Source organism: Phaseolus vulgaris, chromosome 8 (genome assembly GCF_051622355.1).
Source record: "Phaseolus vulgaris cultivar YP4 chromosome 8, ASM5162235v1, whole genome shotgun sequence".
Taxonomy (NCBI): domain Eukaryota; kingdom Viridiplantae; phylum Streptophyta; class Magnoliopsida; order Fabales; family Fabaceae; genus Phaseolus; species Phaseolus vulgaris.
Genome location: NC_143505.1, coordinates 14182807 through 14254895, shown reverse-complemented (window position 1 = coordinate 14254895; position 72089 = coordinate 14182807). Strand labels below are relative to the sequence as shown.

General features: G+C 29.9%; 1 protein-coding gene across 1 annotated transcript; it reads right to left on the bottom strand.

Annotated features, from left to right (window-relative positions):
* Positions 1 to 30401: 30401 nt before the first annotated feature.
* Positions 30402 to 33603, bottom strand: WRKY49 (WRKY DNA-binding protein 49). Its single transcript, XM_068633009.2, has 3 exons — positions 33065 to 33603; positions 32828 to 32971; positions 30402 to 31092 (listed from the first exon to the last, which is right to left on the bottom strand). The coding sequence occupies exons 1-3, from the start codon at positions 33352 to 33354 to the stop codon at positions 30591 to 30593; spliced, it is 936 nt and encodes a 311-aa protein (XP_068489110.1). The 5' UTR covers positions 33355 to 33603; the 3' UTR covers positions 30402 to 30590.
* Positions 33604 to 72089: the final 38486 nt, after the last annotated feature.

Genomic DNA, 72089 nt, shown 5'->3' with positions numbered 1-72089 from the left:
ATATAGACATGACTCAGATGTATTAGAACCTGAAGGAGTCCTTTTAGTGGTTCGACATGAAGAGGGAAATGGTTTAGTATGTCTCTTCTTATGTGACATATTTGAAGGCCAAACATAAGAGACTTAGAAGAATATTACAATAATTTGATTTTTTTTAGTGCAAATAGGATATTATTGTCATGGATTTTGTTACCAATTTACCAATATTAGAGAGAGGACACGATGCAGTTTGGGAGCTAGTGATTGATTGATGAAGAGTGCACATTTTCTTTTAATATGTTTGAGGATCTCCATCGTGAAGCTTGCATAGTTGTATATCATCGAGGTAGTGATATTGAATGATGTGCCTTTCGACATTATATTAGATTGAGATTCGATGTTTACATCCAAGTTTTGATATATTATGTCTGATGTTTTAGGGACACTGTTGAGAATAAGTTTTTCTTGTGATGGATGGTTAGTATGATAAGACAACTCAACTTTTATAAGAATAGTTGAGGACTGGTATGCTATATTTCTTGGGTAGTGGATAACGTTATGCCTTTGGGAGATTTCAAGTACAATTTTAGTTTTCATGTTAGTATTAAAATGGCTATTTACAAAGCTTTGTATGGGAGAAAGTGCAAGATTTTCCTATGTTGGTATCAAGATGGAGAAGTTATGATGGTGAGATAAAAGGAAGCGGTCTTTGGAGTTTGTATACGGGGATAATGTGTTTTTCTAAGAGTTACATCTATCATGGGTGTTGGGAAGGTAATGAGATCCAAGAAGCTGTCTCTTAAATTCATTAGATCATATCAAATTCTTAGATGAGTTTTATGGCTTATGAGATTGCATTGTTTCCCTAATAGGCAAATATGCACATGTGTTTCTTATTAGCCGAGGAAGTACATTTGGATGACTTGTGTGTCAAAAATGATCTTTGTCTTTTAAGGCTAGCCATTCAAAATTGAGGACCACCAGGTCAAGTAGCTCATAAAATAAGGTCATCGATATGGTGAAAGTATTGTGGGATGCCAAGTATGATGAGTATAAGGGAGTTGCAAAAGAAAAGGTTATCCTTATATATTTTCTTATAAGTAAATTTTCAAGAACAAAAAGCTTTCTTGTTGAAGATAATGTAAGAACCAAGTTAATTTGTCTAGGAGTTTAAATGATTTAAAAGAGGTGAAATAAAAATATTTTATTAATTAAGATGAAAGGCTTATAAATAGAAAAATATAGTTATTCAAACTTCATTTCCTAAAATCCACACTCTCTTAAAAACACATTTCCTTTGTATTCTCTCTAAGTTTCTAAGTGATTCATCCATTCTTTTCAAGTTTTTCCTGAAGGTGCTAGTAGAGAGAGAATATAATATTTTGATCGAAATTTTATTTAAAGTAAGTTTCTCTTTGTCCCTTTTTCTTAGGATAGTTGCATGTTGGGTTGTTTGCATGCCTAAGAATATGTGCTTGTATATGAGATTTGATGAGCAAAGATGAATCTTTGCTAGTCTACAGTCGTAATGATATCTTTATTTTGATGATTAGGGTTTCCTATGAGTTTCTTATGCAAAAAGTTGGACTTATTGAAGTTAGACTTAGATTTAGAAAGAGGTGGGAAAGGTTGGTTTGTTAAAAGTGTAGGAAATTTTTAGTGTCAGAGAGAACTAACACTGAAGATGGGAGATTTTAATGAAATTACTTTTCAAAATCTACAAGCCTTTGGACAAAAAAAAATGAGTTATATTCAATATTAGAAAGGAGAAGTTGAGAGGAAGTATGTACTCTAATGTGAAATGCCATCAATGGAGCATTAAAGGGTGAAAAGGTGAAATGATTAATCTTTAATGGCAACACAGGAAGTTTTTGGTTGCTAGAAATTAAAGGAAATATAATTTCTTATGGTTGCAAATCATATGGGAATGGAGAAATTATGCAGTGTCTTGGAGTGTTAAAAGTAATTTGTTAAACCTTATTACATTTGGGATTGTATCTTTTAAAAGTCAAGAGAAAGATTATATCTTGTTTTATCTTTGGTTTTTTTTCACCAACTAATAGCCTTTTGTTTTGTTAAATATATAAGTTTGTAGGATCGCATTTGTTGGTCTATGCATTATAGTTTAATGCATGTTGATGTATAGTATATTTTAATTTGAGTGTGATTTGGATGACTCAGATTAGTTTAATAGAAGAATGAGAATAATGATGTTCATTGAATTGTTCTTTCGTAAAGTGTTGGAACATCCCTGAAATATTATTTTTAATTTAATTATTTTTAGTTGATAGAAAAAAATCATCTCTTCAATTTCTTCTTCAAACTTATTTTCTATCCTTAATAATTTATTTATTTATTTTCTTGTGCTTTATATTTCATTTCTCAAATATTTTATACTCAAATTCATTTCCTATCCTTAATAAATTATTTATATGCTTTCTTGTTCTTATTTTTTTATTTCTCGTTATTTAAATTTTATAAATTTATTTTATTTTATCCTTTAAAGACCATGTTTTACTTAAAATTAACCATAAAAATATTCTCAGCTAATTCAATTGTGTTATGGATTTAATATTTTTTTCGACATTTAATGTAATTAAATTGAAAGTGTGTATAAATTGTTATTTAAAAAAACAAAAAAACTATAAAAAATGTTTTTAAGTTAAAATAATTGTATTTTAATTATCAAAAAATTCCATCCATAGTAATATTTTAAATTTTCAAGAAAAAAAAAACTATGCCATGTAGAAAAATGAAATTATAAATATTGAGCAACAATCTTAAAAAAAAAACAAATTGTCATAATAATAACAGAACAAGATTCATGATTGCTTATAGAAATCCATGAATCGGGTTTTACAATGATTTCTCTTTGAAAGATTAGAAGATCCAAATGATCCCATTTCTTCCATTTTTATCGTTTTCGTGTGGGAGCTAATGAGTAGAGTCACAAATTATGAATTGTCATTTCAGTTTTTGTTAGTGATATATACTATAATAACACGCCAAGATCCAATGCTTTTACGTAATCTAATTTGTATATAATAAAATTATTACAGTACTTTGGCATCCATCATCTATGCACCATGCCCCACAAATGCACTGCACAAAACAACCACCAACAAAACCCATAATAATAGTAACAATAATATTAAAAAGTAGTAATTATCCATTAAGAGCATATTATATTTAATTTCATAAATATTTCCATAACCTTTGGTTGCGTGATGATCCAGCAAAAATTTATTTGTGTATGATTGAGGGGTTTGAGAAGTACAAAGTGTTTTATTAAATATGTTATTTACTAAAATAATAGCACAATTATTTTCTTGTAATTTGTGCATTTGAAGTAAGTTTGACTCTATGCCCAGTTTCAAAGCAAACTTATATTATTTGGTTAATGCAGCAAAAGATCACGAAATTATTTTATTAACCTAAGAATGATGGTTTAATTCTTGGACCATTTGACAGATATGCGCATATGTTGTTTATTTTATTTACAATATATATATATATATATATATATATATATATATATATATATATATATCATATATAGAGATTATACTATCAATAATTAAGTGAAAGGGGCCGTACTAAATGCAAAACATGCCACGTTTGTTTCCCTTTCTTTTTTTTTAATGCGAAGGGAGCCAATAATTGGAACATAAGATTACATCAATCTTTGGAAAAACCACAACTTGAGTTGAAGAAAAGAAAGGAAAAAAATAAAAAATAAATATTCAATCACTTTCTCAATTAGATTCTTATATATATCCCATAGAATTATATGTTTGTTAATTTTTAGTTTTGGGTGAATTATTTTTATTATTTTGTCTCATTCTATCACAATTATATTTTAAATTTAACCCATTAAGTTAAAATTTTATATATATTTTTTGCTTGTGCATTTAGAAAAAGCGTGTGGAAATATAAGTTAATTTACTCTTATGTTGTATTTGAATGATTAATTTGGGATGAAATACATTTGAATCCACTTATTAGTGTGGATTTGGATGTGTGGAAATGCAAACAAACATGATTTTTTCATCCTTGCACGTGATCGTGGATGAACAAAAAAACCATATAGATAATTGAAGAAAAGCAGTCTTACCTATGATTCAACATGATAAAGATATGAAAACTGAAAAAGAAAATTGATTATCCTAGCAAGCAAAATCGATTTTGAACTATTTTTCAATGGAAAAATCGATGTTGGAGGACATAATCGATTCTCAGTGCATTTTAATTGGATAATCGATGTTGACACTAGGCTGAATCGATTTTGAACTGATTTTCATATGATAGTTGATGTTAACACTAGGAGAGTTAATTTTGAACTAGTTTTCATATAATAATTGAAGTTCAAATTGCGAAAATCGATTTTAAACATTTTTTTATGGGATAATCGATTATCCATTGCCCATAATCGATGTTGACATTGGGAGAATCGATTTTTAATTCATTTTCATATGATAATCGATGGTGACACTGTGAGAATCGATTTTGAACTAGTTTTATGTGATAATCGATGTTCACATTGCCAAAATCGATTTTAAACATGTTTTTATGGAATAATCGATTATCCCTTGCCCATAATCAATTATGGATAATTTTTTTTTGAAGTAAATCAATTTTCTAAATTTTTCTTTAATACATTATAATTTACTACATTAATATTTATTTCACAAATATTTTTTTATACAATTATAACTCTAACACAGTATTATAAATAATATTATAATTGCAAAAAAGCTATAATTCATAAATAAATAATCCACAATTATAATTTTTTTAAATAAAGTTTTCGACAATCATAAACTTGTTCCAAAAATTTTACATCATTCGTATTTTTTTTTAAATTAGCTCTAAATCACCAAAAATAATGTTTTAGTTAAAATTAACTATAATTCACAAATAAATCAATAAAATTAATTTTTTAATAACTTTTAAATACTATGAAAAAATTGTAAACTTACATTTTTATAAGAAAAAATACAAGGAAAATTATCATTTGACAGCACATAGAGTTGTATACAACTCTTGATGTGATGAATTTAAAAATAAATATATATAATAAAGGATATATTTATAATTAAATGGCATGAAAATAACATTATTATTGGTTTGTAAAGTGAATGTAGGAAAAAAAGTGGTTGTCAATATATCAATGTCCAAAATATAATTTCAATCATACTCAAAATTTCATTCACGAAACTCTTATAAATTTTTTCTACATTTTATACTCTAATTACCTTCATTCAAACAACATCATTTTTTTTCACAGTTTTTCTAACAACATTCAAAAAAAGAACGCACAGAACTTTTCAAAGCCCCACCAGAGTAGTTTTCCTTTTCTTTCTCTCTCTTTCTCTCTCCTTTCTCTCTTCATTTTCTTTCCCAATTTTAATCTATTTTAGAATCTGGTCGGACCACGTTGTAGTTGAGGAGTTAAGGAACATTTCCCGATCAAATTTTCAAACAAAGTAAGTTTATTTTTGCTCTAAAGATCCTTTGTTCTTTGTTTTTCCTTAGAATTTAGTCATCAATCTTGGTGGAGTCAGTTGAGAAGAGTAATCTTCTCAACTTATTCTACTACATACTAAATTTCTGTTTTTTTTTATAACTTGCATTAGGCCCTTAAATCTTAAAGCTTATCCAGACTGGGAGGATAAAATTCTAGAGGTTGCTTGGAAAGCAAGCAATTATGGTAAGGGAAACAAAATTTAATTTTTTTAATAACACTCTAGGCTAGAAGATCTGGATGTGGAAGAGACGTGGTCCCAATATTCAATTTCTCTTGCAGGGATGTTGTGTGTTTATTTATTGTATTGTTTGCTTATATATTATTTAGACTTGTATAAATATTAGATTTTGGTGGTTTAGTATTTAAGTGTTTTTTATGTTAAATATACTTTTGAATGTTGTGCATTGCATTTTGAATGATACTGGATGATGAAAATGGTATAGAATTGAATTCATACATTTGGGATAATGTATGAACTGATGTTTGCTATGTATTAAGTATTGATGCTTGTGTGGTAACAGAGATCTCTGAGCTTCACTGATGATCTAAGTCACATATACTAAGATATCAGGTGCTGAGAAGCTGATGGGAGAGTTCATGTCCACCGTGACATATGAGATGCACGACTTGGGTTGTATTAAACTTACTCTTATCCTTTTTTTTGGATTTGCTGGTAATCTTTGGATCAAGTGTTAGTCTCTAATAGGAGTTACTTAATACGGGTCTTCTTGTAATAGCATTACTTTTTTTAAACAAATAGACCCCCCCTGCACGCACCAGTATTTTTGTTTCTTCCTTATCTCTCTTTCCCTCTATAAATCTCTCCCTTCTCTCTTAATTTCTTCTCTCAATCTTCATCTATTATAAAATCTGATCGGACCACGTTGTAGCTAGCGAGTTAAGGAACATTTCTACCCGATCAGATTTTCAAACAGAGTAAGTTCATTTTTGCTTTAAAGATCCTTTGTTCTCTGTTTTTCCTTAGAATATAGTCATCAATCTTGGTGTGGTCAGCTGAGAAGATTTATCCTCTCAACTTATTCTACAATATACTGAATATTTGTTCTGTTTAGATAACTTGCATTAGGCTCGTAAATCTTGAAGCTTATCTAGCCTATGGGGAATAAAATTCTAGAAGTTGCTTGGAAAACAAAAAATTAAGGTAGGGGAAGCTAACTTTAATTTTTAATAGCACCTTAGGCTAGAAGATCTAGATGTGGAGGGGACATGGTCCCAATATTCAATTTCTCTTGCAGGGATGTTATGTGTTTATCTAATGTGTTTTTGTTTATATATTATCTAAACTTGTAAAAATATTAGATTTTGATGGTTTAGTATTTAAGTGTTATTTTTTTTATGTTAAATCGAGTTTTGAATTGTGGTTCGTGTTTTGAATGACATTGTATTATGAAAATTGAATGGAATTAAGTTCATACATTTGGGATAATGTATGGATTGATGTTTGTATGTGTATTAAGTATTGATGCCTATGTGGTAATAGAGATCTCTGAGTTTCACTGATGATCTAAGTCACATAGACTAAGATATCAGGTGGTGAGAACATCTTATTATTGTCCTGAACATTTTGAGAGAAAAACAGTTATATGTTAAACTTTCAAAATATGACTTTTAGATGTCAGAAATACAATTTTTAGGACATGTTATATATGCATAGGGAATATCAGTAGATCCTTCTAAAGTGGAGGTTGTACTTCAATGGAAGCATCCTAAAATTGTTACGGAAATTATAAGCTTTATGGGGTTAGCAGGATATTACAAGAGATTTATAGAAGGCTTTTCTGAAATAGTGGTTCCTTTGACCCAATTGACTAGAAAGGATCATCCTTTTGTATGGATTGAACAATGTGAGAGAAGCTTTGAAGAGTTGAAAAGAAGGTTGACTAATGCTCTTGTATTGACAATCCCTGATATCAATCAGTCTTTTGAAGTTTTTTGTGATGCTTCCTATCAAGGATTGGGTTGTGTTCTGATGCAGAATAAGAAAGTTGTGTGCCTACGCTTCTCTTCAATTAAAGGTGCATGAAAGAAACTATCCAACTCATGATCTAGAATTGGCAGCAATTGTCTTTGCTTTAAAAATATGGAGATGATGACTCTCTACGCAAGTGCACCGCGTTTGCCAAAAGTAATAATTGTCCCTAAGGACGGATATCGATCCCACAAGGAACAGTGAATTATAGAGTACAATAATCGCTAAATATAAAAACATAACAATAAAAAGATTTTTGAATTAATTGTGTTGGCACTGATCAATAAGAAAACAGACAAAGAATTGGTTGCTTCAAGTTGAAAAAATAGGGATTAGGTTTTATCTTTGTCACTCTTGTGTATTTTGATTAGCATGTCAATATTAAGTTTTTTTATTGAAATTGATGCCCGTACAAAAATCATTTATATTGATTTCTCGCATATAAAATCCTTAAGAATGTTCCCTAACTATTGATCCATCGCATAATTATAAGAACAACTTAGAACGAAGCTCAAACATTAATAGCAATTAACATTTTAAGTCTATCCCTGACACTCAAATATGTTAAGTATTGTTGTTTAGGTCCAAACCCTAAAAATACCTCCTAGTCAGATTTAAGATTCTCAATTTGTCACGGAAAATTAAAAGTAAAACAACAATACCAATAATCAATCAAGAACTGAATATTAATATATAAGATATCACCTCAATACATAAGAGTTTGAGCAGATTACTCCCAATCCCAAAGGGTAGAATTATCCACGCTTACTTCAGCACCTTCCATTCTCCCAATTGGGTTACAATTCACTCTATGGTGTCTTCCTCTCAATCTGGCCCCCTAGAGTTGAGCCTCTAGCCCTCTATTTATCCTAGTTTTCTAGGGTTAGGTTGCTTCCTGTGTCGTGCTAATGGGCTAAATGATAAAACATAAAAAGGCCCAATCTTTCTTTGCATCTTTTTTCATTCTGGGACCTTTCAACTTTCTCTTTTTAGCTCAAATTATTCTCCTTTACTCCAAATCTTCAATCCTCCCTAGAAATCTGCAATTAACACTAAATTTGGGAATAAAATGTTCTTATTCAAATAAAACTCATAAAAAATATAAAAATGTATAAATTCATAAATTAGGGATTATTTTATATGTAAAATAGCAATAAATCCTTATAAGTGCCTTTATTTTAATATGAAATATTATTGAAATTAGGCACTTATCAGGAGACATTTTCTTTATGGAGTTAGTTTTGATGTGTTCGGTGATCATAAAAGTTGAGGTATTTGTTTGATCAAAAGGAGCTTAATATGAGGCAGAAGAGGTGAATTGAATTTTTAAAGGACTATGATTTCCAGCTAATATACCATCCTGGGAAGGAAAATGTTGTTGCAGATGTGTTGAGTCGTAAAAAGATACAAATGTTGTCGCTTATAATTAGAGAGCTAGCATTGATTGAAGATTTCAGGAGTATGAATTTGGAGGTTTCCATATCTTCAAATTGCATTAGTTGTAATACACTTGTTATAACTAATGAATTTCTAGAGAAGGTGAAGGAGAAGCAAATGGAAGATTCAAAATTGAAGAACTTCATGGGCTTATTAAATATTGACAAAGTTAAAAACTTCTCTTTAGGGGTGAATGGTATTTTGAGATTCAAAAATAGAATATGCATATCAGAGGATAATGAACTAAAGCAAACAGTGTTATCTGAAGGTCATAAAAGCAAACTCAGTTTACATCCATGAATGACCAAGATGTATGAAGATCTCAAGAATTCTTATTGGTGGCATGGCATGAAGAATGATGTAGCCAAGTTTGTAGCTGCTTGCTTGACTTGTCAAAAATCAAAGATTGAACATCAACGGCCTGTAGGCATGTTAACTCAGTTAGACATTCCAGTGTGGAAGTAGGACAATATATGAATGGATTTTGTTACCCACTTATCACGTACTTTGAGGAAGCATGACTCTGTTTGGGTCATAATGGACAAGTTGACAAAGACGACACACTTCCTACCTATAGATTTGAGAATTTCTGTGCGAAAGTTGGCCCAGATTTACATAGATGAAATAGTCAAATTGCATGGTGTACCCTCCAACATAGTTTCAGATAGAGGTTCCAGATTCACTTCTAGATTCTGGCAAACACTTCAAGAAGTTTTGGGGACTAAATTCAGACTTAGTTCAGCATACCATCCTCAGACTAATGGACAATCAGAGAGAACCATCCAGTCCTTAGAGGATTTGCTTAGGACTTGTGTGTTAGATCATTTGGGCAATTGGGATGAAATTCTACCATTGGTAGAGTTCACCTACAATAATAGTTACCAAGCAAGCATAGGAATGGCTCTTTTGAGGCATTGTACGAAAGAAAGTGTAGGACACCTCTGTGTTGGTTTCAGGATGGTGAAAGTGTGTTAATTGGACCATAACTAATACAACAAACTAATGAGAAGGTCAAAATGATTCAGGAAAGATGGAAAACATCTCTCAGCAGGCAAAAGTCTTATGCAGATCAAAGAAGAAGACCTTTAGAATTCTCTGCGGGTGAGCATGTCTTTTTGAGAGTTACACTGTTCACTGGTGTAGGAAGAGCACTCAAAATCCAAGAAATTGACTCCTAATTTCATAGGACCTTATCAAATTCTCAGGAGAATAGGTCCTGTGACTTATGAAATTGATTTGCCTCCTCCTTTAGCTAACATTCACAATATTTTCCATATATCCCAGCTAAGAAAGTATGTACCTAATCCAGCCACATTTTACAGTCTGATTTCATCCAGGTGAAAGAAAATTTGTCATTTGAAGTGAAGTCAATCAGAAATTTAGATTCACAAGTGAAACAACTTCGTGGAAGAAGTATTCCCATGGTGAAAGTATTGTGGGATCTCATCTCTGGAGATTCCACTTGGGAAATTGAAAAGGAGATACGAGCATCATACCCTAATCTCTTTCTTGGTAAGTTCATTTTCAAGGATGAAAATTTTTGTAGTTGAAGATAATGTAACAACACTTTTTCTTTAAACAAACAGACCCCCCCTGCACACACCATTATTTTTCTTTCTTCCTTATCTCTCTTTCTCTCTCTAAATATTTCCCTCCTCTCTTAATTTCCTCTCTTAATCTTCATCTATTTTAGAATCTGATCGAACCACATTGTAGCTGGCAAGTTAAGGAACATTTCTACCCGATCAGATTTTCAAACATATTAAGTTCATTCTTACTCTCAAGATCCTTTGTTCTCTGTTTTTCCTTAGAATTTAGTCATCAATCTTGGTGGGGTCAGTTGAGAAGATTAATCCTCTCAACTTATTCTACTATATACTGAATTTTGTTTTGTTTGGATAACTTGCATTATGATCTTAAATCTTGAAGCTTATCCAGACTGTGAGGAATAAAATTCTAGAAGTTGCTTGAAAAGCAAGCAATTAAGGTAAGGGAAGTTAACTTTAATTTTTAATAGCATCTTAGGCTAGAAGATCTGGATATGGAGGGGATGTGGTCCCAATATTCAATTTCTCTTGCTGGGATGTTGTGTGTTTATATATTGTGTTGTTTGTTTATATATTATCTAAACTTGTAAAAATATTAGATTTTGATGGTTTAGTATTTAAGTGTTGTTTTTTTTTAAGTTAAATAGACTTTTGAATATTGTGGATCGTGTTTTGAATGATATTGTATGATGAAAATGGAATGCAATTGAATTCATACATTTGGGATAATGTATGTATGGACTGATGTTTGTATGTGTATTAAGTATTGATGCCTATGTTGTAACAGAGATCTTCGAGCTTTACTGATGATCTAAGTCACATAGACTAAGATATCAGGTGGTGAGAAGCTGATAGGGGAGTTCATGCACGTCGTGACATATGAGATGTACGACTTGGGTTGTATTGAACTTACCTTATCCTTTCTATTGGATTCGCTAGTAATCTTTGGATCAGGTGTTAGTCTCTAGTAAGATTTACTTAATACGGGTATTCCGGAAGGCGTCATATGTTATTATGTTTGTTGAATATCCTAAATGTGTAAATCATTGTGAGATTTATGTGATTGTTTTATGTTAGGATTTGAAGAAGAATGGAAAATTCTGAAATTGATTCATGTAATTTGGTTTTCTCTTTTGATTTAATTGTGTATATTATAAAATTTTATTTTCACTAGCTTAACCTTTTTTTTCTTACTGTGTTTTGAACTGTGATAATTGTACTATGTAGACAAGCAAATGATCATACAGGTATAGGAGGTCTTGGAAGGCTTTAAGATGTTTTAAACTTTATATTATAGATGTTTGTATTTCTATAAGCCGTAATTTTGTAATATGAATGTTTTTATTTTTTACATTTTTCCACTTCTACCATTAAATTTTATTTTTATTATTTATTTTTCTCAATTTTCATTCTCCTTATTTCTCTCCTCACAACCAAACATGATATTAGTAATTGTTTCAGTTATTAAATACTTCAAAAGTATATTTTATTAGTGTATCTTCATTTTCATTTATTTTTTCATATTTTATCGTAATACTTTTAATTTTTTTTTGTATATTTTATTAATAGTGAAATATACAGCCACATGTTAAACACATAATAAGAAAATTTAAAAGTAAAACCACGTCAAAATCATGCTATTTTTTTAATTTAAATAAATTAATGTTATTTTGATTTTATTTAAAATTATTTTCACAATATGTTAAATATGATGGCAGAACATGATAAAAGAAACTGAACGATAAATTTGAAGAAATAATAAAAATAAATGAATGATTACGTTTTAAATAAAAACAACAACTCTATATTTTTCTACCACATTTTTTATTAGTCAGAAAATTAAGGCGTTTTCTATTCTGAAAATATTATATATTTTTATTTTTATTAAATACTTAGAGTATTAAATAAAAAAATGATGAGAAAATATAATATTTATGGAAATGTTGGCACTTGTGGTGGATGTGGGCTGCACTTTGCTGTGTCCTCTTTGAAAGTTTGTTTTCCATCTTTCTTTCACTCAATAATTCCAACCACTTTGGTTGGCTATGATTGTGACATTTAATTTGCTTTTATTTCTTAATAAAACTACTATTAGTTAATCTAAAGTCTCACCATAAACATTATTTTTGTTGCTTGAAGTAGCATGGAATTGAATAATAGACAAAATATTGAAGATAAAAAAAAGTTTTAAATGCCAAAACGTAATATAAATTCAAAAGGGCAGATTAAATAAAATTGCTCAATTATATTCCAACTTGGTCATCCCTCTATTAATTCTAAGAAATCAAATTAATTAAGGATTGTTTAAATTATTTTTTAATTTTATAAAGTATTTTATTTTAATAATTTTTTATAAATATGTATACACTATTTTATTAATGATTATTTTTCTTATCAATCATAATATTTATTTATAAATTTATTTCTTGCTTTTTATACTTTCCTATTTTTTTATCTTTCTTTTTTCTTTTAGATGTAAACTCGCTATTATTAATGGATGTTGTTGTACTTTATTGAAATTTAAACTTGAATACTTTTATATATTTATTTTAAATCTTTAGAAGTACATTGAATCTTTAAAACTTGTAAAATAATGTATTTCGCTATTGTAAAATTATGATATTATATTTATTTCATATCATTTTATGGACTATTTAATTATTATTGTTGTTGTTATATAATATTAATTCAGCATAACTAAATCATTGTATTTTGAGTCAGTGTCTCCGTTAAATTAATAACTATTTTAAAAGTAATGTCTAAGATTATGTGAAACATGATATATTTCTTTTAAATAATTATTAAAAATTATTATTTGTTAAATATAAAGCAATCCACTATATTCTAAAACCCTTCTCAATTTTATATTATAAATAAATTATTATGGTATAAATATACAAATACTACTTTAATTTTCATACTATTATATTAGTCGATATTCATATTGTCTCTGTTAATACTTTAAAATGTGTTTCAAAAAGGTTATTATTAGTTGGAAAATGTTTAGCCCCCAAATTCTAGAATGCAACTTCTCATTACTAGTTAGTTGACTTGGAAAGGTACACAGAAGAATACTAGAGAGTTTGATGTGGAAATCAATTAAATATAGTAACAGAAAATGTCACGAACAAGAATATTTTACTTTACTTTGACTTTCAGAATATGAATGTTCTTAGATTTCAATGTTTTCACATCATGCGATGGATTATTTTAAAATAAAATACGTTTAATTAAATTGAAGTAGCTTTCAAATTAAAATTTGTCTTTTTAACTCGATTTGAAAGTTAAAAAGGTTATTATATTTTTCACTTTTTCTGTAAAAGAAATATTTTCTTATTCTGGATCCTTTCTATCGTACATTTCAACATATTCTGAAAAAATATCATACATAATATTTATAACTATTAATATTATTATCATTAATAATTTGTTTGTCAATATAATTATGATTATATTATTTTTTATTTTAAAGGTTGTTGATTTCTTTCTCGAGTTTGTTTTAAAGATATTTGGATGAATTAAGAATAAACACTTTAAATTAAATTAATATTGTTTTCGCCTTTTAAAGATAGCATAATTTATGTATTAGTTGAGGCTAAGAGATTAGAATCGTGGCACTACATACTCGACTTGGTATGTGAATATTTCTACTTCTAGTTTAGTGGTAATGATATTGTTATGGTCATTACATTTAAGGTGTTGTTATTTTGATGTTAAATAACTCCATCATAATTTTATCTTAAAATATACCCTATTAGGTTAAAGGATAAAGTTGTTTTTACAAATTGCTCTAATAATAATAAAAATCATTAAATAATAATTTAGATACTTAAAAAAAAATTATTGGTATCTAAAATCTTGGTAGCTAATTAGATACCAATTTAGAAATTAGTTTATAAATTTTATTAATAATAGAAACTACTTTAAATATCAATTTTTTTAGTCTCTGAAATAGTATATAATCTAGTCATCATAGCGATTAATTATTTTTTTTTCTCTAAAACTAATTTATATTTAATGATGAATTTTCTTGTAGTGATTATTGATAAATATTTCTAAATTGGTATCTAATTAGCTACCAATATTTTAACTACTAATTTTATAATATAAATAATGGGTAGCTAAAACTTTGATAGTTAATTAGATACAAATTTAGAAACTATTTATCTGCAATAGAAACTAATTTACATACCAATAATTTTTTTAGTATATAATTTAGTCAATATAACAACTAATTATTTTTTGTCTTTAAAATTGATTTCTATTTAATGATTTTCTAATAGTGTCATTTTTAAATAATGTTAAATTTGTTAGGTGTATAAAAAATATTTTTAATCTCTATAAAGGAAGTATAGTTTTATTTTTATTTTTTTATAATTTTTTTTGCTTTTTATATTTCTGAAATTGTAAATTCTAATTTTGATGTTTAATATAATAATATTATGGTAAATGTTGAAGGAAATATAAAGCTTTTTAAGAACTCCTAAAAAAAATTAAAGTAAATGCTAAAAATTAAAATAGTAATTTCAAATTTCACTTTTAAAATAGGCATTAAATAAAGTAACATAAAAAAAGTAAGATATAAATTTACATAGCTAACCTGAAAGTGACAATGGTGGGAGGAGGAAGACACCAATAGAGAGGAATGGTGGTTCAAAGGGGGTAAATGGAACACTTCAGAAAAAGAAGTGAGGCTACTGCTTGATAGGAATGGAAGAGAAAATATTCTCTTAGACCAAAAGTTAAATGTACTATGATTTTGATTAAGTACTTAAACAAACAAAACATGAAGTGTGTCCGACAAATGCTAAAGAGTATATCATGCAAATGATTTATTTAACACACAATAAGAGTACTAAACATATACCTATTTCGCCTGATAGATGCTAAAGGATTACAGGCGATAAGTACAATCTAAGACTCTAAGCTTACATAAACTCAAATAATATTCTTGAAGTTTAAGTATGTAATATAGAGAATGTCTTCATTGTATGTCACGAGAAAGATTCACTCAAAGTAAAATATTTATTCAAATATTTCTTGGGATTCAAGCTAAAACTTAAATGTTCGCCAACTTTCCTAATACAAGCTACTTTCAACTCTAGCTCATCTATTTGTCATGTCTCAATGTGTACTTTTATCTTTTTTTTTTTTTTGTAAAAGGTTCTCCTACAGGAAAGATAAGTATTGCAAGTTATGAGAGAGATTGTGTGAAGAAGATTAAAGAAATTAATGTTGCATAAAACGCATTAAATGTTTCTCAATGATCAAGCTCGTCAGACGATAGAAAAGGAAGAAGAAGACAATCAAGTAAGTTTAAAGTTACTCAACATGCACGTAAAGGAATGCAACAAATATTTTTCTTTAAGCCGGTATAAAGACATGCTTCAAAGAGAAGAAAAAGTTTTTCAAGAGTTGAAACTGTACTGAATTTTTTGTGCCTAAAAGTTTAGTAAGAACATTGTTTGTGTCCATTGTAGCAAACTAGTTGAAAGTTTAAACTATTGTATAAGTCAAAAGACACGACCTTCTATAGTGGGCGAAAAACATGATATGTTGATCACAAAAACATTGTTAAATAGTGACTTTATAAAAGAACACTTAGGTTAATCTAGGAGTAACTTGTACAAAAATACTAGGATTAAGACAAAATTGACTTAGTGAAAGAATACTTGGTTAAGACCAAAGTGACATGTGGAAATAATTTTTGAATGGGGACAAAAATGGTTCGGAGCTAAAAGAATACTTAAGTGTACTTCGTTGTGGTAGTTTGTCTAATAAAATTTGTCTGGTTGGTCAAGAACTAAACGTAGTTTGTTACGAGAAACAAACAATATAAAATAGTAAGTAATCATTCATCTTTTGATATCTTATTTGCATGTTATCTGTCTGTATTAAATAAAGGAGAAGTTATTTAAATCTTTTTGTGAAATTTAATTTTTTTGTTTATCTAACCAAATACAAAATTTATTGTTTGACTACGAAGTATCATACGAAATTTGTGAAAAACTGAAAAAAAAAATTAAAATACAATTTAAGTTTTTTATTTTTTTTGTGTTTTTTCTATTTTTCACATGTCGAATGAAGCTTGCAAAATATTGACAGACTATGGTACGAGTTGGATGAGGGTAAGACTATAAAAAAATTAAAGGAAAGGACACAAGCAAAACTTGCAAAAAAACATTGACAGACTATAATGCAAGTTGGGGAAAGGACATAAGGACACAAGGTGGGACACATTTAGAAGAAAAAAATAAGGCAAAGGACACAAAGTGGGACTCTAACAAAAAAAATCTAAATTATTTTCTTTTGTAATTAATGTAAAAATAAATATTATATCTAAATTATTTTCTTTTTTAAGTAATGTAAAAAAATAGATATTATAATAATTATACAAGAACTTGTGATTTATAGTTTAGGGTATATTTGATTGTCTATGATTGTCTCTATAGGTAATATAGAAAATAGATACAACGTAGTTTTCTTGTACAATTGATATAATATTTACTTTCTACGGTTACAAAGGGAACTAATATAAAATGTGTCTTTAATGTTACAAAATTTTCGGTACATGTATTTTTACCTCGGTTTCTCGAAAACCGATTTCATAATGACGATGTAAATTGAGATTTTTGCACTATTATTTTAGAAAAAAAAAATTAAAAAAATAAAGAAAAATTCACTAATTTTATTTTAATTTAAATATATTTACAATCTCTTAAATTTGAGTTAAATTTACTTTTTAGTTCTTCAAACTTAAATTGGTCATTTTTAGTCTTTATAATTGGAAAAAAGTACTTCAATTTTTTTAGTCTAAATTATATATAGATAGTTGGAATGAATATTTTAAAAGAAAAAGAAACATGGGATTTTTTTTATATTGGAGGATAAGAATGAAAGGCTAAAATAAATTATGGTAAACAATTTTATTTGAAATTGTTAATTAGTTACAAAAGCGACTAAAAAAAATGTTTTCAAACTATGGAGCAAGAAAGATCAATTTTTGTATTTAGAGAAAAAAAAACAAATTTAGTTTAAATTTAAAAAACTAAAAGAATACTTAAATATTTTACTTTTTTATTCAAACTTAATAATAGAGTGTCATGCTCATCTTTACACTTGTTTCCCTAAAACCAATCCTTACCTACTTCTTGAACATGTTCAATTAAAAAAATAAAAAATAATTTGTGGTTTAATCTAAAACTCAATATTAAAAGTTATTAAAAGTGAAAATGATGAAAGTTAGAAATGATAATGCTAAAAAATGATTTTAATCTTTAAATTTAAAACTTTAAGCCTCCTAATATTTATTATTTTAAGGGAAGTATTTCAACGTGACAAGTGAAACAATTATGACCAGTAATTTGGATTAGTGCAGAATTTGGGGAAATATTTGAAATTGTGATGGGAAATTTGAAAGTCTTGAATGTGAAAAAACTTATTCATTTAATAGTGTGAACTGAAACGTGGCTAAATTGAACCGGTGTAATGTGGAGATGGTGGCTCTGCAAAATCCAATAATGGAGAACACAAGACAAAAAGTAACACGAATCTATGAGCAAAGAACTTCTACATTTAAATCTATTTTAAATTGTAGCAATAAAAACCACTTTCAACATGTTGATGTGACAAAACAAATGACATATTTAGATTAATCACATATCTTATCCCTTAATTATTATAATGACATCAATTATCTATAATCACGAACAATTACTAAGTAGTATCATTCAAATTTGAATAATGTAGTGTTTTATTAAGAGATACAAATTGTTACTATGTTAATGTTTTTTTTTTGTGCTAACATGTTGATGTTGTAAAAGAAAATTAAAAAAAAATATACCAGTCACGTTTTAGTTTTTTTTTAAAACTTCTTTTACATGTTATATATGTAATGAATTAATAAAATATGTAAAATTAAAAACATGATAGTTAAAATACTCTAAATAAAGCTTAAATAATAAGATATAAATAATAATTAAACGTGTGATTAAATTTATTTTATACAAATGAAATAGTAAATGCAGTAAAGTGATTATTTATGATAAGTTCCTTTTTGGAAGAGATTTCTCGTGTGTTCTAACCACTTTTAATTTTGTTCTTAGTCTTTAAATTATCTACACAAAAGTTTTAACGTCTTGTTGATGAGATGTCACACATCAAATTTTTAAGCAGCTTATTAGAAAAAAATTATATATATTTATGCAAACATTTTATTTCACCTATAACCATGGTTATTATTTCACAAATTTTATCATTCAATATTTTTTAAATATTTTATTATCAAGTTTTTAAGTATTATACATTTTATCACACAATTTTTTCCATGTATTTTACCATTTTTTTTGTAAAATGATATTATTTTATAAAATTTGACGATAAAACCATATTATTTTTTAGAAACACATAAGTATTTTGTTATATAATTAACGTATTGATAAAATATATATATATATATATATATATATATATATATATATATAAAATTGAAAATGCAATAATAAATGCGTGGTAAAAACTTAAATGATAAAATTTGTAAAATGATAATGGTGGATAAAATATGTAATTAAATATTAAAACCTTAAAAAATTAACTATTGTTATATTAGTGATTTACACTTTTTACTAAGTGAGAATATAACTTCTTCATTATTAATAATTTCATTTTAAAATAATTAAATTCTGTAATAGTTAATGATTTACCGGCGAATACAAATAACAAAATAAAATGTTTATAAAAAAGAAATTCAGTTTATTTATTTAAAATTTAATAAATAAATCACTTATTACATATTTTAATACGTGATATACAGTAGTTAATTTTTATTAATTTAGTTGGTTCTCTAATTTCATTAAAATTAAATTAAATTAAATTATTTTTATTTCTTTACTGAAATTACTATAAACTATTCTTTTCTTTTTCACTAGATTTGGCAATCTTAAGATACTCAAAACTAAGTTATTTTGCGAGGCATTCAATCATATTAAACATTATCTTTTCCTAAAAACTAAACCTAATTTTAAGTGCTTCTAGTTGACACACATCTTATCCATAAACCTAAACCTAAAAGGAATTTGTGCATGCACTTATGAGTGACTCCAAATTGCAAGCCATAAAATGAAACAATAAAGCCAAACATTTACTTTCTTTTGTCAAATTATTATGACATTGATTGGTGATGAGCCATATGCAAACCCTCTATGAAGGCAAAAACACAAAGCCCCATCATTTATATATTATCTAAACTATCAATATTAAAAAATTATTAAATAAAAAAATAAATAATTATTATATTAACTAAATTATATATTATTATAAAAATTAAAAATATTAATATCTCAATTAATTTCTACTATTAATAAATTTGTGTGAAAGAGGGTGTTGATGAGAAATCCAATCTTCATTAATGGCACATAGGGATTTGTCTCACACCACTAATTATTGTTATTTAATTGAAGCCTCAAATCAAAGCAAGTGATGCAAAAGTGATTGTGAAAGGGTTGTGGCTTTAATTTATTCACCAAGTTTTGGAGCTCTACGATGCACACATCACCATCAATGGTAAGTAACATGTGAACCAAAGAACACCTTGGTCCTTCAACGCAACGTTCAACCATCATAAATATTTAATCACCAAAAACATATCATCAATATTGGAAAATGACGCTTGGGATAGGCCATGGTGACGATCATCATATTAATTACGTTCACCAATAATGCTTTATAATTAAATAAAAAATATCTAGGGCTCAATAAATCTTTTTTTTCTCATACAAGAATGTGATGGATCAACGTATTCTTTCTATAAAACCTTCACAAATAATTAACTACTTTCCATCATCACCAAGCTTCTTAATTATTTCACCTCTCAACAATTTGGCATAGTTAATACAACTTAATTTATAGGAAAAAATTATGAGAAGAATATTATTTCAGCTGTCTGAAATATGGTTTAAGGAGAAACTATACTGATACATCATTGGTTAAAGCTGAGCTCACTCAATGTGTTTTAATTAATATTTCATATTTACTTTCATGTATAAAAAACATAATTGAAAAAAAAAAAGATTTCCATTTTGGCATTTGCTATCATAGTTATGGTTAAAGATGATAAAATGAGTTTGATTCTGTAAATTAGGTTGAATTTATAAGCTTAAAAAACTTACAAACTTAATTGAATCGGTATTTTTTTTTCCCGACTTGATGCGAATCAAATAAGTTTAAATTAAGCCAATTTGTAAGCTTTTGTAAGTTATTTTAAATAATAATTATATTAGTTTTTAGATTTTTAATATTTTTTTGCTAAAATAGAAACTAAATGACCAGTTGAAGCAACATAAAAATCATAATTCGTATAAAATAAAAGTCTAAATATAAATTAAACCCCAAATACCACTACAAGAAAAATATGAAATAGAAACCAATTTTAGATAAAAAATAATTAGTTGCTATAGTAATTAAATCAGAAACCATTTTAGAAACTAAAAAAAATTGGTTTATAAATTAATTTCTTAAATGATTTCTAAATTGATATCTAATTAGTTACCAAGGTTTTAACTATCAATTATTTAAATTCTAAATTTGGTATAAAAAATCTTGGTTGCTAAATACTAATTTAGAAACTATTTAACAATTATATAAACTAATTTAAAAATTAATTTTTTTAATCTCTAAAATAGTCACTATAACAATTAATTATTTTTTATTTTTAAAATTAATTAATTTTTATTTTATGATTTATTTGTAATTTTTATTTTTTATCTTTAAAATTAATTAATTTTTATTTTATGATTTATTTGTAGTGTAATTAGTAATGTGAAATTAATAAATATAAATTTATCATAAAAATTATAAATTAGAAGTTAGCCACGAACGAGTTATAGAAGAGGCAGAAAAAGTCCGTGGCAACATGCATTTCACAAGCCATCACTTACCCATATATGCCTTTCGGAAGCGCTGATGGCCAACACTGGAAAATAATAAATAAATCATATATAAAGAGAAATTTCAGTCTCCTTTTTTTTTCTTTTCTATTTTTCTGATCACCAATTATTGGAACCCTCTTAATAAATTAAGAAAACAGAAAAAAAAGCATTCAATCTCCTTTTTTTTTCTTTTCTATTTTTCTGATCACCAATTATTGGAACCCTCTTAATAAATTAAGAAAACAGAAAAAAAGCATTCAATCTCCTTAAATTTCTTGGAGTCGCAAATTGAATAGAAATAGTAAGAAGAATAACATAAGAAGAAAAATTTACAAATTTATTTATTTGTTTCTAGCAATGTTCTATTTACATATATAAAAGAACTAGATTTATTCATATTTATTTCAACTAATAATGATTATATATAAAAAAAAAGACGAATGAGTTGATCAAAACTCCCCCACTCAAAATAAGATAGAAACAAAAAGAAAAATAATTATTTTAATAAAATTATTAAATAAAAACCAATTAGTTACTATATTGGTTAACTTAGATATTATTTTAAAAATTAAAAATTTATTGATATTTAAAGTAGTTTCTATTATTAATAAAATTTATAAAGTAATTTCAAAACTAATATTTAATTAATTATCAAAGTTTTAGATATCAACTTACTAAAACCTTCACAAAATAGGTATTTAATTTGTGTAGAAAATTTTCAAGCTTTTTATAACCCCCATGACAAGACAACAAGTGTGAAGTAACATTATTTTTCTTGAATAGCCTTTGTTTTTTTTCCTATCATCATATCACAAAGGAAGTTAATAATATATTTATTTATGACTTAAAATATGAATGAACTAAATTGTTCTAACCTTTCATTTGTCATCTTCACGACTTAATATATGAACAAACAAACACCAAGTTTCTTCGTCAGATCCTGTGAATTTTGTACAAAGATTTTTTCACATTTTTTTGCTTTAAAAGCATATGTCTTCGTCAGTTTTGATTTAAACTGACCAAATTTTATGGCAATCGAATAAACAACCTTTGATCTAATGCATTTGTATGACAATACCGTCAACTTATAATTATGATTTAATATAAAAAAACAAATATTTATTAACAACAAAATTATATACACTATCAAAATATCCCACAAAGGTATTAAAATAAAAATATTCTCACGTTCTATGACTCTAAGATAACTACTAAAAATCTCTACATTTGCTCAGATGCCACACTAGTATTGACATCTACCATGAGTGGTGTCCTCTTACCACTAGCACAATCAAAGGTTTTTTCTTCAGTTGCCATAAAATTTGGTCAGTTTAAATCAAAATTGATGAAGACATATATGCTTTTAGAGCAAAACAAAGGTGCAAAAATCTTTGTACAAAATTCACAAACTCTGATCATCTACCATATCTCTATTTAAAAAGACAAAATAAAAAATATTAATAACATTTAGCATACAAACAAATTTTAAAAAAATTATCAAAATTAACAAATTCATATACAAAGAGTGTGCAATTAGGATGATCATATATATATATATATATATATATATATATATTCTCTTATTGTGGTCTTTACGGATTGCTTGTACATCATCCACTATATCATCATCATCTTTATTCATCATCGTTGATGTACATGAATGGGAGTTACCAAGATTGACATTACCTCATTCATCTTCATTAATCTTCACTTGTTTTTTTTTTTACAAAACAACATACCAATGTTATGACGTAGGGTCTTTGACATAAAAGACTTGAGATACTTGATGTGCAATGATAAATGGCTTGTCCCAATATCCATTAAAGATTTTTTTTCAATCCACGATAAGGATGATGACTTTTTATACATTAATAAATCATAAATAATAGTTCATTTTAAAATATTTATATGAATTAGTCAAATTAAAATATAATTTATTTCATTTTATATGTAGGTATTTATTGTAAAATTTGATATTTATTTCAGTGTTTAGTTATTTAATGTATTTTTTCTCTTTATATTATTTTTGGAAGTGCTTAGCGCATCAGTTTTGATTAAATGAAAGTATCCATTTATATTTTTATCTATAAAATAAAATAATAATTATTTTTAGTTATCATTAATGTTGTTGGAATATTTTATTCTTTTGATGAATATTTTAGAAATCAACTTTTATCAATTTATTTCATTTTACAGCTATTGTAAAAATATATATTAAACAAAATTCTGACTATTTTGCAACTTTCACATCCATTTACCAAGAAAAGCTTATATCTTTTTGGTCATTTTTATTTTATTTGAAGTTTGATTGTAAATATTTAGAATATAATATAAAGTTATCAGTATAAAATATATAATATAATCACTTAAACTAAAAATTAGAAGTAAGAACTTGTAAAATTAATGTAAAACATAATTTTACAAAAACTGCATCTTTATAGTGAATCACATCTGAAGTTTTTCTCGAATTATGAGACAATCAATCTTAATGTGTTTTGTACATTCGTGAAAAACTGGATTAGCTGCAATATGTAAAGATGCTTGATTATCACAAAATAACGAAGCCGGTTTGTGCAATTCAACCTTCAAATCTTGAAGTATATATCTCAACCAAGTCAATTCTAGACAAGTATTTGCCATTATTCTGTATTCTGCTTCTGCCGACGAACATGATACATTCGTTTGTTTCTTCAATTTCCAAGAGATGAGTGATGATCCGAGAAAACACGCTAACTAGAAAAAGAACGCCTTGTAGTATGACATTCTCCCCAATCTGAATCACAATATGCATTAAGAGTTAAATTATTTTCATATGGTAGAAAAAGACCTTGACATGGCGTTCCTTTAATATATCTAAGAACCCGCAACGCTACATTCCAATGTGGCTTTTGAGGTGTATTCATGAATTGACTCAGGGTACATACTGAATATACTATGTCAAGTCTGCTAACTATCAAGTATATTAATCTTCCAACCAGTCTCCGGTACTTGCTCAGATCATGAAGTATTTCGCAATCTTCATCTGTCAGTTTCAAGTTTTGCTCCAATGGAAATTTTTCTGGCTTCACACCTGATAATCTTGTGTCTTGTAAAATATCCAATGCATATTTTCTTTGAGACATAAAGATCCCTCTTTTGGAACGAGAGAATTCTATCCCCATAAAATATTTCAATTCACCGAGGTCCTTAATAAGAAAATGTTTGAGCATATGACTTTTGAGCAACTTGATTTCATGTAAATCATTACCAATCAACAAGATGTCATCAATACAAATGAGAATAGTAGTAAACTTTTCACCTTGAGATTTAGTAAAAAGTGAATAATTCGCCTTTGATTGTATGTAACCCGCAAATTTAATAGTAGCTGCAAAAGTTGAGAACCAATTTCGTGATGCTTGTTTTAAACCATAAATAGATTTGTGAATCCGACATACCAGATTCTCCTCCTGTTGGCAAAGACCAGGAGGTGGAGTCATATGCACCTCTTCTTGTAATGTCTCATGAAGTAATGCATTGTTCACATCGAGTTGATGGGTATACCAGTTGCGGGAAGCAACAACAGTTAATAAACAACGAAGAGTGGTGAGCTTGACAATAGGAGAAAAAGTTTCCTTATAGTTTATACCTTCAACCTAGGTGAAGCCCTTGGTGACCAAACGAGCTTTATATCGCTCAATGGTCCCATCAAAATTATACTTGATTTTATTTACCCAACAACAATTGATTGGTTTGTGTCCAAATGGAAGAGAAACCATCTGTCATGTGTTGTTGCGTTCTAGAGCTTGAAGTTCATCAAACATGGCTTGTCACCAAAGTGGATCATGGTTAGCTTGTTCGAATGAAGATGGTTATTTCTATGCTGTTAAGAGGGCTAAAAAGGCACGATGATAAGGAGAAAAACAAAAAACAGACAAATGAGAAGAAAGAGGATATCTTGTACCTTTACGAGAACTTGATTGCGTCGAAGAATGATTAATATGGGAAGACATGTCATAGTCTTTTAGTCATGCAGGAGGTCGAAAATGACGAGAGGAGGTTCATCGATGGTAGAAATTGGTGACAGATTGGAAGGTTCTGACGTCGCAGAAGGTGAGGAAGAAGACGTAGTAGACCATGAAGAATGAGATGAGGATGGTATGGTTGTTTCTAGGGATGAGGATTTTGGAATAACAACATAAGAGGAATGTGTAAGTGATTTGGGATTGTGATGAAGTAAGGGAAGCATGGAATTGGGATAAAAATCAGAAGAGGATATTGGTTGAATCAGTGTATGAAAGAAAATACTGTGAGGTAGAGGAAAATATGGTAATGAATTTTGAGGAAACTGGAGAGATTTGGAATTAAAAGGGAAAATATTTTCTTGAAAATATATGTCACAAATGATGGATATCTTTTTGGTTTGTAAATCAAAAAATTTATACCCTTTTTAGCCATGTGGATCCCCATGAAGACACAAATAGATGCACGAGGGTCAAATTTTTATTTAGGTTTAACAATGGTTGCGTAACACTCACAACCAAAGACCTGTAAATGTGAAAGAGAAGGAGGGCGGTTATATAAGACCTCAAATTGAAATTTGTTGTTTAACAATGGTGTTGGAATTCAGTTTATTAGGTAAACCGTAGTTAAGACACATTATCCCTAGAATTCAAGTGGGATACTTGATTGAAACATGAGAGAACGAGCAACATTCAAAATGTGCCAATGTTTTCGTTCGACAACTCCATTTTGTTGCAGAGTCTGAATGCAAGAATTTTGGAGCTTGATTATTTGTTTTGAAGAAAACTGTGAAGATGAATAAATTATGTGCCATTATCCACTCTTATTGTTTGAACATTCGTTTAAAATTGAGTTTTGACGAATTGTATGAAATTATTTAATAAAATTTGTGTCTATGATTTATGATGCATGAGAAAAATCCATGTGCAACGAGAAAAATTGTCAACAATTGTAAGAAAGTAACGCAAACCAGTGTTTGTAGGAATTTTATGAGGACCCCAAACATCACAATGTACAAGTGAAAGAGGAAATTTTGTGGTTATTGAGATTTTGGGAAAAGGCAGGCGTGTCTACTTAGTCTTTGGACAAATGGTACAATCATTTCCTAGTTTTTTATGATGATTAGGGAGTAAATGTGACATTAATTTAAAACGAGAAAAAGAGGGATGACCTAGGCATAAATGCCATAAGTCGGAGTGAGAGACATGAAAAATAATCGATTTATTCTTTGATGGATGCATGTAGTATAGACCACCACACTGCCTACCTGAGCCAATCATCTTTCCCGAAACCAAGTCCTGCAAAATACAAAATCCAAGAAAGAATATAATGCAGCTATTTTGGTCATTTGTGAGTTTACTAGCTGAAACCAAGTTAAAAGATGGGACACATAGGGTATTTTTAAGTGAGTTTGGGATTAAAAATAATGGTGCCAATGTGTGTGACTTGTGTTGTAGCACCATTCGGTAAATTGAAACTTGGTAATATTGGAAGATTTGGGTCTAGTTAAAAGAGACATGTGAGAAACAATGTGATCTATGCCGCTGGTATCCAAAATCCAAGAACTTGCGCTACTAGAATAAACTGACACAAGAGTTGATGGAATCAAACCTGCAACATTTGTGTATGTGTCAACATTACCAAAATTATTTTCATTTAATGCATTGATTGCTTGAGCCAATTTTTGAATTTGTCTACAATGAATCCTTGTACTGCCCAGATCTATTACAATGGTCACATGTTTTCAGTTATGAATTGTCTCCTTTTCCCAGGATTTCGACTGCGATTGAGAAATTCTCAGCGGGTTCAAACGAAGCTTGTCGTTGCATCTCTTCCTGGACAATCAAAGAGTATGCTTGATGAACATTTGGGCAGTGGCGTCATCATCAATATGTTGGATCTCACTGTCTTATACGACTCATTCAGACCCATCACATTGGGCATAACACGATTCCTCTGTTTGCTCGAGATGTGTCTGACGTTGATTGCAAGTTAGAGGGGAACATTATATCTCAAGCTCGTCCTATAAGACCTTGATCTTTGTAAAATATACAACTACAATTATTGTCCCTTGCGAAATGGTTGCAATTGATTTCTGTATTAGAAAAACTACAGGAGCCTTTTCTGAGAAAAATGATCCCGCAAGTTAACCCACACTTCACGTGTTGTTTTGGCATGGATAATCTCTTTAGTGATATCCGATTTAACAGTATAAGTTAGCCAAGAAAGTATCATGTTGTTGCATTGGTTCCATTGTTCAAACAAAAAGGGTTGTGTATCCTGTGACGATTGTTTAATTATGTGGTCGAAAAAATTGAGCTTCTTCTTTGCGATAATGATAAGAGCATGAAAAACCATTTTACTCCAGAATTGATAGTTGATACCACTTAATTTGATAGGAACCAAGACATGGTCTGATTGATTTGAATGATGAATATAGAACGGGTGTGAGGGATCAATGGTTTTGATATTCGATCCAGAACCCTTCGAATCATCTGCCATGACAGTATGTGTGTTTTTAGAAAGTATGAAAAATTTGATAATCAAGAACACTAAGATCATGCAATGATACCATGACAAGAATAAAAAGATTGGTTTCAAATTGAATGAATTCTCATTAAAGGAGTGTAGTATATATATACAAATATTTGATCCCATCTTCTCTAAAATTGTAATTACAGAAAAAACAATATAAAACCTAATTATGTCTATTCAATAAATTAATTATGTCACATAATAACTGGTTATATTATATAATAACTGATATCTAATTTCCTTAATAACTAATTAAGTCATATAATGACTAATTATATCATATGACAACTTATGTATTTTTTAATAAAGTGTTTCATAATATTATTTTTATTTCATTGTGACGATCTAACTTATATTATAATTTATTTCAAATAAAATGTTTTAATATTCCAAAAATTTTCTCTAATTATATCAAATTGCACATCTCTCACTCTTACTATACTATTTCACATGTTACATCACCTATCAGAATATATATAAATAATAATAAAAAATAAAATTTAATTAGAATTTAAAAACTATTGTTTTTCAAAAATACATTAGTCTCATAAAATATCCCAATAATATAAAATTCAAATTTTTATAACTTTTTTTATCCTCTAATCCAGTTTTATATTTTTTCTCATAATGAACACACTCGCAAATTAAAATAAATAATTATTTATTTGAGTCAACTAAACCTTTATATAATTATTATAAATTTAAATTTAATTTAAAAATACAATTTAACATTTAGCAGGAAACCTTTCCACTCTTAAAATTTTATTATTATTTATATTTATTTTAGATATTTTTTTTCAAATTAGCGTGGACTTTATTTACGTTTATTAAATTCACATTTTTTTATTATTTTTCTTTAAAGTTAACGTGACTAAAATAATAATTTATCATTATTTACATTTTACATTTATTTGACCCACGCTAAATTTTTATTTATTTATTTTCTAAAAATTTAGTATAAACATTATATTAATTAAACCTATGTTATTTTGATTTTTCTCTCTCTTCCATTTATCAAGTCTTGACCGCCACTAGTCTTGACCGCTACTATTAGTAGCTATTGCACAACCTACATAATTTGTTGACAGGTCTTGTAGTGATCTATTCAGGCATGTTATATCTATTCAACTAGTGTAACTTATTACACACTACCTCCACAAGAATTATAATAAAATAAAATGGTATATATTCTTTAATATAATTACATATTACAATTTCATAGTTTTCATAGCTTATAAAATGGTATATATCTTTCCCAGTTTTTCACTTTTTAAATTTTAACCAATAAAAGAGCGTGCTGTAAAATTTACATATTCTTTTAATAGAAAAACTTACATATCAAATTTTAAATATTCCAACGATAGTTTGAGTAATAAATAATTTTATTAAATATATAACGTATTATCTAAGAAATTTCGATGTTGAGCCAAGTTGGTCCGATCTTATGTTGAGTCCTTGTCGAGTCAAGTCTATCCAGACCTATGTCGATATGAAGTTCTGGTCGATGTCGAGCCAAGTCGGTCCTGGTCGATGTCGAGCTGAGTCGACCGGACTAAAGTCAAGTCGAGTCGGCCTGGACTAATGTCGAACCGAGTCGGTCTGGGTCCATGTAGAACCGACTTGATCTGGGCCCATGTAGAGACGAGTCAGGTCGAGTCCAGGTCGACTCGATTCGCCCAGTCCAAGTCTAGTCGAATCGGTCCGGGTTCAGGTCTAGCCAAGTGAGCCCGAGTATAGATCTAGCTGAGTCGATCCAGTTGTAGGTCAAGTCGGTTTAGGTCCAGATCTAATCAAGTTTGCCCGTATTAAAATCTAAATGGATTTAATCTAATTGAGAAAATAATTTAATTTAAATTTTATTCACTTTAAATAGATTTAAAAAAATTCAAAAAAAATTGATCTAGTTAAAATATATATAAATTCTAAATCTAATCCATTTATTTGGATTTGGATAGTAGGTATGATTTTTAAAAAATCCAATCCATCCATGACCACTCCTCCTATATATAACATATTATCCAAGAAAAACTCTGAATCTAATTGGAAAACATTACCAACTATATGTATAATACCATGTGTAAGTTTTGTCTTTCTTTTAAATGTTAGTTGTCCACATATCATGAATTGAGAATAGTTGTAAAACAGGTGATAAAAAAATCAATGATTTGTTACATGACAAAAGATACACTATCTTTTAATATCTAAATTTAATAAATAATATTTTTTAACACTTTTAGAATAAATTTCTAAGAGATTCCCACTCTTTGAAAATAATTGTTCGTGATTTTTTTTCAAGGTAACACAGGATTCCATCTACATGTTTTCCGATCCTCTTACTTTTGTTAGTTTGTGTTATGACATGTTCTATTTATGCATTATGTAATATCAATTTCCATTGTTTTCTGTATTCTTTCGTTCTTATTTTTATTTCACAATCAAAGGAGAGACATATTTGGACAAAATAAAAAGAGAAAAATAAATTTTCAATTATGATTTAACACTAGAATAGAAAAACCTTTTTCCTTCCTTCGAGTACTTGACATAAAAACTATACTATTACATTATATATTAAATTCACATAAGCAAAAACATTATAGCCACCCTCCAAAATTATTGTTTTTTCTAAATCTTTATATATACATAATTATAAATTAGGTGCTAGAATTTAAGCCAACGGTGTAGCAGGAGGTGGAGTAGTTAGAACCCCACAGAGGTGAAGTTGGAGGAGAACGAAACGTAGAACAAGAAAATTTTGTGTGAGCACTGTTCACATCGTTTGTTGGGTTCCGAATCATGAATGGCACCATATCTTCAAGCAACCCTTGTGAGCCCATGTTTGGCTGGGCCATATCCTGTGGAGAGTCCAATGAAGTGGATGGCACCACACCCGAAGTGGCATTTGTTTGGGTTTCCTGGGCTTCACGAACATAATCTGATCTATGGGCTTGGGCTGGGCCCTGGGAAGAAGTGGGCTTGGACTTCTTGATGGGTGGATGAGATTGAGATTGGTGTGGTTGGCCCATGAGGAAATATGGGTAAGCAAAGTGCAAGTGGAGCCCTTCATAGGTTATGATAAGAGTGTCTGGGTCCTCAATGGACCTCTCAACCTGCTTCTTGGCACTGCACCTTGGGTTTGTGCACCTATAGTAACTCCTGCTGGTTCCATGGCATCAAAATTAGTAATGAATCATTAAACTTTGTACTATGTCATTAACCTAACCAAACCCAAACCAAAATCTTTTCACACATTTGATAAGGGTATTTCTTCCTGTATCCCTACATTTTTCTTCCTGCACCCCTACATTCTTCGAAATACCCAAATTATCTTGAAAGTTTTGGATGATTCTAGAATAAGGGATGTTCCGTAAGAAAAAAGTGTTTCTAAAATAAGAAATTCATAAGACAAAAAAATCATTCTAGAATATATTTTTTTGACTTCTGGAATGGTAAATCTGGAATTCATGAAATGTGTTTCAGAAAATGAATTGTGTCCCAGAAAGTATATTCCAAAAACATTTTAGAAAAAATAATCTTGAAGTCATTTTTAAAAGGGTAAAACAGTCTTTTCCAAAAATGATGGGTGCAGAGAGAAATTTATTGTGAACACTTGATTAAAAACCACAAACTGCTATTTTAAACTTACTACCATTATAAAAAAATGACCTTGTTTACTAGTAGGTAAGACGTGTAGGTAGTTGATTATTCCTATTTTTAGGTCTTAGTTGTGATAAAACTAAAAATATCAATACATGAAAAAAGATTGGTACAAGATTTTTCCGTGAAGTAAAATTTGAGTGAAGAGACTTCTCATAATGCTACTTTGGTAGAGATGCGATGAAAAGTGAGATGATAAATTGAACAATATACATAGAACTTCTGTTATGCATGTTTGTTGCCTCTATTAAAGTAGCTTTAATCTTAAACTTGTATTTGTCGGGCAATATATGGATGAGTGAATAGGCCTCTCACAAATCATAACACAACAACATGGGTAGGTTTTGATGAAAAAAATGAATGCTTTAGGTACCTGGGCTAGGCCTACAGGTATTCGTGATGCAACTGTCAACCCAATTTCCCATATCTAAGTTATGACAAGACACGAGTAGTGACGTGTAAATATTCCTCACCCTTACCTTTTCTATATCATCTCTATTACACATCATAGACTTCTCAGATACATGCAGATGTTGGATATATACAACTACAAACACAAACAACCCCATCTCATTCTGAAAATCGCACTAATTGGTAACTAGTAATTTTTCTTACTATGAATTTATGTGGGGCTTTCAGATTTATTAGTATGTTCTTTGTTCAGGTTTAACCATCTCCAATGGTGGGACATCATTGCCAAATGGTACTAAATTGTTTTCAGAGAATGAAAGACAGTATAATACGGTCTAAGTTGATGCATTTAATGACATTGAAGCAAGAAATTCACTCTCCATTTTCTGGGTGAAGAGAAGAGAGAGTGTTTTTTTTTGTTAGTGTTTAAGGAAAAACAGCTTGTATGAAAAGGACCATTAAAGTTCTTAATTCAATAATTTCTTTATAAATAGTTACAGAAAAGAGAAATTGAATTGAGATTCTAAGTTAAAATCAAGTTAGATGAGAGAGTTTAGGTAAAAGTTAAGTAAATTTTAATTTATGAAAAAAACATTTATAGAAAAACTTATGTAAACGTGTACTGAGTGTAAAACTTATGTGCATGTCCCTTTTGTTTTCAGTGAAGACTTTTGAAGTAATGCCAAAGTACTGTACATGCATAGAGGACAGATTTATGGAAATCTCTGCAGCTTTTTTTACCTCCCAGCAAATATGTAAAAAAAGTTGAAATCCAAAAGGTGAATTATCTTCATATGTGAATTATATAGAAGAAAGAATTTACCTAGGATTTGGGCTATTCTTAATGGATTTCTGTCCATACTTCCTCCACTTGTATCCATCATCTCCCATCCCATTGCCAAAGCATTTGATTTTGAGGGTATACTTATTCTCAATCTTGCTCAAACCCTTCTCCAAAATGGAAACTCTGAAAAAGAAACAAGAAACATCAACTAAACATGCACCAAATGTGAAAGTTAACCAAAGAAAGTAATGCAGAGAAGTTTGAAAGCATTTATACCTGCTGGGTGATGAGAGTGGTGGGAAGTGGTCTCTTTGGTTGTTCAGTGACAAAGCATTTTCAATATCTGAGATAGTAGGTCCTGAGTAAATGTTGGAGAGGAACCTATTAAAGGCATGGTCACTTGAAGAGGCGTTTGTTATGGGGGGTTGAATTGCCTCCTGTGGAAGCACAAGAAGGGGAGACCCATCATCCAAAAGCTCTTTCACAAGGTCATCATCCTCTGACCCCTCTGACCAAGTCGCCATTACTTCCTCCATCATTGTCTTTGACATGGCTGACTCAATCATATTTATTAGGCCAGGGCAAGAAGATCCTTGTTGTAGTTATAGAAGTTGATAGAGGAAGGTGAGGAAGATAATAAGCTAATGAGAAAGGAAAGAGTGGAGCAGATGAAGAGGTGGTTGTGACGTATACTTGCTTCTCCCCTCCTTGACTTTAATAAGTAAGCCAAGCTGTGGCTATGTTTTTGTATGCATTCTACATTGACTTCCTTGGAGATTTCTATTCCAAACAATATAGTAACATCCTTGGTTAACTGCACAATGTGTCATTACTCACCACCTCATAATTTGATGGGGTCTTTGTACTGTCCACATGTAGCATGGTAATTTACTAAGTTTGTGTTTGCATGTAAACATCCCAAATTGATTCAGATTAAAACTGGTTTGGTTTATATTTAGCTTCGCGTTGCAGATAAGATCTGCAGTTAAATTGAAACATAAATCTGAGATTTCAAACATTAAACTTAACACACAATTAAAAGTGGAAGTGGTTCATGTGGAAGTATTTTTACACTTAAAGTAAATTAACAGTTAAATTCAGTACACATTTTTTATTTAACTAAAAATTACTTAAAACCGTTTCATCCTGAAATCAATTTTCACATGTAAATAGTTATCTAGAATCACTATGTAACATGAGATTAAACCTCTCAATATGAAACCAAACATACTAAATAAAATATCTGACATTGACTTGCATCTTCACAGTTTCTTGCTTTTGGCTGCAAGCAAGTGGAACAAGTTTAAAGTTCTTTGTAAATTGTAGTGTCTATATTTTTTCACCTTTTTTCTTTAGAGGAACTTGGTCAATTTGATGTATGGCTATGCTTGTAATATTAGCTTTTTGGGAATTCAGAGCCATAACAAGTGTGAGGGGCTTTGACAATTTTAAAAGTTATTGTAGTACTTATAAGTGTGGGCTATGCTTTTGTTTAAATGTTTAATTTGTCTTGTTACATGATGGGAAAGATGCATATCACACCAGACAGAAGCTACTTGACGACCCCATTTCAACCACAGCAAGAGTCAACCTTAAAGAAATATTTATCATATACATTGAAAATACTTTTAGGATATTCTTTGACTCATGAGACTAATTTTCAATTCTCTTTAGCAAAAATATTTATCAGGGTAGGTGAACTTTCACAATTATTTATTTGCTACTATTGATGAAACGGTAGGTTACTTACTAAAGTACGATTCTCCTTATGAAAAAGTAACATTAGGAATGATATTGGAGCTTAGCCAAATAACTAAATAGCTAATCATAGAGCTTTAAATTCTTCAATGATTCATTAGAAAGATGACATTCAAAGCGGAGAACATACTCCTACTTACCTACAATACATGTATACACAGGTAGATAGATTTTTCATTGGATCCCATTTGTTTAAGTAATTCTAGCAAGTAGAAGACTGTAGATAGCAAAACCTTGTGTATATAGGGATGAATGATTTATACTTGTAGCAATTCCTCAACAGTTTGAAAGATGACAAACACTAAAAGCAGAAAATAATTGCTGTAATTGTTCATGTTTTCTGTCTGAAGTAAATTTTAATAAAATCATAGTCACATACAGAAAAAAACATCCTAGAACAAGAATTATTGGCTACTGCACATGCCCTGGAATTCATTGCTTATATTTTACCAGCATTTTTTCATCTAGCAACACCAAGAATTTGACCTAAATTGTATGAAAGTAAGTGGTGACTTCAATTTGTAGAACAACAACACTTCCACTCCAAGAAGATGAGATTATATGCATGCTACTAAGGAAAGTATATTTTTGTTAAATATCATCTCAGAAAGTTTATCTTAAAGGAAAGTTAATGTATAAAATAAATACCCAAGTTGGATGCAGTAAACTAATGGGAAGTATTTATATATTATTAAATGATGATTAACAACTGCAATCAGTTAATTTAATAGCTACCATAAAAGTAAGAGAGGATTAAGTGGATGTTTAGATTAACTTATGTCACAGCACACAAAAGTTGACACTTACTTATAAAATAGTTATGGACAAGAAGATTAAGAACGTGTCAATAGTTTTGTTTGTTATAGGTGGGAGTTTAGATATATGTCTTGTCCATATTTTTATTGGTCTATACATTACGCCTAATTAATTATAGTAGAATTATATAGTAATTTTAGGCACTGTAAAGAATATAAAGAGATTGTGTGAAAATAGATGTGGAACATGAATGAGTTCCCTTGATAAAAGTTTGTCTTAGATTTTTATACAAGTCAATCTTGATTTGACACTCCAATCACCATGCATAAGTCAAACATGGTCCATTTTGAGTTAAAAATCATAGTGTGAAATTACTTGCAGCAACAACTTTTTACCTAATAGAATGGTTGAAATGGAGCTGAATTGAAATACCTTGATATATGTGAAAATAAGCATGGAGCATGATATAATAAAACTAATAATTGGAAGGCACAGACACAATGGTGATACCGATTCCCATATCCAGAAATGGACAATGTAAATCTCCACCTCTTAATTAGCGTTATCTTCACTCTGCAAGTAAATCAACCATAACATGGCTATTTCTGCAACAATTTGATCTAGAGACACACAAGACTCATGCTGTCTCTCCCCGATTGCTTCAAAGTTAGGGAATTGTTTGTCTCATGTGCCTTTGACTTTTTGAATCGAAACAAAACCACAACGATCATAAAAAATGAAAATAATAAAAATAAAAATGAAAATTTGAAGAAGAAGAAGTAACAAGCATAGGAGTCCCTACTCGGCACAATGGGACAAGAGGCGTTGACTGTCAGAGTGGGTTTAGGTTAGCTGCACGGTGTCGTTTAGCAAGTGCATGGGACCCGCACTCGGCGATAGAACAACGTGATCTACTTTTCTTTCTCTTACTACGTTGGATTGTTACTATGTGAAAAAGTCAACTTTTCATTTGTGCACCCCAAAGCAAGGCGCGTGAAAGCTTGACGCGTGTGAGAATTCCACACATTTGAAGATTACGTGTGCCTTTTGTGAAGAGACGGTGCAGCTGCGGTGATGTGCCATGCTCACTCACTTACTGTCACAAGGCACAACCCTATATATATATAATAGTAGCTTCAACAGCTAAAGTAATAATAGGTAAAATGTTTGACCTTCATAATTCTTGTAGTTCTTTTTTATGTTAGTGTTTATACCTTTTTTTTCAAGTATGTGCAATATATTTCTTTTCTGTTTTATATGTTAATATAATATGTGTTTTAAGTTATTGTTGAAAGTAATAACTCATCTTTTAAAAATGGTACTTTTAGTTTTATGTATTTTTTTTTATATTTTTGTTTTATATAAAAATATTTCATAACCAGAGACAGGGAAAAAGTTAATAAATATTAAAAAATGATAAAAAAATTTATTTTAAAATATAGGAATTATTATAATTTCTTACTACAAATTTCATTTTGATGAGCTGTGTCATGTAAAAAATTAACATTTTAATAAAAATAATAGAGTAAACATTTTAGGTTTTATCATATATATATATATATATAATGAGTAAATAAGTTTTGCAGTACACTGTCACGTATAATTAATTTATTAATTTTCATGGTGGCTATCTTAAAAGTCATTATTAATGATTTTAGTTGTGTAGGTATATAATGAGATCATCATATGATAATTAAATTTCAGCTTACAGTAGAACACATGATGATCACACATTCTCAAATTGCTTTTGATATTCTTGTGACCTTATCAAGGATAACTGTGACATGTACCTTCCTCATGTGATCTACTGAGATTTATGAGCTTCCTTGTGAGGCAGGGATAGATTATTGGGAGGGTGGGCCACTAGTCCGTTAATGTTCTAAATCAAAGTCAAAGTAGAGTCTTTTAAGTGGTATGAGATTCAGTTTGAGATGTATTTTACTCTCATTGAAAAGTGGTTGTTTTATTAGGAACTCTCGTGGTAATCTTGCACATTGAATAGTGGTTGTTCTATAATATTTTTGTTTATAGTGTTGTACAATAGATATTGATTATGCTCTCTTCCATTTACTTGATGCATGAATAATATTGAGGTCAAGGAGATGTGGTAGGTTTAAGAGAGTATTTGTTACTAGATGATATATAATGTAACTTATAAACTTTTATGATGTAACTGTGAAATATAGATTTGTTATTATATTTTGTCTAATTTAACAACTGTAAACTCTCTTTTTATTAATCAAGTCTCGGTTGAACTTTTTGCACAGCAGGCCTCTTCTATCTTTTAGAGATTGTTTGGCCCTTTATAGTAACAATTCTCCACTTTATCATAATCCATGACCTTATTAATAATCCATTGGTTAATTGTGATAGTTTTTCAAATAATTAAGGACTTGATGTCTCTTTTTATTACTACTCCAATGTTGCACTAGAACATTCTAATCAACTTTGGGTAGATGGTCTCTAGAAAAACTCTTATTTTATTGAATGAGACTCAAAGTTAATTTGAGTCCATCTGTGATGGCGAGAAAGATTGTCTAGTTTTATTATAAATTTTGACTTATTCCTTATGTTAAATAAATCTACTTATTCTTAAATTAAGATAAATGTATAATGCAGGTGCATACGTAGAGAAGTTCAAATTAAATAATTAGATGCTTCATACAAAAGATACACACGTAACTTAAGTATTTTTACTTGCGAACAATTATAACACATGCTTTTTATAATTAATCATTCTCTTACGAAGTTTACGTTTAGAAGATTTGTTAGATATACAAAAGATACACATGTAACTCAAACTAAGTATTTTTACTTGTGAACAATTATAACACATGCTTTTTATAATTAATCATTCTTTTACGAAGTTCACGCTTAGAAGATTTGTTAGATGCACTAGTTTGTTTATCTTCTAATAGGGTTTTGTAAATATAAATTTTTTTGTTACAAATTTTTTTGATCATTTGTAGGTATAAGTTCTAAATATATCCTATTTTAAATACAATTATTTATAAAGTTATGCTTTAATTTTAATATATTTGTCTCATGAAGGCAAGATGTGATTTCTAGGGAGTCTAATATAATTGTTATTGTCACAAAGGATATGGATATTACTCTCGTAGATGTTGTAGTCCTCTAGTTGGTTCCTGATTGAAAGTAGTTAAGAGTAACAACTAGTGACTAAGATATAATTCACTTTTGTTGTTGAGATAATTATCGTATGTTAATTCTTGCATGCCCATGATACTAAGTTTTTACCAATGAAGTGATATGCCCAACTTTTACTCTTCCTTTCCACTTGATCTTTAGTGTGCATCACAATAACCCACTAATTTAAAATTTTCCATTTGCTTAAAAACAAAAATGAAGGTTAGTTGCTCCAATGAGATAACCAAAAATTTGTTTAATTGATAAATGTACTTAAATGTACTTATAGTGGGTTAGAGTTGAAATGTGAAAACAAACATTATATCAAGCCTAGATGTTGTAGGGTAAATAAGTGAACCAATCATTTAACGATAGATCATATATTATTCACTTTCCTTGATTCTTTGTCTACTCTTAGTGAAGTTGTTGGATGCATGTGTCATTTCTTTTTGGGTCGTCAAACTTGAACTTCTTTAGAAATTCCTGTTGCATATTTCGCTTGGTGTGTGTAGACATCGTTCCCTTCTTACTTAATCTGAAGTTTTAAGAAGAACTTAAGTCCATCCATCATACTTATCTCAAACTCATCTTATACCAGCTTAGAAAATTCCTTACAAAGAGGTTCATTTGTAGTATCAACTATTATACATACATATAAACAATAAGGAAGTTAGACTTAAGTCTTTGTGAAACAATGCAATGTCTACCCTTCCTCTTGAAAAACTACTTTTTATTAAAAATGACTTGATTTTTTCCATATCAAACTCATGGAGTTTGCTTTAGACTATATAAGGTCTTATAAAGTTTAAAGACAAGTTTAAGATAGGTAATAATCTCGAACCTATGGAGTTTTTCCATATAGGCTTCTTCCTTTGTGAGACTTTTAAGTTATGCACTATTAACATCTATTTGATAAACATCATATTACTGTGAGCAACAAACAAAATATATGTATAACTTCTAGTATTGTGACTGATGTATAAGTTTTTGTGTAGTTTATGCTCTCCTACTGCGAGCAAATTTTTTCTATTAATCTAACCTTCTTTCACATGACCTTACCTTCTTCAAGAGGCTTGTTTCTAAACACCCTCTTGGCTTTAAATGTCATCTTGCCTTGGGTAGCTTCTCAGGTTTTCAGATGTCATTTTTCTATAACTGCTTAAGCTCATCTTGCATGGCTTATACCTAGTCCTCGTCTTTTAGTGTCTCATAAATAATTTTTGATTTCATATGAGATGAAGGTAGAGTTCCATTTTAAGGTTGATCTTATCCTTACTCTTTTATTTACATCTCCAAAGATCGCTTTAAACACTTTTCCCACAATGTTTGACACTTTGTATAAACTTCTTTACTTTTCTTCTTTTTGTTTGATCTTTATGCTTGAAAATAATTTCATCTAGTTGTGACAATTCCTTATTAGTTTTATAATTATTAATTCTTACATGAATGACTTTTTCAAGAAGAAAATTGTTTTAATTTCTTTCTCATTAGTTTTAAGATTATCTTGTTCAATTTTTCATAAAAGTGTAACATGTATTTGTTTTTCTTAGTAAAATTGTCTATGGAGATAGATTTTGTTTTAAAAGGTTTATCAAATTTGAAAAAAAAATCACTTCTCTTTTTGTGTTTCTATGAGGCTTAGAGAGAATTGAAAACCTATACAAGAGCTCATGATATATTTAGTGATAAAGTGTAGGTTAGAGAAGTCAACCTCATTATTTGAGTTGTCTGATGAGGTTCAAACCTTGTGTTGGCCATCAAACAGAGGTTTTCTACTTTTCCAAATCCTTTTTCTTCTGAGCCAGACTCATCCAGGTCTTCCCATGTGGATACAACAACCAATGTCATGATTATTTAGAAGAACATGCATTCTTCCAAACATATTGTTCACACTTTAGCCATCCTTCATGGTGAAATATTCGTACTAACATGTGAGGGTGACAGTTTCCTGAGTTGCATGTCTTTATTACCCTCGTAGTTAATGATAAAGGAGTACCAAATCTCCTTTTACAAACCTTTTTATACTTTTTTTTAGATAAGGCACATATAAGAGTGTACATTGCTTTGTTGCTAACTACATCTTGTTGAACTCTTCTTTTTCCCAATCTTCCTCAGGGGAGGAGATCTCTATATCACCACAGGTGATGATCTTCCACAACAGATAATTTATGGACTTCACGTACATCTTTGTGTTCAATAAGAAAAGTATTCTCTTAAGAACACAAAATGCCTGCAGAGGGAATCTCCTTTTGCATTGAGATTTGGTTTCATGCCTGCTATGTTAGATCTTTTCCTTTAGTCGCAGTAAAGCGCTAAACCCTTTAGAGGTCGAGCTTTAATACCAACAGTGAAAAACAAGTAAAACATATAAAGGGAGAGTTGAATTGTTTTCAAAAATCTTTTGGTTGTTTTTTGCAAATATTGTGTGATGGTACGAGGACAAATGATAGTTCTATACTGGTTAGACAAACTAACAAAGATTTTCAAAGATAAGTTTGAAAAACTTTTGATTCTTATGTTAGTGCAGGTATTATAACATTTGTTGAACCAAGTGGTGTTCAATGTTTTGAAGAATCCAAATCCTTTGAAGGATGATGAAGCCTCTGCTTTGCTTGATGCTGCTGTGCTGGTTTTAGCTTTGTTCTGGGGTAGTTTAAATATTGTAATCAATCCTTAGATTAAATCTCAAAGCAATTAGCATCTCAATTTTAACAAAGCAAAATGTTTTTTAAACTAAGTTGAAACAACCGATTGTTTTGTCGAAACAACCGATTGTTTACACTTAGGTGTTTTGAGAAAGTTTGAAAACTGTTTTTGAATGGTGAATTTTGTTAAGTAACAAAACAACCGATTGATTCGAGGAAACAATCGATTGTTTGTTTTGAAACCATAACAGAAAAACTGTTTTCTTTGACTGAGCTTTAAATGCTTTAACTGAATACGCTCCAGTCATTAAATGCCTTGACCAATCTGTTTTAAATGCAATTAAGAGTTTGTTAAGATTTGATAACAAACTATATTCTTAGATATATTCTGAAAAACTGTTTTTATGTTTTAAGAATCTTGAAACAAAGTTTTGATCTAAGAGTTTTTAAAAATGTTCTGAGATTGCTTAAGAGTTGAGAGATTGATCAAGGTGCTGAATAGGATTCTACTTGTATTGATTTCAGATATTCATTTGTAACAAGTGTAATCTTTGTAAAACTGCTGAACAATTCGTGTGTGTGTTTTGCTGAGATTGGCTGTGTGTTCTTGAGGTGTTCAAGATCAGCAATCTTAGTGTTGGCCAAGGAGAGTGTGTTTCTTGAGGTGTTCAAGGTCATTCTCTTGGTTGTGGTGTAAGTGATCAAGTGGTGATTGCTTAGTGGATATCCTCAGGGTTTCTGAGAAGACTGGATGTAGCTCTTGTTTGGAGTGAACCAGTATAAACAACTGTGTACAATTTCTCTATCCCTATCTCTTTAATTCAGTTTTGTTATTTTGGAACTGGTATAAACAACCGATTGTTTCGCTAAAACAACCGATTGTTTTTCCAGCTTTGTGCTTTTGCTATTTGTTTTGGAAAAACTGAATCCTTAATCAAGGTTCTTTCAAAGTATTTTCATTCTAAGGTTAAAAGATTGCAAAAATCTTTCTTAAACAATTCACCCCCCCTCTCGTTTAAGGCTATATATTCTAACAACATGTAAGGTAATAAGATAAGGAAAGGAAAAAATTACTTAAGATGTCTTATCTATCACACAAACTAGGTCCAATTCTCAATCATTTGATTGAGTTCCACTTGGCAGACTAATACTAAAAGATACAAAAGTATTTTTTCAGCTCGTGGTTACTCCTGGCTAATCTTGTACAAGTATTTTTTTTAAATGTAGTTACTCCTTATACAAAGTGATTTTTACTTAAAATTGTGTAAAGCACATAAAATTTTTCAAGGTTCATAAAGTAAATGCTTGGAATTGTTGAAGCAAAGCAATTTTAGGTCACTTTCTAAGAGATCGATAATGTGACAAAAGCTTTTTGAGGATCCTCTTGGCAAATCAAGGAAACAAACATTCCCTACAACATAGAATAAGCATATGGATATTCGTGAGGTACTATATTAGCTTAAGACTACACGTGTATCATCTAATCAAATACATTGCTTATTAAGATTGCACAATGTTGTATCTTTTGATAGATGGAGCACTTGCATTTTACACAATCTTTTGTTGTCTTACAAAGGAAGTATGACAATGTTTTATACTTTATTGAAAAAATTCTGAGTCGAAGGAGGTTCATGTGAGTCTGTATGGGGTGTGAAAAAAGAACCAGATCTTTTAGAACCATATGAATTAACCCTGTCATACATGGTGATTCGAGATATTGAGATTTATATGAGCATAACTGTGTGAATTCACAATGAGATAGTATGATAGGTGCAGATCGCTGTGTCTAAGTCAATGCACGAGTCTTTCATAAGTAGAGTCAAGTGTTTGAGTATTGGAGTCAGTAGAAGTTTGACATGAGAAATATGAATGTGGAATTTTGATAAACACTTGTTTGTTGTGTGAAAACTTTATTAGAATTGATTATATATGTGTATTTAATTATTTAACTTTATATTGGAAGTTTTTAAAATATAGCTAGGTTACCCTGTGATTTGTGTTATGTTTTATTTGCCTTATTTTGTCGTGTATTTTTAAATGGGAGAAAGTGATATTTCAGGTGATAAAGTTCTTTGGTGAGTAGATGGAGTCTCTGCTGCTTTATTTTGTTTACTTTGTTTTATATGTATGTATATATTAAAATTCTTATGAAGAAGGATACATATATATTTTGAGATACTATATGGGTTATTCATATATATATTTGGATATGTATTTATATGATAATTACATATTGTATGCATATTACATTATTAGATGTGAGTAAAATAGGGATGTTACATTTTAGTATCAGAGCAGGTCAAACCTTAATAGACCTAAGGGTTATGAGGTTGTTTGTGTGTTCTTTAGTTGATTTGTTACTAAAAATATATAGTTGTTTTAAAAATTCTAAAGATTTATCCTAAATCTTTTCTTTGTATTTTATACCTCCTACCTCTCCCCAACCTTCTTTTGAGATGAGTCATATTACTAGAGTTAATGAGATGATGACAAATTCCATTCAACAACAGAACCTGACAATTGCTTAAAATCACCAGGCAGTTATGCATGAGTGGGAGGCTGCTAGATCTGTTGCAGTTGCTCCCTATACCAGTCATCCTCAGGAGCAAATGGGACTAACTGAGTTCATGAAACACAATCCTTTAAATTTAAGGGGAAATGATACTCCTGATCAAGCAAATCAGTGGATTAGGAAATTGGAGAAGATCTTTAAGGCAACCTCCTGCCCTAAAGACAAGAAGTTGTTATTTGTTCTGTACTTGTTTCTGGAGAGGAAGAGTTCTGGTGGATGGGAGCTCAGTAGATGATGGAAGCCACAGTTAAGGTGTTGGATTGGGAGAGCTTCAGAGTGAGATTTCTAGAGAAATATTTTCCTGATAGTGCAAAGTTTGCCAAGGAAGTTGAATTCCTTATATTGGAGCATGGGGAAATGTTAGTGAATGCTTATGACACTAGGTTTGAGTACCAAGTTAGATTCTACACCCAGGCTACCTCTGAAGCTTGGAGGTGTAGGAAGTTTGAGGAAGGTTTGAGGCATGAGTTGAAAAAGATTGTGGCTCATATGTGCATTAGAGAGTTTCTTGCTTTACTGGAGAAGGAAAAAATGGTGGAGACCTTAGAAAAATGCTACGTCAGAGGCATCTCCGTTGGGTAACTTGGTTCAAGGTGTTTGTTATATAGCTAGTAGATTGTGAAAGCTTTGTATGATTCTAGAGTGACACACTCCTTTATGTCAAGTCTGTGTGTAAGTGAGTTGAGTCTTCCTATTAAGGAGTTGTCGTTTGAACTACTGGTTTGCGCCTGCCTTAGGGAAAATTTTGACGTCTGTAGTTTGTTCTGAATGTCCAGTGATTGTAGAGGGTCTGAGGTTTAAAATCAATTTGATATGTTTACCTCTGGAGGATTTGGATGTTATTTTAGGGATGGATTGACTATCTACCAATCACATTCTCATAAATTATGGTAAACAAAAGATAGTATTTTCAGACTTTGATGAATCAAAAGTTATGTCTGCTCAGCAAGTGTGATCTAAATTGAGAAAAGGATCAAGTTGTTTTGTAATCTTAACTTAATGGGAGTTAAGAATGAAAAAGGAATTGGAAATATACCTATAGTGAAGGAGTTCATGGATATATTTCTAGAAGAAATACCTTGATTACCTTATAAGAGAGAATTAGAATTCTCAATTGATCTGGTACCTAGAGCTAGACCAGTATCAATGGTGCCTTACAGAATGGCTCAAGCTGAATTGATTGAGTTGAATAAACAAGTTGAAGAGTTGTTGGAAAACTAGTTCATCAGGCCAAGTGTATCCCTATAGGGAGGTCTGATGCTACTAGTTAAAAAGAAAGATGGAAGGTCTCAGTTTGTGTAAATTACAGACAATTGAATAAGTTGACCATCAAGAACAAGTATCCTCGATCCAGAATTGATGATTTGATGGATCAATTGCAAGGAGTTGTAGTGTTTTCAAATATATGAGATCTGGATACCATCAAATTTTCGTAAAAACTAAAGATGTTTAGAAGACAACCTTTAGATCTTGTTATGGACATTATGAGTATGTAGTGATGCCATTTGGAGTGACAAATGCTCCAATAGTGTTCATGGATTACATGAATAAAATCTTTTGACCTTTCTTGGATAAGTTTGTTGTAGTATTTAAAGACGACATACTTATTTATTCAAAGACTAAGGAAAAACATGGAGAACATCTGAGGACATTGTTGGAGATTTAGGGAGAGAAGCAATTGTATGCTAAGTTCTCTAAGTGCAAATTTTGGTTGAAGGAAGTGAACTTAAGGCATGTGATATCAACCTAGGGGTCTCAGTAGATCCATCCAAGGTGGAGGAAATAATTCAGCGGGAGTGCCCAAAGATAGTCAATGAGATTAGGAGTTTTGTGGGTTTACCTGGACACTATCATACCTCCAAGGTAGGAACACCTTTAACACAACTAACCCGCAAGGATCAACCTTTTGCTTGGACTAACATATGTGAGCAGAGTTTCATGGAGCTAAAGAAAAGGTTGGTTATTGCTTTAGTGCTAGTGATTCCAGATACAAGAAAAACTTTTGAAGTTTATTGTGATGCATCCCATCAAGGAATGGGATATGTTTGATGCATGAGAAGATAACAATTGCATATGCTTCAAGGCAACTCAAAGTTTCGTGAGAGAAACTATCCTACTCATGACTTAGAGTTGGTAGCTATAGTGTTTGCCTTGAGAATTTGGAGACAATATTTATATGGACTTAGTTTCAGGTGTTTAGTGACCATAAGAGCCTGAAATATTTGTTTGATCAGAAGGAGTTGAACATGAGCTGAGAAGATGGATGGAGTTTCTAAAGGATTATGATTTTCAACTGATGTATCATCTAGGGAAGACTAATGTAGTTGTAGATGCGTTGAATAGAAAGTCAATTCAGGTGTCATCCATGATGATTGAAGAGCGGAAATCGATTAAGTAGTTCAGAGATCTGAATTTGGAGGTGAAATTTCATGTTGATCACATTAGTGGTGGTAAGTTAACCATAACTAAGGATTTCCTTGGGATGATCAAGGAAAAATAGTTATGAGATCCTAGTCTGACGTACTGTTGATTTGTCGGGTACAGATCAGGCCAAGAAATTTTTTTATGGGAGAAAATGGGATCTTGAGATTCAAGGGTAGAGTTTGCGTACCTGCATATGAAGAGCTAAAGAGAATGATTTTGGAGGAGGGTCATAAGAGTCATCATAGTCTACATCCAAATATGAATAAGATGTATCAAGATTTGAAGAAATCTTTTTGGTTGTCTAGCATAAAGCAAGAGATAGCTAGATATGTTGTTGCATGTTTGACATGTCTTAAGGCAAAAGTAGAGCATTAGAGACCAGATGGATTGTTACAGCAGTTAGATATTTCTGAGTGGAAATGGAATAACTTTGTTTTGGACTTTGTTACTAGGGATGACAAAGCGGCCAGTCCCATCCCGCATAGGCCCGCCCCGCGTAATGAACGCGGGTTGGATTCTCTATCCGGCCCTGCATAAGGGCTAGCCCGCGGGTTTGCGGGCCAAACTGCATTCGTTTTTTTTTTTAGAAATTCAATGAAAATGTTCTTTACTTTTTGCTCCTAAAAAATTGTCAAATTGAACCTATATTTGCTACTATCAAACATCAATATTTTTTTCTTCCATATCAAACCTAGTCAAACATTAATAATTCAATTGAGATAAAAATCAAATATCAATATTCTTCCATTTAAAAAACATTAAAAATAGCTAATTCAAAAACATTAAACATAAACACCACTACAATAAACATAGTTAATTAAAAAACATTAATATTCTTCCATTTCAATAACATTAGATACAGCCTTAGAAGAACTTTCATCCAATTTTTCATAATTATAATATTTCCCTTCTGCATACATTAAAACAATGACAATCAATTAATTAATTTTTCATAAAAATAATACAATAAAAATAAGATCAATTAAAATAATTGAATTACCCTCAGAAAATTTATGCTTTCAACTAGAAGTACAAATGATTGCTTCCAGATTTTCAGGCAAAAGTTGATTACTATACTTGTTAAGAATTCGAGAACCAATCGTAAATGCAAATTCAGATGCAACTGTAGTTATAGGGATGCTCAACAAATCTCTAGCCATTAAAGTAAGATTAGAAAAGCGTTGACTATTATTTTTCCACCATTCTAACACATCCACATGCTCTAAAAAATCAAAATCCAAAGTTGGTTTATCCAAATAAGTGTCAAGTTGTGTCCTTCCAACTTTATTAGCTACTTGAAGCTTGCACATTTTTAATTTCTATTATGGTGTAATAAGTTAGTATAATGGACTTCTGCAAAAAAATATTAAAAATAAATTAAAGTGTATTAATAAGTATTATTAAAGAAAGTAACTTACATAATAAAAGACTTGGTTTAGACATATATGAGGATGAAGATTGTCCTTGCTTATGCTTTTGAACATTTGATGATGTTGTCAAACCTTTGGTAGAATATTCAGCAAAAAGTTTGTATAACTTTTTCTTGATCTTTTCAAAATTTAGTTCCCAAGTAAGTGAATTAATTTTTTCAGAGAAAAATTCCAATGTTTCAAACTTCATCCTTGAGTCTAAAATTGCACCAAATGCAAATACAACACTATATTCATCCCAATATTTATCAAATTTTACTATCATCAATTTAGCCATGTTCTTAATTAGTACATCTTCATCCTTCACATTTTCCATCAACAAACACTGAATTTTCCAAACTTGTAAAAAACACATGTTGGAAGTAGGATAACTTGTAGTAGAAATCAAGTTAGTGATATCATAAAGGGTATCAAGAACCTGCAAATTTTTCCAGCTCTCTCCCACTATTCCTCTAAAGGGAAATATTTAGAAGATTCATCAACCAAATGCAAGCTTCTAAAAATACCTTGATATTTAAGAACACTTTTAATCATCAAATAAGTAGAGTTCCATCTTGTAGGGATATCAAGACACAACCCACATGATGCATCAATATCACTAAACCTTTCAAGGCATTGTTTAAATTTCACAATTCTACTTTCCAAACCCCTCACATATTTGATGTTATTTCTAATATAGTACAAAGCATCACCAAGCACCTTTAATCCTTGAACAATTAAATTTAATATGTGTGCACAACAACGAACATGAAAGAATTCACCACCACATATCAAACTATTTTGTAAAAGAAGTTGACTTTTTAAAGTATTTTGGAGAACATCATTTGCAGAAGCATTATCCAAAGTCATAGAAAACACCTTTTTCTCTAGTCCCAATGTTGTAAAAATTCATTAATTTTCTTAGACAACTCAAAACCTGTGTGAGGGGGAGGCATATGACAAAAGTTTAGTAGCTTGCTATTTAACTTTCAATTCAGGTCAACAAAATGTGCAGTCAATGATATGAAACCCTCAGTATTAATAGATATCCATAAATTAGAAGTTAAGCATATCCTACTAGGAATGGAAGCAAGCAATTCCTTAAGCATTATTTTTTCTTTCATATACATTCTCCCAATATCAACCTTAACAGTGTTTCTAGGAATCATAATTGCATCAGGACACAAGTAGTTTATCCAAGTCCTAAGTTCGGGACACTCAACAAATTTGTAAGACAAAATTGTGCGTAATAGTTAGATTAAACAACAATTCCCGATGTACAACTTGATTTTTTTTTTTTTGCCTTCAACTTTCCCTGCATGTCTAAAATCATTTGACCCACATCTTCAATTTTTCTTTTAACACATTTCATAACATGATGATTTAAATGAGAAGTACCATATTTTCTTCTACCAATTACATATATTTTGTTGTAACTATTGCACTTTGCCCTTTCTTTTCCACCCTTTTCTTCCTCAATCTTAGTCAAATACCTCCAACAATCAAATGTGTTAGCCTTATCCCTTTTCTTTTTTTCAGGTTCAACGGTTTCATATTGTTTCTCAGTATCATCATCTTCCTCCATTTCAAACTCACAAAGAGGCATGTTAATACATTCCTCATCCATTACAATCCAATTTGTAAATTGAGATCTTGTCAAAAAATATAGAATAAACATATAATCTAAAAATAGTTCTAAAATCTAAAAATAATCTATAATCTAATTTATAATTTATAAATGGATATCTCACTCACCACTTCCCTCACATGCACATCTTTTTTTCTTATCTTATATATTTACATAGTTTGCGAGACAATTTTGACTATGCCATGATGCAGAATTTCTTTTTCAGACACTAAATCACACTACAATATGCATAATTTTTAGCATTTCCACAGTAGAAGAATAAACATATATTGATGAATAAACAATTTAGATTGAGAAAGCATTCATGAATAAACACTTTAGATTCACAACAACACAGTTATGGATTCAGAACAACCTGCACGACTTACGGCTGCCGTAGCGCCACTCTGCTCTGCTGCTGCCTCCACTGTACGCACGCCAACTTAGTCCTAAATCCTCACAATCTTTAAATTTTAACATTATTTTTTATTTATTAATTTCAAGTTCTCATAAATTATAGAATTAATGCTTTAATTTTACATTATCTTTTCAATTAGGTGAACTTTTTAGATGAGTTTATAGGTCAAACTAATTTATTACAAGTTCAAATCAAGTGAGTTAGATTGTAAGAAATTTGAAAATCTATTTTTTTAGTTATTATAGAAAGATTATCGTAATTCTATGTAAGATATACAATTCTATTAATGTTAATTACAGCAATATTTATTTTTTACATATAGGATTAATAATTATTGGATTTTTTTCCCTTTAATTTCATGTATTAGAAGACCTAAAAATCTTATAGGCTTTTTAAAGAATGTAGAATTATTGTTTTGTGCTACGGATGTTTTCTTTTCTATATATATATATATATATATATATATATATATATATATTTGTTGCAACATTATTGGAATATTATTATTTTTTTGTTCTCTTGCGTTTATTACGTGTAAGGTTGTTTCTCCTTTTTATTCATGTGTTTAATATACAAACAGAAACAAAATATTACAAATAATATATATTTTTGTTCATTTTAACATTGTGTAAATATCATAAATAATATTTTCTTTGTTTATTATAACATTGAAGTGATAAACTTACATTCTTTCCAATATACCAATATATTATATAAATAATATCACTGTAAACATATTTATTTAAATATAATTATTTCAACAATAAAAAATAATCTGTTATATCATCTCGATAATTTTAAAAGATTTCTTTTAAACTTAATCACCTAATAACTTTATTAAAAGTAATATATATATAAGAAATAATTTTTTTAATTTTTAATTATATTTGTTATCATAAAATTTTTTAACTCAAGGATCAAGTAGTTTAGAACTTCCAAATTTAACAATTTAATTTAAAATAATATATTAAATAAAAATTCTAAAAACATTATATTGTTGCTCAATTATAAATTACCTTAAAAATGTTATATTTTTGTGACAACATTGTTTACTACAAATGTACAAATAAGTTAATAGAATACATGATTAAATTTGTTATCATTTAAATATGATTTCAAAACAAATATACGTATTTTTGTAGAAAAATACAAAGAATAAATATTGGTAAAAAACAGTAGGAGTGTTATTTTATTAATAATATAAGGATGTAAATGTATATTTTAAAATAAAAATATAAATGTGAGCATAAATGAAATTTTCATACAGTTAAATTCTTCAATTTTTTTTATTAATCCGTAATTTTAATATTTTAAAACTAGAAAAAATATGAATGTCATTTAAAAAATATGTTAGAGGGATGAATGCAGTTTTCCTAAAATTAAATTATTAATTTTTTTATTCATAAAAAATATTTAAGTTTTATATTTTAAAATTATATAAATGTAATTCTTAAAAAATATCTCAAGAAGGATACATACAATTTTTGCATAATTAAATCATTCATTTTCTTATATAAAATCTTTAATTTTTATACGTTCATAGATTTTAAATTAAATTTCTGCTACTATGCTATTTTAAAAAAAAATAAGGGAGATTTGAAAATCAATTTTCAATTAAAAATATTTTTTGCAAATCTCTATCATTAGTATGTAAGATTTGTTTTAGAGAATAAAATGTTTTATTATCAAGAATTTTAGGATATCTTAGGTTTAAATAAAAGGGATCTTTACCCTTAAAATATCAATTAATGCTACCCGATTTGCTTATAAAGGCACATTTTTGTGTTGAGAAAATGTTGCAAAGGATGAAGATGGTCACTCCACAGAAGTCTGCTGTCAGATTTGTATTCATATTGCTTTTCATTATCATTGCATCAGGTTGTAAGCCATGCTTTTCTGCAACTTAATTTCTGTGATGATCTAAGTATCTGTTTCATTCTGTTTTCTCTTTGTCAATGAACTTTCTTTTCCAATCTTTTTCCTTTGGTGGGGTTGGTTTTGTGTTTTATAATATTGTGTGGTTTGTGGTTGCAGATGTGTGCATGAAATCAGAGGCAAGGAACGTTGTGAGTCTACGCTGCCATATTGATGATAATTGTCAGTTTCTTTGTCCAGATTGTGGTTGCATATGTGTTGACACTTATTGTTCTTGCAAAGGAGACCCTCCTTCTGTCACCAACAACAACAACATCACTCAAACACCTTGAATTCAAGCAGAGATTCTTGCAAGAGTTTACATAAATAACAAAATACTAAGTATTATGTATAACTGATCATTGCATGCTTACATGTTAATGATTATAAAATTTCAGCTTCAGGCAGATCATTGTTGGTTACATTATTTTGCTTTTACTTTAAACAGTTTTAGGACTAGTAAGCAGGTCTATGCTGAGAGAGGTTAGAACTTGGATATTTTTTTGGTTTTTAATTTATCATCGTCTTTTTATTGTAAACTACATATCAAAATAATCCTTCGAATAACAAATAAGTAATTAGCAGATGTAAATATGCAAGATATAGAGGGAGGGTTTCAAAGGTGTCACAAATATGATGTATTCAAAGAATTGAGATGAGAGGAATATAAATTAGAAATTAAAGTGTAATAATATATATTAGTTAGAAAGCCAGAGATAAACTGTAATATGTATTCTTAAATATTTGTCCTATTAAGACAAAGGAGTGGAATTTAAAATAAGAAATGCAATAATATCTATTAATTATAAAATAAATAAATAAAATCATACTTAGGACCCATTACCATATATGTTTAAGTACAATCAATAATAATTTTTACCTAAATGTTAATAGAATATATATGAATTTGAGTAATAAAAAACTTAATTTATGGAATTTATTAAAATTAAGGAAATCGAATCTCAATTAAATGAATAGTTAATTATGAACAAATATTTTCTTTAAATATGAAACTTAATGAAATTTTAATATTATAAAGCTAAGGAAATTAATTCTCTTTTAAATGTGTACAATTTATTAAGATTTTTTTAATCAATAAATAAAAAATAAATAAATATGGACTACTTCAAAAATATTACACAATACAATATGATACACCAACTTGAGCGAGAAATCTGGCTAGTTAGATAATTAAAGATGGTTGTGAAGAAGTGTTTGAGTAGTTTTAATAAAATGTATCTTTTTACAAACCATTTCATTTTGTTGAGGAATATGAGGATACGAAGTTTGATGAAGGTTATCATTGAATTTCATGAATTAATGAAATTTGTTAGACAAAACCATAAAAAAAAACACTTGCTGATGGAAAATTTTTGGAGAAGGAAAAATGTGCTGTCACGGGTGAAAGCACTGAAAATGCAGCAGTTCTTATGGATTAAGGAACTTTCTTGGTGATGGAAAATTTTTGGAACTACCTGCAGAAGGCGTAGCTTTTCAGCCTTTTGCAGCAAGGAGCTTAAGCTGTTATGTCTAAGAAGCTGATGCAGGTGTTGCCAAGAAATCATGTCCTACTACATATAAAATAGGCACATATCTTCCTGCACGAGGAAGTATTATGGCTAAGATTCTTGGTGCCACGGTGGTAGGTTCTTGGAAGGAGGCATGCTTTATGGTATTAGAGATTTTATCATTAAACCTCATCACTCTCTAATGGGAGTGTTTTTTCAGGAAGACCTACCTAATCATGGTCATGCTATCAAGTTTTGGTTTTTGCTCCTGTGACTTGAGTCACCAGCGGTTCTTGTGTTCATTTATTGATGCAAGTGTTTTTAGCTGCTGATGTTTTTCTCTGTTTTAAGCACTAGTGTTTTTTAGCTGCTGATGCTGATGTATTTTTCTGTTTTAAGCACTAGTGTAGGGCTGGTTTAGAGGCATAGAAGACTAGAACTTTTATGTTGAATTTGTTTTTTTTTTCTATCAACAATAACAAATAAATAAAATAGAATCATTTCGGGTGATTCAATCTTTATATATATTACTTAATATCAGTCCATCTGCTTACCGCCAAAATCAACAATACAAAATACAAACCCTGCCCTGCCCTTGTATGAACTAGGAAAAGAACAGCTAATCTATTAAGATATTAACGGAAAGGTGAGGTTTCAAACGAGCAATTAATGGCAATTTCTAGAAACATAATATATTCAAAGAATTGAAAGGAGAGGAATACAAATTAGAAATTAAAGTCTCATGATGTCTATTAATGACCAAACCAAAATTAAAGTGTAATATGTATTCTAAGGATTTTCCTCTTAACATAAAGGAGTGTATAAAGTGCAATAATATCTATTAAATAGGATATAAAAATAATACTTAGGACCCAATTACCATACATTTAAGTACAATTAATAAAAATTTATAGCAAAAAGTTAATAGAATATATATGAAATCAATAAAAAAACAGAATTTAATATAATTAGGGAAATCAAATCTCAATTAATAGTTATTTATGAATAGATATTTTCTTTATCTGTAAAATTGAAGGAAATTATGATATTATAAATCTAAGGCAATTAATTGTATATAATTTAAATATGAATTTTATATTTAATAATTTCTATTTTTTTAACTGTTAAAGTTTATAATAAGTATCATAGTGTCAATGTGATTACTCACCTAGGTCATAGTGACAACTCCATTGTGTTAAGCATGATTGTTTAAAATTGAATTTATAAAAAATAAGTTTAAAATTATTGAAAAATTCAAAAGTTAATTTTGTATTTATTTTCTCTTTAATCTATTAATTTTCTATCTGAAAATAAAAAAATAAACCAAATCACTTATTATATTTAAATATTGTATTATATATTTTGAATTAATTATTAATTGGTACACATATGAATAAATGTGATTCTTGAAAGATTATGTTTGTGATTTAATTTAATTATATTATATTTACTATATATATTTTTATTTTATAAAGTATAACAAAAAAATTGCATTGAAATTTTAAGTATGAGATTGTAAGATGTCATTTTAGGTTTTTTATTTTATCACTTGAATGTGCATTTTTTTTGGTTTTCTCTTTATAAGTTTTTGCTATGCATTTTCGTTATCTTAATTTATTTAAATTTCTTTTTTATATATATAATTTGATTGCGCCTTACAATAGCTAGATGACTAAGAATCATTCTCAACTTAATAGTTCTACAATCAGAGCTTCTAAGTATAAGGTGATTTTCTTTCTTGTTTTGGAAGCTTCTTGAGAGCGAAAAGTTTAAGTAAGAGAAGTTACCTTATTAGATAATCTTAATTGATGAAATTGCATTGTAGTTTATTTTTTTTGTGAAGTTCATTTGTTGCTTGTTAATTCTAATGTCCTTCAATTGTATGTAGATTCTAAAGTTCATTTGGTGCATGTTGAGTTTGATGTTCTTCAACTGCATGTAGAATCTGAAGTTCATCTATTGTATATGAGTCTAATGTTGTTCAGTTTGAAATTCATCTATTGCATGTGAGTCTAATAATCTTTAGATATGCATTAAGTCTTAAGTTAATCTATTGTGAGCATGACGTTCTTTAGTTGCATGAGAGTCTAAAATTTATTTGTTTCATGTGAGTTTGATGTTTTTCAGCTATATATTGAGTCTGGAGTTCCTTAGTTGTATTTTCAGTTTGAAGTTCCTCAGTTTTGCATGTTGATTTTATAGTTAATAATTTGAATGTAGAACTAGATTTCTTCCTTGTTGAATTGAAGTTTTCTTTTATCTTAGTCTTAGAAATTAACACAAATTCTTTTGTAAGGAATAATTTTATGTTATGCTGTAAGATTGTTATTTCGAATTAAAATTGGTATTTTTATTTTTAGGATTATCTTAGTTTTGTTGCCGAAGGGAGAGAGACTCCAATCAAGGGTAATGATGGGAGCGAGGTTAAACTCTTCTAATTTTTTTTATCAGCAAAAAGGATTAAATAACAGGAACCACTTAAGGGGTGGTTCAACCCTTATACATACCTAAAAAATATGAGACAATTTCTCTGGTCTCTCAAACCAACAAATAGAGAGACAAACAAATCTACCACTAAAATCTCGTACAACCCGTTCACTTTCAAGACTAACCCGTACCAATTCAAAACTAACCCGTACAAATTCAAATTTAACCCATACAAACTCAAAACCAAACTCAATACAATCTCTTTGCAACCACAACAAGGGGCAAAAAGAACAACAGAAGCTAAGAAAACTCTTATAAAAGCTCACTTTATTGAAAACATACAAGCCTTAGGATCAATGCACCACTCAGAGTAAGTAAAACTAGCAGAAACAGTTTTAGAAGTTACCCAAGACCAAGCCTTTAATTGTGCCAAAGTGAACACTTCCGAAGGATCGATCACCCCTCCTTGGAAAATATGTTTATTCCTGTGCTTCCATAATTCACTCACTACAGCTATCCAAACACAATTCCAAACTACATTAACCTGGACAGGAGCATTTAGCAAAATAAAATGCAAGAAGTGAGCTGTTGGACAACATGGTCAACCGACGCAATTCCTAACCATGTATAGCACTGATTCCAGACTAAACAAGCTATCCTGCAGTCAAAAAACATGTGTTTTGTCGACTCCACAGCCATCCTGCAAAAACTACATAGATTGGTATCCACCAAAACCCCACGTCTCTCCAAGTTAGCTTTTGTGGCAATCGAATTAATCAACACCCTCCAAGCGATAATCTGTGCTGAGGGCAAAGCAGTAGTCGTCCAGAGGAAGACAAACACACTTTTTCCCTCAACAGGGCCTCTTCTAATATTAAATCCTAATAAACTTATGCATGTTTTATTAATCTTTTATTTTTTTTAATTATATATTATTTTACTTACTTTGTTCATTTATATATTATTTAATTTAAATCCTTTTTATTTATATTTATGTAATTTAATTTATCTTCACTTATTTGTTTATTTATTTCTATATATTTTTTATTATTTATTTTTATGACATTTAATTTATCTCTCGTTATGTATTGGTCATGTTTATTTATTTATTTTCATGTCATTTAGTTTATCTTTAGTTACACATTGGTCCTTTATATTTATGTCATTTAATGTATCTTTAATTATGTCCTAGTTCTATTTATTTATTTATATTTATGTCATTTAATTTATCTTCAATTATGCATCGATCCTGTTTATTTCTTTATTTTTGTCACTTGATTTATCTCAAGTTACTCATTGGTCATCTTTATTCAATTTATGTTTATGTTGTTTAATTTATCTTTAGTTATGCACTGGTCCTATTTATTAGTTTATTTTTTTAATTTTATTTTCCTATAATATGTTGATTCATTTCTAATTATTTGAAGTTTTTTATTATTATTTTATTTTATATTATTTCAAATATAATTGTTTTATAATTCAATGAAATATATAAAGTAATAATAACAATAAAGTAAAAACCATTATTATTATCTATTTAATGAGTTTGGATAAAAGAAAGTTACATATATGCTTCATTATTACTTTTATATTTTTTGTATCCATTTGAATGATGTGTATAGATTATTGGTAAAGACAAATGTGATGTATTTTAATATTCATCATGTTATATGATTCTTGAAAGAGTAAAAAAGTATGTTAATTGAGAAAGAGTCATAAATTTCGTTGCATTGAGTTGAAATTATGCTATGTATGAGTCTTTGTATTTGGGAAATCACAATTTGATACACTACGAGATGAAAGACAAAGACCATGGTAGGATCTAAGGAAGTATTTACCAAGAATGTAGATATCTAAATAGTTCAGAATAACACCCTTGACTAGAATATTCAAAGGCCAAACTTGCAAGCATGTAAATAATGTTAAGAAAATTGAATATTTATAGCGTTTTTGAAACTAAAATATTATAACTAAAATAGGGATGAAAATACGGGATGACTCACCCCATATTGATCCATCCCGCATTTGACCCACAAAATGCGGATCAGATTGACCCATACCATGTAGGAAATGTGTATTAATTTTATTAGCCTGTCTTGCATAAGAGCTTACATGTGGGTCAGTCTGCATAAGAAATATTTTTTCAAATTAAAGAAAAATAAATTTTTAAATATAAATTTTGAATAAATTTATTTTTTGTTTATTAAATTTATTTTTTCTTATTTAGATGAATTACAAAGAAACGCATATGTGGTGGCGGTTATTATCGTATAATGTGGTGTTTATAACTGTCACAATATATGCATGTGGCATTATCGCGTACGACCACAGATCTGGCCGTCATAAAGTATAATGTGGCAGTCAATTGCGAATTGACGTAGCACACACCATATAATACAATGTATAAAAATGACGTTTTAAAGCGTGTAATTTATGTGAGTTAAAAATGTCATTATTTTGAAACTGAGTAAACCAATGTTATAATTTCTAATATTCAATTATGTTTTATAATTTAATTTCATAATATAATTTAATTTCGTATTATAATTAAATTTCAATACACAATTAAATTTCATAATATAATTAAATCATAACAAACTAATTTCATAATATAATTAAACTTCATAAATATTAATAATTGAATAATATAAATATATTTATAATCAAAAGATGACTTCATTTATTCATTGAGAGAACAAAGTTGATAATGTCAAAGTAATCCAAACTACCAGTCAATCAAAATGATAACATTAAATTATCAAAATATCAATTGTTTCATATTTGAACATATTACAACTCAAGTCTTAGTCCTAATTAGTTTTGTTGCCTCCTCTTGATCCTGATGAAGCACCACTTCCTACATCCTGTGCCTGGAATAAATAAAAATATGTTTAAAGTTAATTTTCAATTTTAAAAAATAAATGAAAACAATATTTAAGCATACTATTTATACCTCATTAATAGATGCATGTACCAAATTTGTTGGCATTGCAGTAAAATGTTTCAGCATGTTCTGGACTAGAAGCAATGTCGGCTAATAGAGTATGCATTTGACTCCTTACTGTTGTAAGCTCAGTTGTCATCTAGTTTACATTTTCTTCAACATTTGTTGAAGACCCACTAGAGGAAGCATGTTTCATATTGCTTAACTTTGTTATGGATTTATTGAAAGCAAGGATAGGACAAACTCCATATGAAAGTCCTCTGATCCTCCCTGGATGCTCCTTTCCAAACGACACCAACTGAATCATCAATTTTTCCTAGATAAAATTGGAAGCAATGATTTATATTATAAAGCCAAAACGGTGTGTAAACATCAACAATTGTACCCAAAACAATTCAACAATCTCAACTTACAAATAGGTAACAAAAAGCAATTTCAGCACAGTTGTGATTTCCATATTTCAAAGCAAAACTGACATTGCAAATGCACACCCAAAACACCCAAAATAGTTTTAATTATTATTGTGAAACTAAACATTTTGGGTGGAAAATTTTCTAGTTTTTGCTGAAACTAAACATTTTTGTAAGAAAAATAGGGGAGCAAGCAACAAACAACTGATGACTTGGTCATATAGATATAGGTCCAGATGTGTAGGGAATTATATAGGTAGATGTGTAAGGAATACAGGTCCATATGTGCAGGGAATATACAGGTCTAAAGTATTACACACGTCAAATGCAGGGAATGTGCAGGGAATTATATAGGCAAAGAATAGAGTAATGAACTTTACAACTAAAATCAGTGAGTCATCCATTAACATCTATAAGGAAACTCTCAAAAAATCTAAAACATTTAAGCCTGTGAACAATTTAATCCTCTAACAGGCCTATATAAATTAATCAATTAGAACCAATCAACAATTTCAACTTACAAATAGGAACCAAAAAGCAATTTCAACACAGTTGCAGATTCAGGACAATTCACACCTCAAAACAGTTCATGGGTCAAATTTATTGGTTTATGATGATCATGTGCATAGTTGTGGTTTCCACATTTCAAAGCACAAGTGATATTGCAAATGTTTATGGGGTGGTTCAATATTTGAAAAGCAAAATTGATATTGTAAATGGATACCCAAAACAAAATATATTCATGACAGTGTTATGATTATCTAAGATTATGAATTATCTAACTCAAAGTAAGTATCTAACAATAAAAGTTACTCAGTTCAACATAAACAAGCAAATCAGAGGTTCAAAAACAACTAATCATAATAATTAGAAGTTACTCCAATATCCATAGCTCCATCATTAACATAGGTGTCATTCTTCCTCTTGTGTGTGAACTTTCACATCTCAGTTTGCCCAATATTTCTACCTCTACATGTTCCAAAAAAGATAATATAATTACGAAAATTCAAAATATATTATAATTCAAAGAGCTACATATAAGTAAAAATATACCAAATTGTCCTTTCTTCTTGATAATGACATAGCACCACCAGTGTGAGGAATAGTTTGTTTCTTCCTTATATGTTTGTTCCTATTACACAATTTCTACAAAGTGAAATGTAATCCATTTTAATGTACCAAGTGAAAAGTATGTACCATTGTGGAAGGCTTCAGAAGATAATCAACAAAAATAACCCATTGTTCCATGTTAAGCCCTTCTGGAACATTCTTTATCAAGTCATTTATGCTTAACATTGGGTCATAAATATCATTTTAGAGCTTGCATATATACTCCCTCCATAGTTTTTCAATTTTGAACATAACATCTCTTTTAGCGAAATCATCATGTACCTTGAAGCAAAAACGAGACTTCAAATAATACAATAGTTAGTCCACGTATATATTGAAGAAATAAAATAAGAATGTACATATTTAATGTTGTGTTCAATGTAGTGTCAATTACCTTCAGTGCACTCTCCCATACATTATCCTTGTAAGTATCAAGCACAAATGACCAACTTTCAAAACTTAAAGGAAACAGTATATGATTTCCTGCTAGTTGTCCACAAACTCCAGCAAGCAAATCACATGCTTCTCCAATTGGTTGAAAATTGTCATTATAGTTGACGACCACACGTAATCTAGTGGGCTAGTTATGAGCATCCCTAACCTTGATCTTCGTTTTTTGAGTAACTCCATGCTCATCTATAATGTATAAATACATTAAGGTATATGCATTGAAAGTAATTAAATGAAAAGAAAAACACAACATCAAAATTATATATCTTTACCTACAGTATCACTACAAAAAACTTTGTAAACGGTGCCAATTTTAACATGGTAGTTATTAAAAACCGCCACAATTATTCGTATAATACGACATCTTAATAACTATCACAATTCACCTTCAAAATGTGTCATTTAGAAACGCCACAAATTTCTTTTCATTCCCTCCATCATATATACTTTATTTCCCTCCCATCAAATTTCATTTCCCACACTTACTCAAAATTTTGATTTTCCAAAATCCTATTCTCTCATTCCATCCTCCAAAATTTTCCATCCCCCTCTCTTAGCTCTGCTAAACCCCGCCCCTCTCGCAAGCACAAACCCTCAAAAGAGAATGACCCTCCCTCCGATCCCAATCTCCTTGTCGCTTCCCCCGCTAAGTTCAAGAGTCTTTTGTCCCTGAGACCACCCTCTTTCAACACTCTGAAACGTAAGCTCGCCACCGTCGTTGATCCCTAACTGACAATTCACTCCCCGCACTCTTCAATTCCTGTGTCAAGGTTGGTTTCTCCTATTACAGTTTTTGACTCATAAGTTTCAAATGCCTTCTATCTAACTCCAATTTCTCTCTTCTTGCCTTTGTCACAGGTTATTGTGAGGATGAGGCCGCTCTGTCCTGATAAGGACGAAGGAGATCCCACTGTTAAGAAGGTTTCCAATGATTCGTTGTCCATCAATGACCACAACTTCACCTTCATTTCCGTTGTTGATCAGCGACATGTAGACTGCATGTTACGTGAGACACCATTGGAGCCATACGACGATGTTGCTGCTTCAGTGTCGATCTCCAACTTCACTACATCTGCGACATGGTCATCGCCATTGGAATGACTTCTAATAGGTGAGTTTCTTAAGAGAAAGAAGAAAATAAGGGAGATGGTTATGCACGTTGCCACGCACACCAAGTTTTTGGTCTTGTTTGCAGTTGCGGTTGTGTTGCACGAATGTACCAAAGTGCTTGATGCAATTTATGGACCCAAAGCTGGAACCACGAAGAATGAAAATCCTGAAAAAGTATCTGTTGAAATTATTTGGAAGTCGAAGACTGGACAAATTTGTTGGAACAATGCTAAACTTAGCTCTTTCTTTTCATTTTAAAATAAAAAATTAATATTTGTTTTCCATGGTTTAGGAAAAGTGGAGAAGGAGTATGAGATGATATTGAAGAAGACTTTGAAAAGCATTTGCATTCGAACGGTATATCCCAACACCACAACTACAATTACTGTCCAGGAAAGTTTCGTTCTTCGTACTAGAAATGTGGTTTGTTACATGTTTTGGATTCAAAGAACTTGGAGAAACGCAAATATGTTTTTTTTTATTCTAATTTGATAAGAACTATGTTGTTCTACATTTCTTTTGTGTGAATGTTCTCAATTAAAATTGGAATTATTTTCTTGCCTTCTCATATTTATTGTCGTTGGTGATTTCTTTGTAAGTATATTATGACATATGTTATTTGTAGTTTACTGATAACTTAACTTTTCACTCATTGATTGTACTCGAGGTTGTCCATGATGATGGTGATGTATCCTACTTGAATGTTTAGTTTCTACAAGTAGATTCTCAACGCAAACTCATAGTTAAGATTTTCAAAAAATCGGTGAATGGTTAGTCAAGGTTTATTGAGTTCTCTGTGGCTCCAATGTGGAAGCAATAGTAATACACTTGTAATTATGATATGTTTTGCTATATAATTGATTTATACAATTTATTAGTTTTAATGAAAATATGGATTCATAAGCAATTTACAATGAGTTTTTCTGGTCAATGTGCAATTTTATTTATTTTTAATTTAACATAGGTGATGTCGGGTAATATCATAACAAAAGAAGAAAAGGAGCATGGCAGTGACAATGTTACTCTTTGAACATCTGAAAAAGACATACATTGGCTTGTTCATTTTCATCGGAATAATGCAAGTAGCCAAATAAATCTTACTTCTGGTTGGAATCATTTTGCAAAGGATCATAACTTGCAAATAGGATGTGTTTTTTAGAAAATTAAGAAATTGGGGATTTCATTCAGAGTTTTTATTTTTAGTGACAAACAAGAACCAAGTTCTCCTAAGTTTTAAGGTTATTGGTATTTCTTAAATAGTGTTCTTTTTTAAATGTTTCTTCATATTTCTTCACCTTTTGATTTTTATTCTTTTAGATTATGAAACTCCTGAATGCAACAACATGCTAGCAGAGAATCACTTCAGTGTCTGCATCAATGATAAGAAACTCTATACCGTGGTAGGATTAATCAGAATAAAGTTTTAGTCATGCAAACATGTTAGTTGTGACTAATTAGAGTCTCTGTGTACTTGTGTTGTGCAGAAAGTTCCAAGGATTTTCTTTGAAAATCATGGTATTGCTAATTCAACTGAAGTGATCCTGCAACTTGGGGAGAGATCATGGAATATGAAGTTAGACTCTTACTGTAGATTCACTAAGAATTGGAATATTTTATGAGAGAATGCAGATTGAAGGGTGAAGACTCACTCTCTAGAGGGACAAATGTACTTTTTAATTATCCACTTGATTTGACTCGAACCAAGTTAGCTTATCAGGTAGCGTATCTTTTCATAAATTAGTAATCTATTTTTGAGAAAAAGTTTTACCCGTTAAAGTGTTTGCATTTGAAATTGCAGATTGTTAGTCCAACAAAGTTAGTTACTTGTGTTGGTTTGTATGTATGTATCCTTAATTCAACATATAAATGATTTTGTCAAGCTTGGTGGAGACCAACTTTTTCCATACTATGTTGTCATTCTTGGAGCCATTTTTCCTTGTATATCAGATAAAGAAGAGAAAATCATAGTTGTAGGTTTTTGAGTTTTTTTTCTTTCCTCATCTATTGTTTTGCTTTCTATTTTCCATCTTTTTAATGACATTGCTTCTTTCCATGTAAAATAAATTTGAAATTTTTTATGACTTATATCTAAAGTTTCTCATGAAACCAATGTAGAGTTACATGCCCTCAAAGAAAATCCAATTGAAGTGTTTGATGTAGGAGCAATCATTTCAAATGCTAGGAGCTGCAGTTTTCTTACCTGGGTGGTTTGACCAAAGTAGATCCTATGGAGAAATGTTAAGGATCCTTTCTATTTAGCCAACTATTATGTTTTGCATTGATTATTTTGTATAATGATTTTTGGTATGATTGTTGACTGATCAAACAATTATGTAGTGAATGGGAGGGTACTTGAATTGTTTAAATATGTACATTAATGTTGAAAAATTTTCTTGGTATGGGGCATCTGTAGCCAAAAACCGGTTATAATTTCAAATGAGTCAGTGCTCTTTTTTTCTAGATAAAACATCATTTTTTAGTGTTATTTAATTAGAATTGTAGTTTAACCATATTAACTTGTTAATGTTATACCCTCAGGTGCTAAGGAACAAGGGTATGTTCTTGCACTAGCTACTTCAGTTACTCTAAATTGAAACAAGTCAACAAAGGTTTTGGCGAAGAGATTCAAAATCATATTTAATGTATTTCAGCTCATACCTCAAACTGTATTTAACAAATATTTATTCAATCCAATTTCAAAATCATATTCGGAAAAGGAAATACACACAGAAACATAACCTTGCATATAAAGAGGATCGTTGTAATGACGTACCTATTGCGACAACGACCCAATGATTGCGGCAGTAATGGCGGCTATAAATTGTAGTGAGAAAAGTAAGAGGGGTAAGATGGTTTGCAGTAAGGCTGAGAATAGTGAGAGTGAGAACGCTAGCAATGAGATTGAGAAGAAGGGTTTTCAGTGAGAGTGAGAAGAGGGGTTTGCGGTGAGACTCTGAAGGGCTTATGGTGAGAGTGAGAATGTGAAGGATTTTTGGTGAGAGTGAGAAGACAAGGGGAACACGAACGAGAATGAGAACGGTTACAGTGAGAAAGGTTCACCGAGAAAGTGGAATACGAAATGGGGAAAGGTTCAGTGAGGGCAAGGTTCAATAAGGGGAATATGAAAGAGGAAAAACTTGATCAATGAGAGGGGAATACGAAAAAAGAGAGTCAAGGTTATATATTTTCGAAGAGTTGAGGGGAATATGAAGAAAAAAGAGCAAGATTATGGAGGGAACAAAATGCGAGAAAGCATTTATTTTGAAGGATAATTATGGCGATTCTACATGCCACATTTTGAAGGAAAATTATGACGGTTATGAAGTTATCGTATTATACAGCTAATTGTGACAATTTTTAATAACCGTCATATTATAACTGCCACCACATACAAATTTTTTTGTAGTGTAAATGATTTCGTAGAATTATTCTCACGACACATGCGTAATAAGATAAGGGTAAAAAAACTATTATGATGTTCTAACTTTCAAGGAAATTTAAAGTTTAATCGTACTAAAAAATTGACAAATAAAATATTTCAATAAATATGATCACTTTTTTAAGGTAATACATCGCAATTACTATTCTAATTTGAAAACTAATATAAAATAACATATATTAATAATATATATATATATAATACTATATTTAAATTTTACTATAAAAAAAACTAAGGTATGACTACTACATGTAGTCAATAAGGCTTCAAAACACGAACAAAATTGATTTTTTCAAGGCGTGAGCGATCACTGTCCGTAAGGACTTGTCCACGGTGTATTGTGCAAGTCCCCCAGGATACAATAGGAACTTTCTGGAAATTTCCGAGGATCAGAACTAACAACTTACTCTTAAAAGAGTAAAACACAATAAACTCATATATATTATAATAGAATATTATAATTTTAAAAGAATGAAAGTAAAGAGGAAAGGAGGAAGAAGTGTACGGTGGTGAGTGTTGTGAGGAAGAAGAAGAAGAAGAGAAAAGGTACACAGTGAGTGAGTGAGATTGAGCATTCTCGTGCCTCTTATTTATAGGCAAGGAGAGAAGCTCAAAAACCCACGAAAAGAGGAGAGGGAGAGTGTTGTTCCAGCGGTTCGGAGGTGACGCCAGAGATAACATCGGAAACGTGCCGGTAAAGGTGGGAAACCATCACAACAGAAGGAATAACGTGGAATAAGTTTTGCAACGTCCCAAAGGTTCCTTCCAATCTCAAAGGCATGAACTTGCAATTGCAAACAGGTAAAAAGCGAATCGCCGAAAAAATCAGAGGAGATCCCGTGGTTTCATTGATTTGCAACGTTTCTCTAGAACGTGCACTGCAACGATTCGTTTTCTTCTTCAACAGCATTGAAAACTAGGGTTTTCTCGCATACTCTGTTTTCGTTTGCAATATTTCCATAGGATTTACAACACTACATTGGATGAGTATTGAATCCTAAACAATCTATGCATTTCAAAAAGACAAAAGAAAAACACTATTAAATATTAAAAAAACAAAATCAAATTTTGTGAAGGTATTATGATTTAGGCATCGAGGGGAGTTTCTTCTTGCACCTCCATGTATTTTTTCTTGCATGTCATACTTTAAAAAATACTCAAGTTATCCTTTGATAATGTTTTTCCTTTAATTCTGAAATATGGAATTCAGAAACTTTCGGGCGGGTTATAGAATCTGGAAGTTAAAATTTGTGTTTTAGATTGTTGAATATTCTAGATTGCATAATTCATAATACAAATTTGTATTCCAGATGGTAGACTTTGAAATGGATAATTTTAGAATTTTTTAGAATATAAAGGTGCAAGAAGAAATTATGGAGGTGTAGAAAGAAATTTCTAGATTTTTAAGATATGTGGGTCAGCATGTCCTGTCTCGCTCTTGGCCCGCGTGGGGGTGCGGGTTATGCAGGATGAGCCTAAGCAGGCTAGCGAGTTAAAATAGACAGTCTGTCCCACGTTTTTTCTTAATGAATCATAGGCCGACCCGCACGCGTACGACCTACTCAATATTGTCCTTCCTAACGAAAAGTATAGAAAACTAAATCAAAATTACTTTTTTTCATTATAAAAATAACGATAAGGATAACTATACAAGATACACTATATTGGCATACCTGTAGCTCAATGAAAAAATGTGGAAAAAAATTTCTATTTAATCCACTTATGCTTGTGGTGCATAACCCACAATCCATTATACTAGTTACATATAGTTACAAGACGAGGTAAGTTAATTTGTATAATTCACATAATATTTTATTCTTTCAATTCAAAGATGCATCCCATTTTAATAAAATAGAAAATAACAATGATATTTTTGTGTAATTTTTATTCTGACGAACCTTTTAGAAAACGAACCAACAAATTCCACACTGCTTATGCGACACGAGTCAACCTAACCTACTTTTTTTTTTTCAAATGCAGAGCATACTAAAATAAAGTGTTATAGTCCAGACTACCATCTCTAGGCAAAGAGCTTTTAAGTTTTTGTTTTTCTTTTCAAGTTCTCATTTGTATATTGGACACATTAATTATCTGTATCCAACTCCATGGTTAACTCGGTCTTCCTCTCCAAATTCACCATTTTTGTTTTCATTTTTTCATCCTGTTGTTGACGCATCACCATCCATTGTTCTACTTTTGTCGTGAGGGTAAGATCAAAATAATTTGGTTCATCATCCCACTTGTCATTGTCCGTACGATTGGGAGATTGGGAGATTGGGAGATTGGGAATGAGATTTGAGACCCAACATTTCTTGATTTGGACTCCCATGTGTCACTATCTAGTTATGTTTGCCCACAATACTACCATGAGCCACCCCTTACAATTCCAAAGTAGGACCCATAACTTCACCATCTTCAACCAACATGCTATCACATAGCTCCAAATATGCAACATTTCTTCATTTACCATAGCCTTCAATATACCCTTTCCTAAAAGTAAATACTTGCTCAATTTTTTTTTCAAAAATAAAATATATTTCTGAGAACTAAAATTAGGTTGTTTAATGTTGAACGTCTATAATTATTTTTTATATATAAATTATTTATTACTTATATAAACTTGATAAATATTTTTGAAGAAATTTATTCAAACACGACAATAATACCCTGATAAGGCCATCTGTAACCATTTAAAACGTAAAATCATAATTTTTAAAATAAACCATCAGTTATTTTGGTAATTGTTAGTTTTAAGATTTATTTCAAGTTAACAGATGTTGACTGAAAATTTCAAATATTTAATTTATTCAGAAGTAGTTTCCGTTTGTAAAAATAAAACATGTTATGAAATGCTAATTGAATCAACATAAATTTATTTTAATATGTATAAAAACGCCAAAAACACTTTAATGAATAGAAATCCGTTTTAAAGATGATTTTTATATAATATATATATATATATATATATATATATATTAAAAATTTAGAGTATCAAACAAAAGATAAAATGTTTGAAGAAAACAAGAATATGATAAAAAAAAATCATTATAATTAAGAATTTAAATCTCATTCAAAAAGTTATCTGTTTAAAAGAAATGAAACCTAAAATAAATTTAAAGAACAAACACAACAAACGTTTTAAAGTATAAAAAATTATAACAATGTTTAATTAATAAATTTAATGATAACAACATACACGCTATCTAAACTACATATCAAATGAATCTTTAAAACATCATCTAAATTAAAAACCTTTAAGAAACTGCCAGCACATTTATTATTAAACATAATACAAAATACTTTTAAAAAAGGAAAAATATTAATTTTAATAATCATACAAAGACACTAATTTATAACTGTAATGAGACATAATATAATTTCAAAATATCATCACTTTTTAAAATATGTTTTATATGAATAAAGAATTTTTTTTGAATTAATTTGAAAACATTTAATTAATTCCGAAAGTACTCCATATCTGTATTAGCACTACCTCACTCCATATCTATGATGATACTGTTCTGAATAATTCTATGCACTCTTCTTGTTTTTGTGTCCAGAAAAAAACTATCACAGATGACAGATCTGGAATCAACATTAGGCCCTGCTATTCTTCACTCTTCAATTTTTTGTCAGTGCGGAATACAATGAATTTGTTAACACTCCAGCCCATGTTTCAACTGCACGACAAACAAGGCCCATCATTACTGTACCACTGCCACGTTGCAACACCAACAGTAACAATAAGCACCACTAACCTCACCCGTCCCTAAAAAAATTATCCCAAACGACAGCTCCACCTTTCACCGTTCTCCTCCACGGCCCCACCTCTGCGTCACGCTGTGACTCACCGCCTGGTAACCTCTGAAAAAAATCAATTTTGCCCCTTCCCGCGCAAACACACCGACCTTTTGATGGCGCCGCCTAATTTGAACCCCTGAAAATAACGCGGCGAAATGTGGCCCACGGGATCCACATCATCGTCCACTCGAAACTCGACACGTGGCAGGTTCCATTGTCATCCCTTAGCTGTCACCTACTCACACCGCTAGTTAAACCCACTTCCCGTTGCACCCGTCCCACACGATCCCACCCTCTCCCATTCCATCATTTTTTTTCAAATTTTCAAAATTTAAAATTAAAATAACTCTTGCATTATTTTGCTCTTATTTTTCCCCCACTTATATATATACCCTACTCCTGAAAACACACTTTCACTGCTACAAGGTTTTGAAAGCCCGCACTTTTTCGGTGATTTTTTTTGGGGTTTTGGATTCTGAAAGAAAGGGCAAAAGGGTGTCTGAAGATAGTGTTGGATTGGGATTTGGCTAAGTGGGGTGTCATGGAGTGGGAAGACGAGTGCAGAACGCCGAGGTTGGTGCAGAATCAGATTCCTGCAATTTTTATCTGCCCGCCGCCGCCTCCAAGGAAGAAGCCGGTGGCCGGAAAGAGACGAACGCCGCCGAAGGAGGGGTATTTCCACCCACCTGATCTTGATTCCTTGTTTTCAGTTCAAGCCAGGAAAGAAGCATGTGTTTAACAAAGTAGTAGCAACTTTTTTTATATTTTTGAGGAGTATCTGAATTTGGTTTGTTACTTTTAGAAGTAAAGAAGAGTATTTAATTAACTATTTATTAGTTTGATAATATATATATATATATAAAGAATAATTATTTGTAGTGTTATTTTGTGGGTATTCCTTTTTTGGTATGTCGTAGGTGTTAGCTGATGATGAGTTACATATTATATGCTTTGGGTTGATGCGAACTCTTCTAGAATTTGTAAGATGATGTATTTATTTGTTCCCCTTTACGTTTTTTATTTTTTCAATTTCCTTCATGGGTTTGCGCTCCTATTGGCTACTCTCTAGCTTCATTTTCTGACATTTCCTGTTGTTTAAGATTTGGTGTTTTAAATTCCCGTTTTTCATTTTGCCTCTTATTCTATCTTCTTCATTCATGTGCTACTGCTATAGTAGTATGTCAGAATTTTACTTTTCTTTTTTCTATTATTCACTCACTGAAAACTACATTACTCTATTTGTAAAACTGAGATAAGCAATTCTGAATAACTGGTGCTAAGATTGCTCTCAGGCTACAAATCTCCAAGATTTTGATCAAATTATTCACGAAATATAATTTATATGGAAATGGAAATAGAAATGTTCGAATTTGAGGTATGTAGAAGAAAGCTTGGGCCGAAGCGATTATCAACTTGGTTTGACTTTGATTTCGTCCATAATATTTTATCAATAAGATTATACTTGTGCTGCTGACCCAAGTCTTTCCTTTCACCACTTGACTTGTGCTCATAACTTGCTTTTTATGACTCACCAATTCACATTTTGTACCTCTTGGTCAAGAGCCTGAAACATGTAGCAGTGAATTAAAAGAAACAGAAAAAAGGAGTGCAGAGAAAAATGGATGTTTACACAGTCAATGCCTCACAACATACAAATATCTCTTTGATTTACGCTGTTGATTGGACACAACAAAATAGGAGAGAATGAGAATTTTTTGTTTTCCTATTTATAGTTTTAGTTTCTTAAACACTTGTTTTTGGGGATGATTACTTAATAGATTTTAGATGAAAATTAATTGTTAAGTAGTATGACATTATTTTAGAAAAAAAATTTAGTCATAAGTGATCATGTGTCTTTCCTATAAACCAACGTTTCAATATCTTGGTTCTTTCAAGGTGATCTCTACAATAGATGTAGGGTACTAATTTCGATCAAAGTTAGAATATAAAGTTAAATAGGGTTGGTGTTTTATTTGTTTCTCTGTTATGAATTGAAACTGGGGCTTATAAATAAGAAAGAGGACAAAAATATAATTTAGCATATGAGAATTGGATTTGTTTCTTTTTATATTGACATTGGCTCTATTTCTATAAGATAAAAGGATCAAAAATATTATTCTACTTTATCTTTTTCCCAATGATACCAACCTATTTTATCGTTGGGGTCTTTGATTCCTGCTCTCACTTTCAAAACTGGTGCTTAATGATTTTATTTTCATATATCACTATTTTTACTTTTATTTTATCTGTTTTTATTTTTCCATCTAACATCCTTTTACTTTTATTTTTCTATCCAACATTTTTTTTCCATAGTTTCATTTTGTATTTTTGAAAAAAAATACTTTCTTAAAATTTGGGTTTTGGAAATGGATTTTTAGAACTTTTTATTTCTTTGTCTTAGAGTGAATGGAAAAGAAAAAAAAATATAAAATAGAATAAAAATAAATTTATGAACCAATAAAATAAAATAAATAATTTTTATAAACTTTTTTAAGTAAAAAATGTTTTGAAAATTTTAATTAAAACTGGGGAGAATAAATTTTAAATATTTATAAAATTGAAATAGAAGAAAATTTGAAATTTGAAAATTAAAAATTAAAAATATAAAAATTTATGAAGAAATAAATGAAATAAAATATTTTATAGTTATTTTGATGTAAGTAAATATTATGGGTAAAATAAATGTAAAATTGTAACATTATCCTTTTTTTTATTTTTATATATAGTAAATTTGAATTGTGGAGAATAAATTATAATACAGTTGTAAATATATTTTTATAATAAAATTTGGATGAAAAAATTATAATAAATTATAATGTTGGTACCAAATTAAATGTTGGTATTTTTTGTTTGTTAAAAAGATATCAAAATAAGTAATAGTAAAAATTAAATAAAATTGTTTGGATATTTTATAAAAAAAAAATATATTAACTGAATGATTTAAAAAATATTATAACTAAAAATTAAGTTATTCATTGATGATATGTACGTAATAATAAAAAAAATTAAGTAAATAGTTATAGAGGAGTGATGTGACAATGCACATTATTGTCTTGTGTATCAGTTTTCACACACATTTTGTACCATTACTAACATTGTGAATTGTTTTTAAATGGTTTCATGTTTATTACTTGTGAATTGTTGTTAATTATAGAAATGATGTAGTATATGTTGAACTGATTACTCTCAATCCCAAATAGTAGAATTAGTGACTCATGTTGGCTATTACAAACAAGGAAAACAAGAAAAAAAGATTCAGGATGTTTCTCCTTGACGACTACCTCCTCTAGGGTTTCTAACACCTTATATTTTCCCAATTGGATTCCAATCCACTCAATGAGGTCTAGGGTTGTGCCTCAAGCCTCATATTTAACCTAGTTGGGTTTGGGCTAAGTGACTTCTCGCCTGGGGCGTTATTGGGCTCGCCTGGGT

Bases quoted from the DNA above. Each gene is read 5' to 3' on its own strand.
- WRKY49 (XM_068633009.2), bottom strand. From the start codon at position 33,354: ATGATTGAGTCAGCCATGTCAAAGACAATGATGGAGGAAGTAATGGCG. The intron at 32,972-33,064 runs GTATAAATGCTT...TTTCTTTTTCAG, and splicing joins CCACTCTCATCACCCAGCAG to AGTTTCCATTTTGGAGAAGG. The intron at 31,093-32,827 runs GTAAATTCTTTC...TGGAACCAGCAG, and splicing joins AAGAATAGCCCAAATCCTAG to GAGTTACTATAGGTGCACAA.